This window comes from Lissotriton helveticus, chromosome 3_1, assembly GCF_964261635.1.
Source record: "Lissotriton helveticus chromosome 3_1, aLisHel1.1, whole genome shotgun sequence".
NCBI lineage: Eukaryota > Metazoa > Chordata > Amphibia > Caudata > Salamandridae > Lissotriton > Lissotriton helveticus.
This window is the reverse complement of record NC_136061.1, coordinates 1,228,891,794-1,228,963,882: the sequence shown is the minus strand read 5'-3', so window position 1 is coordinate 1,228,963,882 and position 72,089 is coordinate 1,228,891,794.

The following is a 72,089-nucleotide window of genomic DNA, read 5'->3' as shown; positions in this document are numbered from 1 at the left end:
ACTTTTACACTGATTTTAATTGAGACTATTCTTGGACATTTGCTATTATTGACAAACATCACCAACTTCAGGAATACAATGATTAGAACTTGTTTATGACCTCCAGCGTATTTCCACGTGAATCCACCAGCAGAACTCACAATTTCACTGTCAAGCGTGTATTCGGTCGAGCACTTTACTTTTAGAATACAGCACTTTACTTTTTTATTCAAGTAGGTTCACATTAAATCCAGCACTCTATCTTCCTAGTGCATGGCACTTTATAACTCTGCACAGCAGCAATAATCTTAGGCTCTGATTAACCTGTTTTATATCTTGCAAATGTGGTTAGATGCATTCATGTGTGATATTTAGCTTCAGAAACTCCTATCTACACTTCTATGTTGCTTACAAATCTTAGATTCTCAAGATTAGGCCATGATATTCATTTCTAAGATTAAAGTTGACTGCATTTTACATGTGTGGGTTTGACCTGTTTTTAGCACCTCGAGAAACAGGCATCACTTGCACCAGAAATGCCGTATTCTATTAGAGCACAGTATCACAACATACTATGGCATTAGTTCAGAATCATGGCCCTAGCCGCATCGGCTTATATACTTGTCTACTTTGGATGTGCTGCAAACATAATCAAATGTACCAAGTGAATTTTTTGTAGTCTGAGCCCAAAAAGCTCTCTGGAAAAATAGTGTTATGCTAATCATCGTTTTATATCCAAGCCAATAGTCACCTGCACTTTAAAATAGTTTGTTACGAGTTTTACTTGCTTTTTCTTTTTCCCTTGTTTTTATGAAATCCTAGTAATGTATAAAGAGACATTGCTTACCTGCTTACCATATTTTAATGTTTTATATTTGTACACCTTTCTGTAAATTATGTTGTTGGCACTTTAAAGGACTTGCAATGTCTAAATAAAATATTTTCAAAGTCAAAGTCATTTTATAACTTGCCTATTACGAGTGGATGTCTAACCCTAGGCAGACAGGATATGGCATGGTCTTTTAAAATGACCTTATGGAAATTCCCTTCATCCATCCCAAAATGTCTTTCAAAGCATCAGGATAACTTTCCACCCATGCATTGTCACCATTATCTTCGTTCCAGGCAACACACGCGGATATTTGTCTAGGATGGGTGAGATAGAGAAAAGTATGCAACCATGTTCATTCTTCCAACCTCAACAAGCAAGAACCATATTTCCCCACATATATTAAGCCACTGGTCATATTCTCTTTGAAGCTGAGTTCTGTGTCAAAAGTCATCACACCACACACAATGGTCTTTTCCCCATGAGGGAACATTTTGCCCATGGCCCTTCTGAGAAGTAAATCAGGAAATGTGGCTTGCTTCACATCCCCAATTAGGCTGTATGGAAATCCAGAATCAGCCATCTCTCTTATGTTCACCCTATTGATTGCTCTCCCTTGCATGTAATGTTAGGGTATCCTCTTCAACATTACCATCGCTATATTCGGCGGTGTAACACAAAATGATACCCGCCGCTGCAGAATATAAAAAGGGGCCCTAAAGCCTCCCATATCCCACGGCTATCCATTATCATGGGCTACGTGGGATCCCCTTAAAGGGCTCTTGAAGGGTTGCCCCCCAACCCACCTGCACCCCAGAGGCTGCAGGGCCTGCGTTAAGCACCTGTAAAATTCCTCCTCAGCTTCCTTAACCAGCATTATTACTAATTGCACTACCCTTGCACACCCGAGGGAAATGGCCCTTCTTCTCATATTGAAAACAGACCACACTCTATGCAAGATATCTCTTGGAATTTCCAGGTTATGTTTTTCTTCTGAGTTAAAAACACACACACTTTTTCACTGAAAGAATAATGTACTCCTCTCCCTTGAATACCGTATTAGGCAACTAGAATTTGCCGTTTGATGCTTTGGCAGATACCTTCACATTCCCTACAACATCAGCTACCTTACTTTTACTAGGGACATGCATCTCTTTAATGTATATGGCTGCTCTTTGAGTGCTTTGAGTAATTTCAACTACAATGCCACGGTTCAGGTCCTTTGTAAGCAGTAATTTTTCTTCACTGTTCTATTAACATTTTTCCACTAGCTAGTCTCTAATTAACTCATCAGTAAACTCCCTGCAACTGCAAATACCTGTCAGTGTTCTCAGAGCAGTTACATATGTGGCCACAGGATTGCCAGACAATTGTGCCTTTTGAACGAATAAATGCCTCTATAGCACCACATTTTCTGTGGATTAATTCTTCTGTCATAAATTTGATCACTGACACATACTCGTCAATCTCCTTCACCAAATCTCACAGCTACCACATATTTTTAGTGAGTTCTGGACTGAAATTGTGTTTCAATAAAGCAAGTTTTTCCTTTCTGTACGGCATCCGAAGAGACCCAGGGGCATATTAACTAAGAATTGCTCTAAATACGTTTAGCGCTCAAAATCCTATCGCCGATTTGCATCGGCCTATTAGCGGTGTATTATCAATGCTCAGCTAACAGGCGATGTCCAAACCGGCGATAGACAGTGATAGTGAACATTAGTGCGTGAAAACAAGCGATGTTTTCACACGCTAATGTTCATCTTGTGAATATGGGGGGTAGATTCAGCATTGCAATCCACCCCCCATGCAAAGTATGGGTAAGAGCCAAAAATAGCAGGCGTTGGGAGACCTGCGATAAACGAGTTTATCGGAGGTTTTTGTCTCCCAACGCCTGTCACGGGCCGCCTTGAAAATAATGCGTTCCCATCTCCAACTACATTTTACATGTAGTTGGACGTGGGAACGCCCACTTTGCATGTCATTAGCGATGTTTATCGCTGACATGCAAAGTGGGGCGGTATTAGGCTTGAGGCAGGTGTTAGCATGCCCTTGCTAATAGGGCGCTAGAAGTATCGCCGCTTTCTCAGCACAATTTGCCAAAAAAGAGGCGATACTTCACCTTGATAATATGGCCCCCAGTTCCTGGAGTTCAACCCAGCATTGCCATGAAGAGCACAGAGAAGTTTTAAGGCATGGGCAAAGTGGGCTCTGTCTCAGGGCCCCTACCTTTCAAGGGGCCCCCTCAATTAAACCTTTGGGACAGTCTCGGACTGTCTAGAGTATTAAAATAACCTATTTGTGGGTTTTTTTCTGGCATCAGCGCAAGCTGCCTAGCCAGTTCGCTCCTGCCTGAGACACAGACAGGTAAAGAAAAATACCAGTCTGATCTGCTTAGATTAAGCAAGCGCTAAAACCTTTTCGAGTGCATAGGCCCAGCCAGGGCTTTAAGTGGGATAAAAAAACTGGGGATGTCACATAGTAATTACGGGCATGGCTTGAAACACAGGCTAAAAATCTCTGTTTACCATTGTGTGCTTCCCCACTGGTATTTTGCTGCTTCTGTCCATTCATCCAGATATATAACACAACAAGTAACATTACGCCTACAACAAACCAGGACTATTGGCTTTGTCAATGGTTGTAAGTTGCATAAGATAAATAAGCAATAACTATCACTTTGTTGTATATAATAATGAAAATGCTACTCACTCTTGTGGCGTAAGGACAGCGCAGCCAGCCTTTGATCTGAATATGGGGATTTGGGGGGGCGGCCGACCAACGGAGGCCTGCCTCCCCCGGGGTTTTTTGGGGCCCGTAGTGGGGAGGGGGGACTCGGAGCAGACAGCGGAAGTGTTTTGGGCTGGTTGGGCTGGCGGTGGGGTTTTGGGCTCCTTTTGGGCTGGTTGAGCTGGTGGTCCTATATGACCGTGCATTTTGTGTCACTATCCACCATTTTGGTGGAAGTGACACAGCTGTCGGTCCCGGGACGGGATAGGTGCGAGTTTCTTTGTTTAGGGCGAGTTTTGCGTGTGGGGAGCGTCGTTTTGACGGGCTGTCGGCAGAGGTTCTGCGGATTTGTTGACCTGTGTTCAGCAGAGTGCCTGTGGGGGTATATGGCAGCGTTAGCAGACCCGCGGGTTCAGGAGGCGTTGCGGCTGTTGGGAGAGGCAGGCCGCATGGACCTGGTCCGGCCCGACATCCAAGTAAGGCCGCCGTGGAGCGCTGCGAGTGGCGCCGCGGCGGCTGTGCTCGCGTGTGAGCCTCCGAGGTCGCGTACGCGGAAGGCTCCGGCCGGGGGGAGTGGGGGTGGGGGGCGGGTGGTGGGGAGCGGCAAGGCCGGGCTACGAGGTGGCGGAGCGGAGCGAGAAGGGCGGGGGGCAGGGGGCGCGGGTTGCCCGATTCTTGATTTTGTGGGAGGGGCTGGGAGGAGGGGGGAGAGGGGGTGGGGGACGTCAGGGAGACTGGTGTGGAGATGGGAAATCCCGGGGAGGGTCCGGAGGGGGATGGGGTTGAGGCGCGGGAGCAGAGGGGAGGGGGCCTGAGGGTGAAGTGGGTGAGGGGGGAGGCAGGTGGGGTGGGCTCCCCGCTGCTTATTGAAGAATCCGACCTGGGAGAGAGTGGGGACGGGGTGGGGCAGGGAGACCAGGTAACAGGGGGAGTAGGTGGAGTGCAGGGGGTGGTTGAGGAGAGGGTAGGGGTGGGGTGGGTTTCCAGCGTGGCGGGGGTGGGCACGCGATGGTGGGGGGTGGGGGGGCAGTGTGGGGGTGGGGGGATATACAGGAGGGGGGAGCCATCTGGGAGGGCGGCGGAGTGGGGGGAGGTGAGGTGCTGGGGTGGGAGGATTGGGGGAGGGGTTGGAGAGGGGGTGGGGGCGCAGGAGGGGGCCTGGGGATCCCGTCACGGAGAGGGGGTCACTCGGCGGGGTGGGGGTGGGGGTTTCAGCGGGGTTGGGGTGGCGGCAGAGTGTGGGGTGGACGGGGGGCATTTCTTCCCCGGCATGCTGGACTCCACTTTTTTCCCTTGGCAGGAGCTGATGGCGAGACGCTCGGGTGAGCAGCATGCGGCTCCACTCCACCGAGGGGATGGGCCGGCTCTGCCTTGTACGGTCGGTCGCGCTCCAATGCGGGACATGTCATGGGAACGCATTGGACGGCGGAGGGAGGGGTCCTCCCCAGCCCCCCCTGAAGGGTTGTGATGGCCACCGGGGGCGGGGGGGGTGCGCTTTGACAACACAGGTACCACTTTTGGTTCATGTGAGATGGACAGACGGAGAGAGTGTGTGGAGCTGACTGACTTGATGCAGGTGTGCAGGGAGAAGGCGGGGTTGAGCCGGCTGGAGTCCCTAGGGGGCGGCCGGGAGATGCAGGAGGTTGGTGTTGGTGGGGGAGAGGATTCAGAGGAGGAGGGGGAGATCAGGGAGGGGGGAACAGTAATGTTGTTGACACTCTCTTGCAGGTACGCGCACGGCACAACGTGCCCAGATTGACGGCCCCCTCAGCTCCACTGGTTAGGCGGCAGGACCCAGCGAGGACGCCGACCTTGACGCCAGCTAAGGTTGGGGACGGAGCAGGGTGTTGTTTGGGCAAGCGGCGCCGGGTGCAAGTGTCGGTGGGGACGGATGATGGGGGGAAGATGGGGGACGGCTGGTGAAAGGGTGCTACGTTAGAGACAAGGGGTGGGCACGGATGGGGGGAACCATCGGGAGGTGCGGGCCATGTGGCGACGGGTCGGGCGCGACTGGAGAGCCGGCGGCCGGTAGCGCGAAGGCGGGGGAGTCAGTGGTCGGGGGAAGGAGAGCTGCATGGTGCCGGTGCCTAAGCTGCCGTACATGGGAGTGACCAAGCCTCTAGGGGCACACCTGTCACTGGCTACGAAGGAGAAAATATGGAAGGGGGAGTACGTGGACATTTTAAAGCTGTTGCACAGGAAGTTGACGTCGAAAGAGGGTTCGAAGCAGGAGGAGCAAGAGTTGGCAAGGTGCCCCAAAGTGCCCCTGACGATCGATAATTGGTCGGCGGCCTTCCTCATATACGCAAGTGTATATTGAGAAAAGTTTCCAGACCGGTCCATTTCATTGTTTAAGTATATGGATGTGGTGCAAAGGGCACAGGTGACCTACGGGGGGTAGGCCTGGTCCCACTACGACGAGGAATTCTGGGCCCGAATGGCGGCCGACTAGGAGGCAAAGTGGGGGAGCTGGATTCTGACTTGTACCAGCAGACTATGGGCAGGGCGAAGTTTGGGTGCTCAGTTTACACGGCCAGCTGTGTGCCGCTGGTGCCGACCCCCTTTACGAACCACCCCGCCCACGGAGGGGTGGGCCAAGAAGAGTCTGCAGGTCAGAATTCGGTGGGGGCCTGCTGGGACTTTAACAAGGGGGCGTGTGGCCGACAGGTGTGCCGTTTCAGGCACGAGTGCTCCAAGTGTGGGAGGCAGCACCCGGTGGTTCACTGCTGGGGTGTCGGAGGCCCGACAGGGCAGCCCGCGGCATCTGGGGGAACTCACAGCGGGGGAACACAGAGCGGAGGCGGGGGGGGAACAGGGGGGACGGGTCTCTGGGAAAAGGCTTGTACGCCGGTTAGGCTGGAGCAGATGGAACCGTGGCTGGCAGCGTATCCGCGGGCGGAGAATGCGGCAATGTTGCGACGGGGGTGTCGGTTGGGTTACGAAGGCCCTCGGATTGCACGCTGGGCGGATAATCTGAAGTTGGTGCATGAGCACAAGGGAATTGTGCGAACAAATTGTTCAAGGAGGTGTCGGAGGGTTGGATGGTGGGCCCCTTTGCTGAGCCTCCGTTGCCAGGATCTGCTGGGACATCTGAACTTCGTGTGCCACGTGGTGTGGGCGTGCTTGACGTTCTGCAGGTGTTTGGGATTGGCGTTATCCGGTTTGACGTTGCCACATCCCCATGTGCGTTTGTCGGCAGGGACAAGGTAGGACTTGCGGATGTGGCTTGCGTTCCTTGGGCGGTTCAACGATGTTTCCATGGCGCCGCCGGAGGATTGGGAGTGGGACGTCACGCTGTACTCGGATGTGGCGGGTGTTTGTGGCTTTGGTTTGTACTGGGCGGGCCGCTGGTGTGCAGAGCAGTGGCCGCTGCAGTGGCAGTTGGGAGGCTGCAGCATTGCGTTCCTGGAGTTGTTCCCGTTGGTGGTGGCGGTCACGGTATGGGCGCCTGATTTGGCTCACAAGCGGGTTTTGTTCAGGGTTTACAATATGTCCGTGGTGCAGGTGGTGAACAGGCAGTCGGCCAGGGACCCGCAGGTGTTGAAACTGATGAGAGTGTTTGTGATGCGTTGCTTGGAGAATTACATTCTATTTCAGGCTCGCCACGTCCCAGGGGTGGACAATGACATTGCAGATGCCTTGTCTCGTTTGCAGTGGCAGAGGTTCCATGGGCTAGCCACGGAGGCGGAGGTGATCAGGACGCCGGTCCCGGAGGAGCTTTGGTCGGTGGGTGACTCCGGGTCGTTCAACTTGTGAGGGCGTCGGTGGTGGAGTCTACGTGGAAGGCGTATGTTCAAGCATGGGAGGAGTTTCGGCGGTCTGGCGCGGTAAGGCACGGGGTCCGTTGGCAGCGGGAGGAGCAGGTGGTGCGCTTCATGCTGGCCTTGATGGACAGAGGTTTGTCGAGGGTGATGATTGCGGGCAAGTTGTCGGCGGTGGCTTTTATGGGTAAGCTTTGGTGGGGGTACCCACCGTCGGCGGGGGAGTTGGGGGCTCGTTTGTTGGAAGGGTGGGTGAGGGAGAGGGGAGCGCGAGTGAGGCAGTGGCAGCCCGTTACAATGTTTTTACTGGGGGGTGTGTTATCTGAGTTGCCGTCGGTGTGCCGGAATGGGGAGGAGACGGTGCTGTTCTCGAAGCTCATGTCTTGGTTGTTTTTTGGAGCTTTCCGGGTTTCCAAGTTGGTGGGTCACAAAAGGGGGCCGGGGATCCTGTGGGAGGATGTGGAGGTGCAGGCCCGAGAGGTGGCGCTGCGATTGTGACGCTCTAATGCGGATCAACGGGGGGAAGGGACGTGGGTGGTGCTGGGCCCGGGGGACATGGAGGGGGTGTGTCCCGCGACGTGGGGTCGGCAGTTGGCAGACGGCCGGAGAGTGTTGGGGGCGGATGTGTTTGGTCGGCGGGTCGGCGGCAGAGTGACGGCGTCTCAGGTGTTGGGGGTCTTGCGGCATGCCCTGCAATGTATGGGTGAGGACCCAAAGGTGTTTGGGACGCATTCATTTAGGATTGGAGCAGCGACGGAGGTGGCACGGAGAGGCTGGGGGAAGAAGAAGATTCAGAGGTTGGGCGTTGGAAGTCGGATTGCTACCGGACGTACGTCAGGATGCGGGAGGTGGAGGGGCGCTTTAAATTGCTGATTCGCCCTCTGACATGTGTGTCTTTTCAGGTGCTGTGGCGGGTCTGGCTGCGGCGGTGCTGGACATTTACCTTGTGGGACACTCCTTTGTCAAGCGGGCAGAAAGGGCTGAGTGGGACAAACATCGGAAACTTAACTTGGAGTTGGATGACCGCTTGTTTAGATGTAATCGGCGGGGAAAGGGGGGAATGCGTTGGCATGAGTTGTTGCCTTTGTTGAACAATGTGGTACGGGGGGTGTGAGTCCGGATGTGGTGTTAATTCATTTGGGCGAGAATGACCTGGTGTTGTGTAAGGGCTTGGCGCTGGTCAAGCAGATGAAGCGGGACTTATTGGAGATAAGGAGGCAATGGGCGGGATGTCACGTGATTTGGTCTGAGTTTATTCCTAGGAGGTGCTGGAGGGGAGCAGGGCGCCCAGGGGCCATAGATAGGACGAGGCGGAAGATCAACAGGGAGATGAGGGATTTCTGTGCCAGAGAGGGCATTGGTAGGATGGAGCATCCTGAGCTTAGATACGGGGCGGTGTACTTCTTTATGGAGGATGGGGGTCCACCTATCGCGGTACGGGATGGGGCTGTACATTGTTCAGGTGAAGGAGGCTCTGGATCTGGCTTTAGGGGTGCGCATGAATCCAAGGGAGCAGGAGTCCTATGGGGGGTCGAAAGTCGTTATTCGGCTTTCTAGTGGCGCTTCTCCTACTTTAAAAGGGGGGGGCATTGCAAGAGGCCTGGGCTGTTTGGCACGTGGTGAAGAACACTGAGGTCAAAATATAGTTAATAGGCAGGGGGGTTGTTGCAGGTGGGATGTTTGTTGATATGCAATTTTGGGGGAACCATTTAGGGGTGGGGGTGGTGGGTTGTTAGGCAGTTCATTATTTAGTGAGGTATAGTTTTGTTCGGCACAGGTCAAGGTTTGGAATTTTAAGGTGCACCTGCTTCCAATAAAGCGGTCTTTGTCACACCAATTTAGTGTCTGTGGTCAGTGCTTCCCCCCCCCCACTGCTGGGCCCCAATGGGGATTTGGAGGGGCGGCCGACCAACGGGAGACCTGCCTCCCCCGGGGGTTTTTGGGGCCCGTAGGTGGGGGAGGGGGACTCGGAGCAGACAGCGGGAAGTGTTTTGGGCTGGTTGGGCTGGCGGCGGGGTTTTGGGCTCCTTTTGGGCTGGTTGGACTGGGGTTCCAATATGACCGGGCATTTTGTGTCACTATCCACCATTTTGGTGGTAGTGACACAGTTGTCGGTCCCGGGACGGGTTAGGTGCGAGTTTTTTCCCACCCACCCTCCCTTTTGGTAAATGTTTTTTCTGGTTCGAGAGGGAATTTTTTGGGTCGGAGGGGTTTTCTTGGAAGTTGGTGCACTGGGGGACTGCTGGTGGTAGAGAAATTTTGTTTTGTGTCACTGGAACAGGTGCTGGTGTGCTGCGCTAGAGGTGACGCTCCTGCTACTTTAAAAGGGGGGGCATTGCAAGAGGCGTGGGCTGTTTGGCAGGAGGTGAAGAACACTGAGGTCAAGTTATAGTTAGTTAGGCAGGGGGGTTGTTGCAGGTGGTATGTTTGTTGATGTGCAATTTTGGGGGAACCATTTAGGGGTGGGGTGGGGGGTTGTTAGGCAGTTCATTATTTAGTGAGATATAGTTTTGTTCGGCACAGGCCAAGGTTTGGAATTTTAAGGTGCACCTGCTTCCAATAAAGCGGCCTTTGTCACACCAATTTTGTGTCTGTGGTCAGTGCTTCCCCCCTTCCCCCTTCTGGTGGGCCCCAAAAACAGGTTAGAGCATGACCTCCTGTGGGTCAATAAATGAATATGCCCTTGTGCAATGTTACTGGTGCTCATGCAAAAGGTTCTAAATTTGCACTATATAAAACTGAAATACGGGTCTCTTTGAGGTTACATCAAAGGCAGTGATGGGTTGTACTATTGCAGAGTTAAGTTAATTTCTTTGTTTTTTCCCACACCCTGAGGGTAAAAATGGAGAGCCCGATAAAAACCCGTCTCAGCACATGCTTTTAAGAACTGCAGGTGCTGAGCACCGGCAGGACCTGGTCCACTTAAAGCCCTGGACCCAGCCCAACTCCTCAAACCCTTACCTTTTTTCGGCATGTGCCACTTATGTAAGGTAAAGATAGGAGTGATCTTACTCTGTGACTGTATCATCCTTGTGAAGTTGCTGCCAGCAGGTGCAAACATAGACTGTTGCATTCTAAGTCTGAATACCTGTCACACAAAGCACAGGCGGAGCAGCAAAAACAAAATCCACTAATCTCCACTGTACACCCAAATGGTGATGGCAGACTAATTAGGACACACAATGTGGGTAGAAAGCATGGTTGGACCACAATTTTTCTTCTTTTTTGGAAGGTAGGCCACATGCCAATGTGCAGTGTAGAGCAACATTATTTGCTCCTTCCATGACTACACTGTTCAAGTAAAGCAGCTGCTGGCAGTAGCGGCTGGCATTGCTTGCAAGTAGGGGGGCAAGAGTGAGGAGGCGCGGGGGCTGAGATTCGTGGGGGTAAACTTAACTTTCCGCTGGGTCCCGCATCTTTTCTGCTCCTGCTCACCTGCTCTCCTGCCTCCAACAGGAACAGGAAGCAGGCAGCAAGAATCCCTCCCCAAAGCTAGTCATAATGCTGCAAGGAGTATTGTGATTGGTTGGGACGGCGCCCAGCCAGGGCTAGTGGGGTGGGCATGTTCTCCAAGCAGGCTGCAATGCAGCCTGAATGGAGAAGGGCAGAGTGTGCATGAATGGTTTGGGCAGCCAGAGAGGGCCATCCAAACAATCTTTGTGCACTCAGGAGTTTGGAAACCACTCCTTCCCTGCTGTGCTCAAAGAGCAGAGCAACCCCGCCCACCCACCCGCCTGCAATGCGCAAAGCAAACATAAAATGGTAGAAACTAAAAGTTATTACCATTTTATGTTTTGCCTTTCTCACACTGCGAGAAAGCAGTGGGGCAAGGCACCTCCGCCCTAGTGGAGGAGCCACCCCTGGCTGCTGGGCTGGTGTGATCACAGCCTAGTGACATCTGAGTAAGAGTCTCTGTTCCTCAGGGAGCAAGGACTGAAGTTCAGTAAACAAAAAAACACCCTCCCAATACACATTCCCAAGTGGTGAAAAACAGTCCACCACTACACCATGCACCACATGCAGTGGGCTTGTTCAGGCTATTAGTCTTTCTGCTTCTCTGGTGCTGAGGACCACTGTTTGCTGTAAGATTGGACCCAGATCTAGACTGGGCACAAAAGAGGGTTGTCAATGATCTGCTCATAGTAGCTGAGGGTGTGAGGTGAGCTTAAAATGGAAATTCAGAGTTGCTCCGAGTCGGTGGACCCAAATTATGTTTTGACCCAAGCCGCCCAAAATCCTTGGAAGGGCGCAAGCCAAGTCTCGTTCTGAACTTTGTCTGCACAAATATCCTCAGTTCAAAACAGCAAGTAAAAATCTTTTTGGACAAGATAACAACCATATTGTAGGATAGTAGGGTGTACAGCTTTAATAGTGGGCTAACAACTGTCAAGGTCCCCAACACAAGTTTGGAAGATAAGAGGATAACCTGTATCTTTTGAGTTGCTAGAGTTAAAGCCTTGTATTCTATGCTAAGCAGGCATTAATGAATGGGCAAGCTCTTTTTAGCTGCCTAGGGGCCATATTACCGAAGGGTCCCGGGGCGCAACGGGCATTTGCACCCCATTTGCATGCCCCCATAGCACTTTGGTGTTACAGAAGGGGCTGCAGATGCTTGTCTGCCCCCTTCTGTAATACCAATAGAGCTTGCGAACATAAAGCACCAGCGCTATCATCAGAGGGCGTTCCCTCATTTGCATATGGTGTGGTCCCATGCAAATGAAGGAATCCCTTTGTCTCTGCATCTGCGCCGTATTACAGATGTAGAGGCAAAGAAGCTATCAGGAGGCTCACTGTCAGTGCGTCCCCATGATAACAACCCTCTGTAGGCAGGAAAGGGTGTCCCATGGACCCCCCAGACAGCCCACTTAAAAGTGCAGGAGGTTTGCAGCCTGCACTGTGAAGCATGGAACGACTTCAAAGCAGGCGCTTCGTTTTTCAGATGAATGCTCTGTCCTGGGAGCCGTGCAAGTTCGTGGCTGCCCTGGGGGAAGCGCATTCATCCTAATATGGTGTGTTTTCCGTTATTGCGTCAGGTGCAATCAAGGACAATGCACCGTATGTATAATACAGCCTCTGGTTTTTGACGAGATGCAGTTTATGCTCCCTTAGGTGTCCATACTTAAACACAGACTGATCCATTCAGATACATTGGAAGCTGCTAATAATTGCAAAGCTTCTGGTTCACTGGTTGTGTCCTCCCAGCACAGAAGTAGGTGTGCATGTGACCTGATTGGATAAAGTGCACAGCACACTCTTTTGAGACTATGCAAAGCATATGATATCACAAATGATTTAGAAGGGATGCATGCCAAGAGGCCGCATCTGCAGGCGTGAATTTGCCCGACCTCTTCATGATTTTTGGCATTCATCTTTTCTTGATATCTTGCCGCACAGAAGATGAGAGTTAAGATGGTGTTATCAGGTTCCAATAGCAGCCATGGGACAAGGAAATTCCAGTCATTTGGATAGGTACCAATCTTTCTCCGGAGGACAAGACCAGCAGGAACATCAATGTGGATTGGGGCAGTTGATTTAATGGGAAAAGTAGAGTACAGCACGAGCACAGGCAATCCCAACCTGGCAGAACTGTTAGATCAAAAACCTTTTAATACACTAATATTCCACATCCAAGAGGCATATTTCAGATTACCTCCGAACAGCATGACACAACAGCGGAGGGAAAGAGACCCAGGGCGAACCTCAATGTCAGGGGATTAGTTGAGGTGAATGAAGGAATGTACCACTTCCAAACTCTTATGGGTGCAAGAGATCTCATTCAGAGAACAGAAACCAGGCTTAAGAGACTCTGAGCCTGATTTACAGTTTGGCAGACGGGTTAGAAATGGGACTGATGTCCTATCCACCATTTTACAAGTGCCAGAGGATATAATGGAATTTTAATACAGCAGACGAGATATCTGCTACGTTTGTGACAGATTAACCTCGTCCACTAAGCTCTAAATCATTTGCATTCATGCAGTCAGGGTCAGAATGAAACATAAAATAGGCCCATGCTCCAAAATAAAAGTGGCACCCATCAGTAAATTAGATATCTAAAATTGTGGCTTAGTCTGGGGGCAGTTTTGAACATGTAAAGACACACCTTATAAGTGTTTTACAGGGTATGGAAGATTGCATGTATTTGAATTTGCTGAGGAAATATTTTTTTGAAAAATCAGCTACACCAGCAGTGAAAACCTGGCCCTGCAGAACATAACAATGCAATAAACTTGAAAACAGTGTGCACTGTCCACTATTATATAATACAAAAATTCAATACTTTTCATTAAAGTCATAATGCTCAATGACCATATTTAATATCTTAACTTATTTTCTTTTTTACTTCTTGTTGTAAATCCATTAACATTCATGAATATACTTACAATCCATTACCATATTGTACCATATTGTTAACGCAATCTTTCTTAGTGATTCAACTATTGACAATTCTACAGTAAACTGATCTTAATTTTCAAGCAGCCCAATGCATTTTGGGACTTGGGTCCCTTCTTCAGGGGAAAATCTGCAATAGAAAAATGTCAAACAATGTACAAGGTTTGATCCTCAACTTGAATCATATCATGACCTGTTTTTCATATGTGTATGTTCCCAACATTATTTTTTTTTATTAAATCTTTTTATTATTATAACACAAGAGGAGAAATATACATATCGGGTGTCATTAACCACTTGGCTGCTAAGGTACATCCCCCTCTTCCCATTGACTTTCCATTGAAATCAATGGAAACTCCATGACGAGTTACCCTTGTCATTAGCACTGAAGGGGTTAAACGAAATACAACACAGCTGTGGACGGGCAAATGAAGTGAAGAAGTACTGTACAGTCAGAATCAGCAGAGAAATCAATACCAGCGTAAAGCAGAAGCAAAACAATTAGATAGCAATGACCGCAGGCACTCCCCCACAGCACCCGCCCACCAGGAGTACAGGATATACGAGGCAGACATATGACACCCAGATACGTTTAGGCAGAAATCAGGAGAATACGCCACATCTCTTGTGAAGAGGGGAAAAGGGAAATAGAATGGTCATAGAAAATAACAATGGAAAAATAAAAAAAAAACACAACCCCCCACCCTACACCCCTGCAGATGGCTACGACCTAACCCCACTAGCAGTGTGCCTGTCGCCCCCTAAACTACGCCCCAAGGAAGGGAAAAAGTTGGAGGAGGAGAATGTTGCAAAACGATACGAGCTCCCGGACTCCCATCCCCCCGCCAAAAGCAGACACCCCCTACCGTAATGTTAAGCAAGTTTTAGTAAATCAAAAGACAGTCCGTAGGGGAGCCGCAAACAGAAAAAGGGACATCCCACCTGACCCCCGGCACCACAGAGGCAGCAAATCCCGCCCGAGCATATCAGACTAACAATAATCAGACAATCAGAATCACATCTGGCCCTCGCTCCCACAGATACCACCCAGCAAAGACAAAAGAAACAGTGCATCAAAGTCCAATCAAGTTCAGCCCAAACCCTCACGATCCAGAGGCAAAGGTGTGATCCGACAGACGTTGGAGAAGTCACAATGGCTTACGAAGATAGTCACATCCATCTCGGGCGGGGTCGACATAGGGCTAAATAAACGTCCAGTTCTTTCGGGCTCGATCACCGCCATCTTAGGGTCGCAGTAGATTTCCGTGTCGGTATCCTGCACAGGGTCCTCGGTGACAATCAAGGCATTCTCCGCGGAAGAAATATCTCGGCTCTCCAGGAACAAAGGGCCGGAATCCGGTCCCAAGCCTATATGATCAACAGTTATGATCATCTCCTGGAAGGTGGCGGTGAATCGTGTGTGGAGCTCCAAAATGGCGGCCATTACAGTGCATAGCGACGGTGTAGTTTGAGCCCGCTCCATCGCCCCTCAATGAGCGACCGGGCGGGTGTCCGAACCTCGGAGGTCGACTTCTCCGGGGCACAGAGCAGAAGCAATGTAGAAACCACTTTTAACACGTCCAAAGCACGATATCAGTACCGTCGCCGCCCACGGGGAACCGAGCCCAGGGCCTCCGGGCAGCGGAGCCCCGAACAAATAGTCGGTACAATAGGCCACCGTAGTTGCTGGGTAGAGCTGTCACCAAATCACCATCCATAACGGGAGAAGAAAGACGCCACTTCGGGAGACCGGAATCGGCCATGGTCCGCGGCCGATGTTATTCAACTCCAACCCGGCCGGGTTAGAACTCGAGGCCCCGGCTTCAAATCTGGGGTAGGCCAAGAATGACACACGACATATCTTTGTCGTCCGAGCAGCTAGAAATTCCGGGATTGCACCTTTTGAGTCAGGCGCAGTTCACCTGCACGGGAGTCCGGCGGGAAATCAGGATAGGAGTAGGATTCATGAGCCTCTGGCAGAGGTCGGCGGAGCCGGGAGCTTATGCGGCCATCTTGGTTACGAGCGTAGCTCCTCCCATTCCCAACATTATTGACTGCTACTATTTGTAAGTGGCTGTTCCCCGCATTTGTTACTTTCTTTCTAATGTAATACTGCCAGGCAAAAAGTGTGACTCATGCCCCTTCCACCACTCTTTTAATCACAACATCTAATGTGTTTGTGCCACAATTAATCATTTGCGTAGTGATTGTTGTTCCCCAGTAATTGGTGCTGGTGACTGCCCCCGTGCAGCCGAGGGTAGTTCACCACTCTTCAAAAATGCTACCGCTCCTTGTGGTGAGTATTATCCACTGTTGGTGCTAATCCAAGAGTCCACTTCTTCACTTACTTAATAATTACTGTATAGAATCATTATTAATGTCGCGATCCACTGCGACAATAACCAAAGTTAACAATATAGCTTACATTCAGTATATGTTTACACAATATTCTCAACACCTGAATTCACATTTTTCTTACTTATATAATCCTGCTCACGTAGTCTCATGATACCATCTACCATAGGTGTGCCTCTTGAGAGCCCATAACCATCTGAAACCATAATACCAGAAAATCACTTAATACCACTTTCTAAAATACTGAACGCTGCCAGAACTCTTACCATCACATCTACATACAACCTCCTGTCCTGCTCAGACATCTCCACACACGTGTAAGTTCTCGTTTTCCCGCATCCGGTTTATAACCAAAGCCTGAGAAATCTCCAGTAAACACCAAAGACATACTATAAATCTGCTTTCTTCGCTCCATTCATGGCGGCCACCATTATCAAGTATGTTTCTCCTCCCCGAGCTAATCTGGTATTAACAGGTTAAACCCGTTTTTGCCTACTACGAAAGCCAGAACCCTATTGTTCAGAACCTCGCAAATGTATTGCAGCACTCAATAACCTCCTGGCATATTCATACTCTAACCACTCGCCGCATGACCTTTCCTCCAAAATCATTAAGCATATCTCGAACACAATTGAAATGTAACCAAATGAATACCAAATAAATATAAATTGAATATCGCAGTACTAAGATTTTATGGTGCCGATGCAACTCTGTGCCTGACAACTATTTCTCAACATCAATAATACAGAACCCATGGTACATACCTTATGTCACCCAGTCTTACATTAACAATCGAATACTGAATTCCAGTAAAAAGTGAAATACGATGTACAAAGGTGAATACATTAATCCACTGTGTGTCCCACGAACACTTCAATCTTTCACACTGTTTGCTATTATTATGTGACGTGTCATATGGTTGCTGCTATTGCTGGAAAGATTGGAAAGTTGTGTCTTGGAGCGAATAAAAAACCCTGTATGTTGGTTGTTGAATTCATGATAAATCCAAACTATTGTGACTGTATTATTATTGGAGTAATATTATAAAAAGCAATTCATGTCAATATTATCATTGAGTCCTTTGGGTGATAATGCATTTAAGGATTTAATCCAATGTATTTCACGTTGTAATAATGTTCTTGTGGTATCTCAACATGGTTGTTTTTCAATCACTCTCTTATTTGAAAATGTAATTGTGAAATGGTATGTCGTGCTTTCTGCAAATGTACAGCCATACTAGAAGTCTTGTTTTGTGTCTTTTGTGTTCCGGGATTCGCGTCTTTATCTTCTTCTTTGTTTTGCATACATAAACCTTACCATAAGGACATTTGATGCTGTAAATGACATTGTTGGAAATACAGTCTGATGTGGGTGATAATTTTATAACTTCCCTGTGTTTGGATGAGTTAAATTTATTCCTGTGATCACGTTGTTGCAATGTATATAGTTCAAACCTTTTTTGTTCCTTCAAACCTTGTATCAATTTTGACTTGTGGTTTAGAGAGCAATTCTTTAAGGTTTTTTGATCTTGTGTAGGCGGACATTGGCCTTTCTTTGAAAATATCATTAAAATCGGGTTCATTTTGTAATCATTCCCACCTGGTGTTGATGATCTTTTTCTAGGTGAACATTGGCCTTTCTTTGAAAATATAATTAAAATTAGGTTCATTTTGTAATAGTTCCCTCCTGGTGTTGATGATCTTTTTGTTGGCCGCAGAACTAGTTTAGTATCAGAACACAAAAATGTGCTGATTTTCTTTGGACTTAATCTATTTTTGTAATAACTTTGATCTGTCCAGCTTATTAGCACGATTAATACATTCTACCAACGTTTTCTCTGGATAGCCCCTGTTTTTGCACCTGTTGCGTTCCACTTTCTTTTCTTGTTTGTTGTTCAGAGCAAATCCTCTTGATCCTCAAAAATTACGTAAATGGTAAGTTCCGAATTAGACTTCTCGGATGGAAGCTTGTAAACGGTAATGCATTTGTTTTGTCCGTTGGTTTAGTAAAAACCTGTGTTTGTAATCCTGTGCTGCTTTTGTTATCAACACATCCAAAAAAACTATTCTCATCTAATTAATGGTGTGAGTGAACCCAATCCTTGGATTATGTGTGTTCAATTGACTGATCTTCTGACATGGTCGGATGCAATAGTGATCCCCATTTTTAAAAAGGGGGATAGAAATGAACCAAGGTTCTATCGTCCAATCTCCCTGTTAGATTCCCTCCTGAAAGTAGTAAGAAGGGTAATTCTAAACAAATTACAATCATGGGTTGAAGAGACAGGTGAGTTATCTAACCTGCAAAATGGGTTTCGAGCGGGCTTGGTACGATTGAACAAGGACTTAATTTAACATTGATTATCAGTAAATATACTTTAACAAAGGAGGGAAAGCTTTTTTTGTCATTCGTTGACCTTAGCTCAGTGTTTGACAGCGTAAAACATGAGAAGCTGTGGAGTGTCCTCAAAGATATGGAAGTTGATCCACCTTTGCTTTTATTTATTAAGGAATTGTACAGGGAGGCAGGGGCAAGGGTTCGTAATGGGAGGCAGGGGGAGTGCTCAGCAAAGTTTTGTATAAGAAAGGGAGTGAGGCAAGGCTGTATACTTGACCCTTTCCTCTTTTCTTTATATATTAACAGTCTTGGTCAATATTTGATGGAACATCTGCAGGACTATCCGACGACGACGCAGTTATCATGGCACAGACGCAAATAGGTTTACAAAGAACTGTCACTAACGTTGTTAATTATATGCAAGATAGGGGTCTAAAAGTAAAGATCAGCAAGACATACACAATGAGCTGTGGGAAGAAAATGAGAAACAAATGTGACATTTTTATTAACAATGATAAAATCAAAACCACTGAGGATTAATTGTGATTGGACTGATCTTGGAATGCGGCTCCGCAGGCTGGAAAACTAATGTTCTTAAGAGCAATAGGCACGGTTATCAACTTCTCAAGGAAACTAGGCTGTAGACCTGTCCCAGAGTTACTAGCTATTTATAAATCCAAATGCATATCAACAGCGACATACTGGGCAGGTATTTTGGGATTTGCAGATGTTCAACATATTCAACATTGTGAAAATGCTTTCACTTGTTATCTGCTGGCGGTTCCTAGCTCCACTCCTACTTTTAATTGCCATATGGAAATTGGTCTCCCTTTTATTTCTGATATTATTAGAATCAACCCTCTCTTACTCTCTCCTAAGGTGTGGGCATCAACTGAGACAGGTTTTTACCCGTAAAGTAATTATAGATTGCCTAAAACTGGATAAGTTGGCTAATATACCATGGCTCAGTTACATAAAAAAAATGGCAAATGAAATTGGCCATCCTGAATATTTTGAAACTCCGGAGATCATGGAAACAATCCCTAGAAAAACATTAAAATCTGATTGTCTGGCCCACTTAGACACTAAGCAATGGCTCACAGAGAGAGACAAAAAAACTGGCATGGATTACCACCTGATGAGAATATGCCCAGGTATTTAACCCTATTTGGTACAGGTCCAGGGAAGTTTTGATCATATGCTTTTAACCCGTTTTTGTTATGGGACTTTCCACAGAATGATTACCTTGCCAGAAGTTAATGACTGGTCGAGAAACCTACTCCCATGCCCATGTGATGACATTTCAACCCAAACCACGTTGCACTGTATTTTATTCTGTAAATGTTATACTCTTCCTAGGAAAAGGTTTTTAATACCCATTTTGAGGAGTATGGGCCTAAGACAATGTAGAATAGCTTTCCTGGTGTTACAATCCTTAGAAAATCAACTGATCATCATGGCTATCCTCATTTTTAAAGTCTGTTATTAGATACAGTAACACAATGTAAAGATTTAAAGATATGTTACTCCTGTTTCTCCGGATATATATTGACTGTTTTTTACTGTGCTATATAAGTGAAATGTTTCTTTTTAACTGTGGTTTCATGATTTTTATTATATGAAAATCGAATAAAGCTGAATTTGAATTTGACTGAACCTCTCTTCCAACGCTTTCTTGGTGTCTGTCCAGATCAGAAATATATCATCTATAAATCTGCAGTACATTGTTGTTTTCATGTTCCACTCTTTGTTCTTATAAATGTAGTCATCTTCAAATTTTGCCATGAATATATTGGCATATGTTGGTGCTCCGGAAAAGCCCATAGATGTGCCTGTCAGTTGTAAGTGAAATGTATTCTGCCATTCAAAGTAGCTATGATGCAAGCAAAAATGTAACAGTTCTAGGAGAAATACCTGGTCTGCTCTGACTTTAGGTAGTTGCAGTAATGCCCATTCCACCGCCTCCATTCCTTCCTGGTAGGGGATTGAGGTGTAAAGTGCTGTTACATATATAGTGCAAAGTAACCAATGTTCTTGGACTGATGCTTCTATAGTTTGAAGCTTCAACAGATCAGAAAATCCGTAGTATCCATTATGTAAGAGCGCCATGTTTGTATGAAAGTTTGTAAAAATAATCCAGATATTTCCCCAAGGGTTTAAAAAGTGAATCACGGCCCGATACTATGGGGTGAAATGGTGGATCCTGTAAATCCTTGTGTATTTTAGGAATCATATAACCGCGGTCTGCTAGGGTTCGTGGATGTCAGAAATGTTCTGGTTGTCAAGTTTATCCAGCCCATGTTTTCCATGTTTTCCGCTTTTTCAAATATTGTGTTTTTCTTATTATCTTTATTGAGCAGCTTGTAATTAAATAGACATAGAGCACCCTGACAAGGGGTTCAGCACTTCGCTTTTTTCATAGGATATCAATACAAGCCAGTTTACAGTTTCAAACATTAACCCCCAAAAAACAATCCCACTACCCATTCCCTCCCCCTCCTTGGCACTGTAGATAGCATTTTAATAAACCTGGGCAATCCTTCAGAGTGACATGCGGCTATACTCTCCAACAGCCTCTACTCCCCCATGCACATAATAGCACTTCTTACAAGACCTCAGCCTAAATCTGGCTTCCCAAGTAAATACCTCGTAAATGGAGCCCAGAAATCATTGGGACGAGAGGCCTCCGGTAATACCTCTGTGTAGGTTTCCAATTGGTCCTTACAATACAGTAGATCCCGAATCCACTTCTTCACTGTTGGAATGGCCTTTGCCCCACCTCTGCGCTACAGCTCCCTTAGCAAACAAAGTGGAAATGGCAACTAGTCGCCTATTGCATGGTATAAGCTTTTGTACCCAACCCAACAGGCATATAGGAGGCAAACATTCAACATGCTCCATCACAACATCCGTGTGTAATTGTGTGACCTGTACCCAAAAATTGTATATACCAGCACGGTTCCATGGTAGGTGCAGGAAATCTGTGTCATCCTGCCCACACCGCACACAGAGCGCACTGTCCCATAGGCTGAATCGGCTCAGCTGAGGCGGGGTATAATATAGTTGATGTAAGTATTTGAAATGGATAAATCGGAGATTACAATTCACCGTTAACTGCCCAGTTAAAACACGGCAGAATTTCTAGTCGTCAAGTGACAGGGAGGTGCCCAGTACCGCCGCCCATTTAGTATAAGAGGGGTACTCCACTAGTTCAGTCTCCCTGAGAGATGCGTTGTATAATTTTGTGACGAAGCCCCCTCGCTCCTCCCCCGCTAGCACTGCCTGCAGTGCCAGCAGAGTGCGCGGATCAGACGGGTACGCAGGGTAAATGTCACGGATTGCTCGTCGCACCCGGACATAGGTAAATCCCAGTATCAGACCCGCACCAGTTGACTCTGCAAATCCGAAAGCATCCGGAACTGGCCCTGATTAAATAAATCCCCAAGGTGAGTGATCCCCACCCTACCCTGACCTACCAAAGTGGCTTTTTCATGTGCAGCAGATATATCAGGATGCGCTGCGAGTGGCAATTTGAGGGCATAGAGGTAATCCACCCCCGCCCTCCTAGCGAGTGCATTCCATGTCCATGCCGTGCAATGAGCCAGGCTGATTTTGTAGTGTAGTTCCTATATTCCCAATAGGCTCTGCGCATTGGAATAACATAAACGATAGTTTAGACGTAGGACTGAGGTAGACTAGGTCTCTATTGAATATGTTAGACTTAATTATGAATGCCAGCTAGCTCAGAGGTCACTAGAAACTTTCTAGAGTAAACAGGAATTAGTTAACTTTCCTGAATAGACAAGAAGGGATTAGCTTCTGACAACCGCATTAACATGACAACTTTGCTCCCTCCAGAATAAGGAGTATATCTCCAGAGTTGTGTGAAAACAATAGACAGCTATTTTACTCAGTCAATCGTGCATGCTTAGTTTCACCAGAGTGCAGAGAAATTAAGAGACGGGCGTTTTCAATAAAAGTTGTTATTTATTGAGCAGTCCTTTTTCTCGTGCAAGAGAAGTGAATTGCCACAATTGCAATACTTGTCATAAAGTAAAGTGCGTACAGTAAAAGGAGTATTATGAAATAATACTGTAAAAGCATTTATATGGTTTCTAAGCCATATGATACTTAAAACGGATAAAATACATACAATGATAAAAGTTGACTAAACATGCTCAACTGGTGTTTCTAAAATACGCCTACCCCGGTGTACCTGACCTAAGCCTAATACGTGGGAAGGAGTAAGTAAGTTAATATAGTTTTTGCCAAGAATCTGAATCAAGAATTCTCTGAGGATCTAATCAGCTCCGTACCTTGGTTATAGAATGAAGGAGGTCTTGTATCTCGTTCTCAGGACTCGATCTCCCAAAAACCCGCAAGGGAGATTGGAAACACTGGAGCTGGATTTCTCGTCAGGAGAAAAGACAGCGTCTCTCTCAGTGCGTCAATGGGAGGGTCGGCTTCCTTCAGCACTCGCATCAGCTGGGCGCCGGGCAAGTAGATAGCCACTCTGCTCCAAACCACCGTGTGTGCTTAAGGCAAATGCTGGTATATTTATACCTGAAAGGTGCCGAGTTTGATGTAAGGTCTGACATAAGACGTCACTAAGAACTTACAGTTCTTTCAGGACATTAGGAGTTCTTGGACAAATCAAAACAAAAGCAGGGGGGTTTTCCCGGGCTGCTGGAGGCCTGGTTTGATTAAAGAACGCGTTGTACTTTCTAGGAGTCTATGGGAGTAGCCTTGCCGTATTTAGACTGCATTGGCTATGACTAAATATGGATGTGATTCTTATGCCTTTATAAGGATATTATTTGTTATAACCACATAAGGGCATGAATCGGGAATATTTAATTAGGGTCCTAGATACGTTTACAACATCCACTCCACGTATTATGTCAATCATTACTAAAATACTAAGCAATACTAAACATAAAGGGCCATATGTATCAACATTCCGTTTTGCGATTTCTAAATAGCGATTTTTAAGGAATCGCTATTTAGAAATTGCAAAATGGTATGTATGTAGAAAATCGCTTTTTTTTAGCGAATCCTTAAAATTCCTTAATTGCGATTAGCAAATTGCTAATCGCAATTAAGGAATAATTTCCCCTTCATTTCTATGGGCCTGGAGGCCCATAGGAATGAAGGGGAAATTTGCGATTCGCAATTTGCTAATCGTAAATTGAGAATATTGTCAAGGGTGCAGGGGTGTCCAAAGGACACCCTGTTGCACCCTTGAAATCTGCATGGGTGCACATGTGGCGCACATACATGACCTAAGGGCATGTATGTGCATCACATGGCACTTTGAAAAATTGAAAAATATGCATTTTGAAAGGAATTCGCAACTTACCACCAACTAGAAGTTGGTGGTAATTTGCGATTCCTTAAGGCCAGTTAGCTATTTCTTTGGGCTTCTTACATTGCATTTAAGGAATCGCTAAATTCGCGATTCCTTAAATGCAATCGCAAGATAAGTAATCGCAATTTTTGCGATTCCTTATTTTTCAAGCATATGTGCTTGATACATACCATTAGTCCAAATTGCATTCGCAAACGCCGAAATTCTGCGAATTTTGGCATTTGCGAAGTCAATTTGGCTTGATACATATGGCCCAAAGTGATGCATGTGTTTTCCAACCCACCCCAAAATACATAAAATGCATTTGAAATGGTATATGGTATATACACGAAAAATGAGTATTAATACTGTACGTTTCTCAAGCAGTGGTATCATTCAGATAATGCATATTTAAATATCGGCTGAATGAAGTGCGAAAATTACATTTATGAAATGGCTCTTATTACAGAAGAGATGGTCGAGACCATTTCATCACATATTTATACAATACTATACATGTGCTAGAGGCTGAATCAAAATATTGTCTCTAGAGTTTCAAAATAGAAATCTTGTTCTCTAAGAATAGTTCTACTTTAAGCAGAGTACCATGTGCCAAAAGAAAGGGTAAATATTTTGGAAATGGAAAAATAATTTCGCTTTCAGGGGGAAAAAAAAAGTTTCAATTGTTTTCAGTGCTGTTGTTTATCAAAACTGAAGGCCAAATTCAGAGTTCAGGGAACGCTGTGTGCTCGTGTTTTCAAAGTTATTCTTGTTGTTAGGAGAGAACATCAAATCAGACAGGCTTGCGAAAAATTGGTCTACAACAGTAGGTGAAAGTTCGACCAAGTTCGAAAAAGCTGAAATAGTGCATATGTGAGAATCATTGCTATCATCGATGTCTGGATCAGCAATGCTCACAGAAGGTTGTACCTGTGTGGTGCTGCTTTCATCTCGTACTTCACCGCCACCTATTCGTAATGGTGAAGTCTCAAAGAATGCCGTCATCAGAATAGGTAGCCGCTGGGGACAACACGTTGCATGAGCCGTTACCGAACCAAGCAAAGTATCGATATCCATAGGCACTGCTGATGGTAGTGTAAGACAGACGTCCAACACGCATTCTTCTCCGCATAGCAGGCATCGAAGCACAGGTAAGATGCAATCTTGCCAGATTGGTCTGAATGAAAGAAACCAGGTAGTATTCAGATCTCTTAGCCGATCTAAGCCGAGTACTTTAGTAATCCTTTCTCGGTATCTCATCGCAAGGATCGTTTCTTCCATTGTTTCCTGGGTTTTGTCTGTGACTTGACTTGCCATATCGGAGCAGACGAACAAAAATAAAATTCCTGCTACGAGTCCCAAATTAAGAGGCAGGCCGCCGAACACAGAGTGCACGAAATTCGGGAAGATCTTCAGGACTGCTTCAATGGGTTCTAATAGTCCCCAAAAAATTGTCTTAAATACATGTGCGATGCCACTGGTATCAGACATGTTTAAGATTTGACCTAACATTTCTACAAAATGCACGGGCAATTTGTCAATAAAAGTGTATGTATCTCTGCTGCTGTCCTTGCAACTTGCAGATCATACGTCTGTTTGGACGAGGTTAAAGCCACAGTTGTCTGTAAAACAATAGACTTCATTCTGCTTAAAGTATCAATTCGAATAGAAGAGATATTCAGAGAAGGCCATATTGCTGCCTCCATGTCTGTTTTGCTGTTTGGATACAATACTTGCATACAGCAAATGACCCTGGAAGTAACGCTCACGAGATAGGCTATTCCTGGCACCATGCCACAACAGCTGTGGTCACTTATTATAACGTAGCTGCCGTTGGAAAGCTGTCTGAAAAAAGGCTCTATCTGTGTTGCAGGGGTGCCGTGCAGATGACAGGGAAAGGTTGTTTGATGAACCTTCACAGGCTCCATGCAAGTTAATACCTTGACACAGAAGTGTATCGCTTAGTTAATTTTTACAGTTGTTGCCACTAAGAAATACTTATTTTTTCCCTTCACTATAACATTTATGTGTATAAGGTAAATTCCAGGTTGACTTGATGTATCCTTTACCCAACCTTTCATACAGGCCTGCTGGTATATACTTTTGGCAATATTGAAACTGAAAAGTTGTTAACGGAATTGTAATTGTACCATGTATTATCCATTCAATGACAGGTCTCTCTGACATTGTCAATGGTAATCTCTATTATTCTATTCTATTAAAATTATTTATAACGCGCACTATCACCATCGGTTTCTTGGCGCTCAGTGACATAAAGCATTGACCCAGAGTGGGAGGGTTAGTCATATGCGGCTTGAAAGAGCAGAGTTTTTAAGGATCTGCGGAAACAGTCGTACTTTGGGCAGAGACGGAGAGAAGGAGGTAGGGAGTTCCAGGTGAAGGGGGCCAGGACCGAAAAGCTCAGGCCACCATGCTTTTTTCTTTTATAGCGGGGGACTTCGAGAAGATTTAGTGATGCTGAGCGAAGAGCTCTAGAGGGGATGTGACGGGACAAGGTTGAGGAAATGAACAAGGGGGCTGCGTCCGAAAGTGCCTTGAAAGTGGTGCATGCCAGTTTGTAAGTGCAGCGTTTGGAGACGGGGAGCCAATGGAGAGTGCGGAGGAGGGGGGAGACGTGTTCATGTTTGGGCTGGCGGAAAATCAGTCGGGCAGCCTGATTCTGCACCAGCTGGAGTCGGTGAAGGTGACTTGCGGGAATTCCTGCGTACAAAATGTTGGCATAGTCGAGCCTGGAGGTGATAAGCGCGATGACAACTTGGATTAGGGCTTCTTTAGTAAGAAACCTGCTGATCTTACGGATTCGCCTCAGGTGGAAAAAACAGGCAGAAGTAACCGCGTTGATGTGCGGTCTCATTGATAAGTCATCGGAAATGATCACCCCCAGGCTTTTGACAGAGCTCACTGGAGTGGGTGCTGTCCCCAGAGATGTAGGCCAGAAGGTGGAGTTCCATGGATGATTGGGTCCGCCTACCAAGACGAGCTCAGTCTTGGTAGGATTCAGCTTTAAATGGCTGTGGTACATCCACTCCGCAATGGTCAGCATGGTGGACTGGAAATCAATACGGGAGGACGGGTGTGAGTTTATGGGAAAGATTAACTGCAGGTCGTCTGCATAGTTAAAAATTGTCACCGGGGAGTTGCGGAGGGAGGCTAGAAGTGGTTGGAGGTACAAATTAAAAAGGAGAGGGGATAGTGCAGAACCCTGTGGGACCCCGCAGGGAAGGGAAGTGTAAGAGGCAGAAAAGGTGGAAAGGTGGACAGATTGTGAGCGCTGGTGAAGGAAAGATCTGAGCCAGTCAAGGGCCACTCCCTGAATGCCAGCGTTGTGGACACGGTCGATCAAGGTGGTGTGATCGACCGTGTCAAATGCCGCCGAAAGATCTAATAGGACAAGGGCTTGTGAGATATTTTTGTCAGCACCTTTCCTGAGGGTGTCCATGACTGCTACTATGACCGCCTCGGTGGAATGGAGGGGTCTGAAACCCGCTTGTTGAGGATCTAAGAAGGAAGATTTCTCTATAAATGAGCTCAAACTCTCAAGTTTTTCAATGCTCAGAATCGTATAGTCGGCTTCTTTTTGTGCCAAACTGATTTGTTTATCTGTAACGTTAAAGATGGAAAATATTGACGTTGTGTTGCTTAGACACCATGGCACGTAGCCTGAACGGAGGTTTTGTAATGTCCAGCCTAGCTGTACAATAGAACGATATTGGGACTGGCCATGTTGTAACATTAGCAAATCCTGCTGTATTTTATCAATAGCAGATGATACAATGCTGTCCAGTGAATAAATTCTGGAGGACAGAGTTGTCAACCCATTGTCCTCTACAGACAGTGATTTTTCCAAATGAATACGATCAATTTCTCGTATTTTTTCAGCAGTTTCAATTTGCATAACTTTCCAAGCTTCGTTGTAAGCTGCGTATATACCGGCGTATATTAAACTTTTTTGACGCTGTTTGCGAGGTCCCAATATGAAATCTCGCAAGTCAGCACCTTCTTTAAGTAAAGTTAAGTGTTGCTTAATTTCAAGCAGTGTAGATTTCTGTAACCACTCAAGGCATAGTTTTCCTACACTATATGTTGTAACTGTCCCTGGATGTTGTCTCTGGGAATATCTTGGGTCTGGCCTGGTCTGTTTGAACCCCTGTGTTTTGTTCAGGAATCTATCTTGACAGTTATTAGTGTCTGTGGGCCAGATCAACCATTTTTTCCAATCAGGATTTGTTCTGTTTTGGTGTAAAATATGGGATACGTCTATCTCCACATCTGTAGTGCTATTACTATCAGGCATTGGTTTTGGAATAGACGGTTTGTTCAAGTCTTTTATCTTGGCTAGGCCAAGACAGTTTGTTTGTTGAATGGTGTCATTCAGGAACATTATTTGTTCTGGGATCATGCAGGCTCTAATAATGATTCTAGACCTTGTACCTGCCAATCTTTTGTACCCCAGATGGTTTTTGTCTCAATGTTGTTTTTCCAAAATTCAAAACCAAATGTAGACATTTTTTCATAATATTTTTCAGAATAAATCAATTTAGTATTTGTCAACATGTTTTTCATTCCTGTCTTATTTAACATTTTAAAATAAAACGTTTCTGGATCTGTGTTGTTAAACCATGAGAAGTAAGGGAATTTCTCATAAAATGTTTTCGAGCTGACTTTTGGCGGTGTTGGACAATGTTCCCATTGATTATGAGTAAAAGCATTTCTAGGATTAGCAGATTTATGTAAATAGTGATGACCATAATGATTATAACAATACATTTCTTCATAGTTCGATGAACCCTGCAAATGTTCTGTGAATTTTTCTGACATTTCTAAATCTGACATCATATTATTAATATTTTCAAAGTCCCAATCATCAGAGAAAGTACTCGGTGATACAAAGTCACTTAATGAAACCTTGAACTGATGTGGATATTTCAAGAGTTCAACCGGGCCATAGATTTCGTAATCAGTTGTGTCCCATGCTACACCACCAGGAATAGGAATGGCTGTGATGTTCACTGATGACAGTTCTCTTTTTTCAATGTGAGAAGATCTGTGAGGCTTTAGGACCAAGTTGATGTTCTGACTTGCTGTGTCCATTGTACTATGTTTTCCATCAATGAATTATCCTAAGCTTAAAACCATAATGAGCCAGAGGAGGAGGAAAAGTACACCTAACCACAATCCATAATTCAATCCATGGTGAAATCAGATATGTTTCTTTGAGTTGATGAAAGAGTTCAGTCATTTTTTGTTTAAAAGTTTTTGTTGCTGGCGTTTCTTCATGTATACTTGGATCAACGGAAAAGTCATCGCAATTGATGAAGTAGCCAGATGCAGTTCTGTTAATTGTTGGAATTGCTTCCGGATTTTCATTAATCTTTGGATATGTATGTTCAGAGGCTACATCATTGTAGACTGGTGTTTCTTGACGAACTGTTGCAATTTGGGTTTCAAGAGGCACAAGTTCCATGGCTTTGTTGCATAGTCCTATTTTATTTACTGCAGGTTTATCAAATGTGATTTGTCTCTCAGTTTGAACCTCTTGGATTGTAGCAAGGTTTGGTCTTCTGCTACTTCTTGGGAGTCCACTGGGCCTACTACTTATTATTGGCCACATGATTGTGGTTTTACCAGGTCGATTGATACAACTCTGTTCTCCTTTTTACCAGCAAGGGGCGGTAGTGCTACTGATCTTGTTCCGCTGACAGCTAAGACAGGTACTGCTTTTCTGTAAGAAGGCCCAAATTCCTTCTTCACCGCGATCTTTTCTCTGACCAGATCCCCAATTTTTGGAATCCAGACAGGTCTTGCTGGGACAGGTGGTTTTTCTTCAGTGGCTTTTGGCTTTAGCTTTGTGTTACTTAGTCTTCTTCTTGTTTCATTTAAGTCCTGTAAAACAGCCAAACGATATTTGATATCAAATGTTTTTTGTTCCACCACTGAAGTGTGACGATCAAGGTCATGAATGATCATTCTGGTACCAAACAAAAGTTTGTATGGAGTGATACCTCCTAGAGATTTTATTGGCAGATTATTAAGACTACGTTGGACACTTGTTAGATGTTTGACCCACCCGTCACCCGAACCTAATACCCTCGCTGTTATAGATTGCTTTATGTCCCGTTTTTTTCTCTCCACTACCGCATTACCCTCGGGATGGAATGGACTAGAGTACCACAATGCAATGCCCATGCTGGCCATGGCCTCCTTGTAAGCTCGAGAGCTAAACGCAGGACCCTGGTCATTGTTCTTTTGTGATGTGCATGTTTCAATCACCCCCTGATATTCAAGTTGATCTAGGATCTCCCTGACTTGTTTTTTAGCTTCTTGGTTAACAGGATACTGCCTTTTTGCAGTAGGTTGATTTTTTAACTGAATTTTATGGTGAGGAGAATCCTCATTCCATCCTAAATGATTTTTATATAATGCAGGGGCTTGGGCAACTGCCCATTTTCTTGCAAATGTGTATTTTTTATGAATTGGAATTTGATTTGAGAAGGCAGGCATAATCATTTTTTCGCCATGTGGGCACTCCCTGACAAACTCAGGTGGCCAGTCTTTTTCTGCTAGAAGGATATCATAGCCTTTCGAAAGGTTCTCCCAAAAGAGACCTCTTATTTTCCTAGTTTTGTCCCCTTCTATACGTAATGTTATTTCGTATATTTTATGAGGCACGCTAACTCTGGTGTCTGCAGTTTCCACCTGAATGTATTCATTCGTGTCCACTGTCTCCAGAAGATTCATCGGGATCTTGCGAGCTATGGTCACTTCTGCTGCGCTGTCTAGCATTGTCTGGGCCCATTCTCCGGTTTTCAGTTTTGTCCTCAGAATCCTCGGCATGTTTTATTTTAATACTTGCTACCTTCTTTTTTGGAAATTGAAATTTTTTACTTTGATAAGCGGGTTCCTTGTCTTTGGACTTGACGCGCTCTTCTTTGTGTTCTGACCGTCCTCTTCTTTCCAATTTCTGTGAGGAAGTCTGAAAAGATCGAGAGGGACGTGTATCAATATCTTGATATCTATCAGGTTTTCTTAATTTATCCCTATCTCTAAGGTTGTATCTTTTCTCAGAGGGCACCCTGTGGGGAGACTTGCCTCCTCGTCCTGGAGATATATCTCTCCGTTGAGGAGACCTTCCTCTGGACTGGAACTGTTTTTCTCTGGGAGTGGTTTGTTTGTTACTCTCCCACTTCTTTTTTGAAGTAATGAGATTATTTTTAATAAAGGTTTTTCAGGATTTTCATTTAGTTGGGGTTTTAGTGGTTTCCCACCCAAACTATCTCTACCTAGTTCTTCATAGGATTTTTCTATGATTCTGGCAAGTTCAAAAGGTTGTTCTGCTATATCTGTTTCTTTCAATTTCTGGCGGATCGCCATAGATGCTGCTTCTCCCTTTAGGTTGGCTAGTAGTATAGCCGAGACTTGCTTAAAGTCTTTCAGTAATTTCATACCTAAAGTTAAAGGAGGTTCTGGACCGTATTCATTTTGAATCTGTCTTAGTACGTCTGGTATAACCGCCATAGACGGAACACCATGTGTTTTTGTGTATATCGAAGCAAAGACTGTGCCCCAAGTGTCACAGTCTTCCACGTGTGGTGCGATCCCCATTGGAAGACAGATAGTCAGAATTCTATGTTTGTCATAAGGTGTAGTATCAGGAAATACTGCCTCTATTTGAGTTATTTTTTGAGCTAAACAGAATGGAATTTGTTCCCGTTTTACGGGTATTTTGCCAATGGCTGATTGTATATTCTCTGGTGTGATTTTATTTGTGTTCCCCTGTTGAGGGGTTTGTTGTGCAATTCTTATTGCTGGTTGGACTGTTGAAGTCGGCATGACATATTGGACCAATTGTCTATGTATTTTAATGAGTTGTTTTAGCTGAGCTAAAAGTTCTCGGTCTGACATTTTTTCAATGTCAGGGTGTGGTGTATAGCTGGCTAGGACCGGCCATGTGGCTCCTGGTCTACCTAGTGGACCGAGCCTGGTTATGTGATTTTGATGTTTTAGGATGCCATTAAACCAGAGCTGGTGCTCTTGGTATGTTAGTGATATTTCAACGTCCTTGAAAGGGGCGTATTCCACTGGAGATTCCTCTACTTTGTAGTAGTGGAACTCAGGTGTCACAGCATGTGATGCTCGAAAATGTATCCAGGAACAGAATACCTCTGTCTGCCGATATTCATGGGCCTCTACCACAAGTATGACTGTACCACCTCTTGGTGATAGTCCATTTTCTATAAGTTTAAGAGTTATAGTTCTTCTTACGTTTACCGGAATGATTATAACATTCGGGTCGTCATTTTGGAGACTTGTGTCATCTGCTAAAAGTTGAGCTGCTATTCTAGCTCTCTCTCTTTCATCCTCACTTTCCCCCATTTTTACTGACAGAAAGTTTTTGTTGCAGAGCAAATTTCAAGGAAACAAAGATTAGGAGCACAATATTTTGGAATACTGTATCCTTCAACGTTGACTAAACCAAAAACTAATACATAGGATTCTCATCCTAATAAGTTACGGTGGATATTAACCTCTCACCCACTCCAGACGTCTTTTAGAGTTTTTACGGGAAAAAGGGGTCTGTGTGAAAATCACGACTGAGTTACTTTAGTATCTAGCGTTAGATTATCACCTTACCAAACGGTGGGCGCCATGTAGTGTAGTTCCTATATTCCCAATATATATATGGAATAACATAACCGATAGTTTAGACGTAGGACTGAGGTCGACTAGGTCTGTATAGAATATGTTAGACTTAATTATGAATGCCAGCAAGCTCAGAGGTCACTAGAAACTTTCTCGAGTAAACAGGAAGGAGTTAACTTTCCTTAATAGACAAGAAGGGATTAGCTTCTGACAACCGCATTAACATGACAACTTTGCTCCCTCCAGAATAAGGAGTATATCTCCAGAGTCGTGTGAAAACAATAGACAGCTATTTCACTCAGTCAATCGTGCATGCTTAGCTTCACCAGAGTGCAGAGAAATAGAGAGACGGGCGATTTCAATAAAAGTTGTTATTGATTGAGCAGTCCTCTTTCTCGTGCAAGAGAAGTGAATTGCCACAATTGCAATACTTGTCATGAAGTAAAGTGCGTACAGTAAAAGGAGTATTATGAAATAATACTGTAAAAGCATTTATATGGTTTCTAAGCCATATGATACTTAAAATGGATAAAATACATACAATGATAAAAGTTGACTAAACGTGCTCAACTGGTGTTTTCAAAATACGCCTACCCCGGTGTACCTGACCTAAGCCTAATACGTGGGAAGGAGTAAGTACGTTAAGATAGTTTTTGCCAAGAATCTGAATCAAGAATTCTCTGAGGATCTAATCAGCTCTGTACCTTGGTTATAGAATGAAGGAGGTCTTGTATCTCGTTCTCTGGACTTGATCTCCCAGAAACCCGCAAGGGTGACTGGAAACACAGGAGCTGGATTTCTTGGCAGGGGAAAAGACAGCATCTCTCTCAGTGCGTCAATTGGAGGGTCTGCTTCCTTCAGCACTCGCATCAGCTGGGCGTCGGGCAAGTAGATAGCCGCTCTGCTCCAAACCACCGTGTGTGCTTATGGCAAATGCTGGTATATTTATACCTGAAAGGTGCCGAGTTTGACGTAAGGTTGGACATAAGACGTCACTAAGAACTTACAGTTCTCTCAGGACTCCAGGAGTTCGTGGACAAATCAAAACAAAAGCAGGGGGGATTTCCCGGGCTGCTGGAGGCTTGGTTTGTTTAAAGAACGCGTTGTACTTTCTAGGAGTCTATGGAGTAGCCTTGCCGTATTTGGACTGCATTGACTATGACTAAATATGGATGTGATTCTTATGCCTTTATAAGGATATTATTTGTTATAACCACATAAGGGCATGAATCGGGAATATTTAATTAGGGTCCTAGATACGTTTACAACACCCACTCCACGTATTATGTCAATCATTACTAAAATACTAAGCAATACTAAATATAAAGTGATGCATGTGTTTTCCAACCCACCCCAAAATACATAAAATGCATTTGAAATGGTATATGGTATATACACGAAAAATGAGTATTAATACTGTACGTTTCTCAAGCAGTGGTATCATTCAGATAATGCATATTTAAATATCGGCTGAATGAAGTGCGAAAATTACATTTATGAAATGGCTCTTATTACAGAAGAGAAGGTCGAGACCATTTCATCACATATTTATACAATACTGTACATGTGCTAGAGGCTGAATCAAAATATTGTCTCTAGAGTTTCAAAATAGAAATCTTGTTCTCTAAGGATAGTTCTACTTTAAGCAAAGTACCATGTGCCAAAAAAAAGGGTAAATATTTTGGAAATGGAAAAATAATTTCGCTTTCAGGGGGAAAAAAAAAGTTTCAATTGTTTTCAGTACTGTTGTTTATCAAAACTGAAGGCCGAATTCAGAGTTCAGGGAACGCTGTGTGCTCGTGTTTTCAAAGTTATTCTTGTTGTTAGGAGAGAACATCAAATCAGACAGGCTTGCGAAAAATTGGTCTACAACAGTAGGTGAAAGTTCGACCAAGTTCGAAAAAGCTGAAATAGTGCATATGTGAGAATCATTGCTATCATCGATGTCTGGATCAGCAATGCTCACAGAAGGTTATACCTGTGTGGTGCTGCTTTCATCTCGTACTTCACCGCCACCTAATCGTAATGGTGAAGTTTCAACGAATGCCGTCATCAGAATAGGTAGCCGCTGGGGACAACACGTTGCATGAGCCGTTACCGAACCAAGCAAAGTATTGATATCCATAGGTACTGCTGATGGTAGTGTAAGACAGACGTCCAACACGCATTCTGCTCCTCATAGCAGGCATCGAAGCACAGGTAAGATGCAATCTTGCCGGATTGCTCTGAATGAAAGAAACCAGGTAGTATTCAGGTTTTCAGGTTTTAAAGTCTTTATTTCGATTAAAAGAAATCATAAAAGACAAGTATTAACAAACATTAATTAATAATAAGTACATATTCATTAACCATAAAATAAGCATTAAACAATGTAAAGACAGTCCTGAAACAAGTTTTCCTTGTAGGGAAAAAGGTTTACAAATAAATTCCAAACAGTAATTTGTAGGGAAAGAAAAAAGGGACAATGCGATTAAAAAATATAGATTAAATCAGAGGCAATCATTATCAGGAGCAAATAGACAAACTTGCAGAAAGAATGCTCGAACCATCAGTACGTCAAAACAATCCAGGGTTGAACTATTGTTTTGCCCTGAGTATCCAGGCCCAGCCCAGGTATTTGGCCATGCTCACTGTGATCATTTCTAATGTATTAGTTTTTAATACATGAATGGCCTCTTCAGATTTTCTAATAGGCAGGCGCTGAAACAGTGGTTTTAGCCATTTGGCCCTTGGTGCCTGATATCTAGGACAGGCAAACAGAAAATGACCCACAGTTTCCTTGTGGCCTGGGCACCATTTGCAATGATCCGTTGTGCTTGATGGCCAATTTTTCGTAAAGGTGTTCAGTGGCAATGCTCCCACCCGGAACTGGTGGTAAAGTTTCCTGTCTAAGGATTTAGAAACTGTATCCCAATATTGTTCACGGGATGGGTCCAACTTAAAGGAAAGGAACCTACCCGTGAGATTAGTAGAGCTGGAGGCATTGACTCTATTCCGACGGAGCGTAGCCCAATACAGTTCTTTAAGTGCCAGTTTAGTTGGAAAGATACAGGTGGCGGGGGATGTCCAAAGCTGCTCTAAACCCATGTCCATCAGGATGGATTTTACCATTTGGAACCAGGGGATTTTCCCCGATCCCCTGATTAACCTAACTTCTGCTACCCCATTTGCAAATAAGGTGAGGTCAGGGGAGGTCCATAGACGCCTCCAGAAGGCAACCAGTCTAAATCTGGCCATCTCATTAATCGGAGGACATCCCAGATCCAAGCAAAGGGGAATGGAAGGGGACGACTGTGGCAGGCCTACCAAGTTTCGGAAAAATTTACACTGTATTTTAAACAGACCCGTAAGATCCATATGGCCCCACAGATCTGCACCATATAAAATCGCTGGGTTGATTTTTGCATCATAGATTTTGAGTGCTGGGGTAACCCGCTTGGTGATAGATTTTCTTTGCTCACTAAGGAGACAGCCAGTGAGTCGGGCGAGCTTGAGATGTTGAGCACCAACTTGGGCTTTCCATCTCAAGCGACTATCTAACGTGACCCCCAGGTAAATCATATTCTCCACTTGGTCCAATTTGACACCACCCATACTAACTGAACTCCGGACAGAGCAGTTCTTTGTTAACACCATAAATTTGGTTTTTCCCACGTTCACCTTGAGGTCGCTGATGGCACAGAACTCCTCAAAGCGGTCCAATGCCCGCTGTAATCCGCTACGTGTTCTGGAGAGGAGTAAAGTGTCATCAGCAAAGATGAGCATTGGGAAACGCTGTCCTGCCAGCATTGGGGCATCTGTCGGGGTCGATTCGAAGAATTTGACCACTTGGTCAATGAACAATAAAAAAAGGGTGGGTGCCAGTACGCACCCCTGACGGACACCTCGGGTGACTGGGAAGGGTTCCGTCACTTGGCCCTGTCCTCCCCATCTTACCCTCGCAAAATTCTCCTCATGCAGTTTGATTATCAAATCAAGCAATTCCACGGGCATTCCCAAACTCCTCAAGACTCCCCACAGTTTGTCCCTCGGGACTTGATCGAAGGCGGACTTCAGATCAATGAACGCTGCAAAGATGGTACCGCCGCCAAGCTGAACCACCTTCCAGTAGATCAGACAAAATCTGAACACCTGGTCGATGGTGCTTGTTCCCGATCTGAAGCCCGCCTGCATTGGAGATAGTATGTCCTCCATTTCGATCCAGCCTTGGACCCTACCCAGAACCATGCGTGCAATGAGTTTTTGCATGGAGTCAATGAGACTAATCGGGCGGTAGTTACCTGGGTTTGACCTACTACCCTTTTTATGAATCGGTAAAATCTCCGCCCCCTTCCAAGATTTGGGTATTCTTGCACCTGCAGCTATGGAATTTGCCACCTTGGTAATATATGGCGTCCACAGAGCGGGGTTTGCTTTAAACAAGCCGGCGGGTATAAGATCCATGCCCGGCGCTTTCCCTCGCATGGTGAGATTTAGTGCCAGCTCGACCTCACTTTCTGTGAAAATGATGTTCTCGCTTTGAATAGAAGGATGGGATGCCATTCCCAGGGTACAGGAAAGCATGGGATTCACAGCACAGAACTGGGTTGAATAAAAAGTCACCCACTCAGTGGGAGACACATGGTTTGCGGGAGTGCGTGCGTCCGGATCCTTCCCCCACTTAACTATTTCCCAGAATTTATTGGGGTTATTGCATGTGGAAGCTTCCAGTAGGTCTGACCAGTACTTGTCCTCCCACTCCAGTTTGGCTTCCCACTGTATTTTCCTATAGGTTAGTCTAGCCGCTTTCACTGTACCCATATTCCGAGACTTAACAGCTTTGATCAAGTCAGTGTGGGCTTCCCTACTTTTTTTATTATACCATTTCTGGGGACGAATAGGTGCTTTAGTGGTTCCCTGCCGGCGAGGTTGCGAAAGCAGAGATTTTAAATCGTCAAAACAACGATTATGAAGGTTTATAATAAGGTTAGCCGTTTCGGGGTTATCCCCCAACTGGGCGTGGATCAGCATTTCATTATATATATTGTTAACCACGCTAATAACCTTATTCCTCAATGTTTCGTCCTCCTCAATTTTTGACCATTTTAACCTCTTCCTATCGTTTGTAAGATAAGTGTCCCCTGTCTGTGAGATACCGGGTTCCACCAGTCTCACAAGTCCTGGCAACCTTAGTTGCAAGGTCAAAGGGTTATGGTCACTTTCTGGACGGGAAGGTACCTCCATGTCCACCAACAGGGGCCAATCTCCTATTTTTAGCAGGATATAATCAATGCGGCTTCTTCTTAACCCATTATCAAATGTACAGTTGGCTTCCTGGTCTGATTTTGTTCGACCATTACAGGCCCGAAAACCTCTATTTAAACAGAAAGCCATCCAGTTCACCGCTGCCTCTGTTGCAGGTACCGGTTTGGCGGACAGCAGATCGGGTATACCCCATACTGCGTCCTCCGCAGAACCCCAACTGTCCCCTGGGTCAAGTAAAGGTTCGAAGCAGCAATTTAGGTCTCCAGCAAGAAGAATAACATTATTGCTATTGCTATCTAAGGCTGCCAAATTGGGGTCCAATACCTCCAACAAGGGTGGGGAGCGGCCACCCGGCAAACCTCGTGCATATATGTTAATCAGGATCAGGTCCCGATAACCAGTCTTGCTCAACTTGACAATAAGGAGGTCCGGGTTTTGTACACTTATTTCTGTAGTGTGATATCCCAAGGATTGTTTCACCCAGATCAATAGGCCCCCTGAGGCTCGCCCTTTGGCATTTCTAATGGCGCTTCGAGTGGCGGCTTTGAAGAAATTTACATAACCCTGCCTAAATATTGGATCAACTGCCCAGGTTTCCTGGAGTAGGATGATATCGAATTTGTCCATAAACTCCAGCCAATCTTCAGAATGGATACGACCTTTAACCCCAGCAATATTCCAGGACACAAGGGCAAGTGTTTCTGATGTATGTACCACAGTAGGGGCCACCACATCTAAAACTGCAGACTTGCCCTGTCCAACCCTACCGTCCCACCCATTTTCAGTTCTCCCAACGATGTTCTGATTTTTCCCGGTCATCATGGGGACTCCCCCTGCCCTCAATGGTGATGTGACAATCCCTGTTAGTACTGGAACCCCCTTACACTCTTCTGCTATAATTGCGAGCTGTGGGGACTCCTGACCCTGCCTCTGCCTCTCTACCCCAAGGTCAGGATTTTCTACGGATTCAGGTAGATAAGAAGGTGTTTGAAGTCAATCAATGGCCTCGAGATCAGACAAGGGGCCACAATGATTGAAAAGGGGTGGGAATTGCGGTAGTTGGGGTGTCCTTATCATAGGGTAACTCCTAATGGTGGGTCGTCCCTGTTTAGGGGCCTTCAAGGTATAAGCCTGTCTGTGTGGGTAAAAGTATGATAGACCCAGGGTCTGGACATCCCCCTGCCTGGCAAACCTAGCTTCTCTACAAATTGTATCCACCACCCAGGGGTCCCTGAACGAAATTAAAATGCAGTCACCCTCCAGATCTTTGGTGCCGTGGCCCACCCAATCAACCCTTCTTACAAACAGAATTTCAGTTGGCGAGGAAGGAGGTAGGGGTCGGTTTTTATTCAGCCAGAAAATCACCTTGTTGCGCAGGTCACCATGAGTCTCCCTTTTGCCAGATTGTAGGGGGGCCACACCGGTCAATACCATTGTGTATGGTGTAGCCTCTATAGGGATGTCAACCCGGGGTGTTGTATACCTGGGGTGTTTTTCTACCATAGGTTTTAAGGTACTATGATGGTTAACTAGGGGCCCGTGGGAAGGATGCCTATGGGTGTCTGTGCTAGATTTTGCCAAAGAGAGTGGTTTGGTAGTATGGAGTCTAGCAGGGGTTGATCTATCCGGTTTATTCGTGGGCTTCGTCATATGGGTACGTTGAGACGGGGCCTCAGATACCTTGCTTGGGATGTTTTTAGAATCACCACCCCTCTTTGGTCTATCGGTTACTGGCCCTGGGGGTTTGTGATTGCTGGGATTACTAATAAGAGTATTTGGAATATTTGATGTTTTTGGGGCCAGATGTGAGGATTTGACCCCCCCTGGGTTTGTGCCAGGTATAGATAATAACAGGGCAGAATTCGTATTCACTACTGCCTCCAGTGAGTCTATTTTTAAAGTCATTAATCTAGTCCGCTCCAAGACTGGTAATAAGAGGTTTTTCATCAAAGCCTCGATCTTTGCCAACAAGGATTCGTCGCTGCTTTGGCACGTTGGGCATGGGTTTGAGGAACCTAGGGAGATGAGGGAGGGGCATAAGACATTAGACAATGTACTAGGACATTGTTTTTCGCTGGGGTGGCCAGGTGCCAATGTAGGGTTGCCAATAGTGTCTTTTAATTTAGGCATCTTACGTTCCCTCCCTCCCATGTGGCTCATGTCTTGCTTTCTCTTCCTCGATACCATGTCTATACCTAAAGAATCTATATAGGTTAGCTCATTAGAGACTGTCTTGGGTGAGTCAAGGGATGAGTCGGCAGATTCCGAGCTATATTCGGAATCTAGACTATCCTGAGTTTCAATTTCCCCAGTTGCCTCGTGATCATCCAAAAGGTGTTCAGGATGAGCTGGAGTGTGTACAGGAAGATCAACCCCCTCACTATCCATGTGGACTATGGCATCCGTAGTGTCTTAGTGTATACAATTAAAAGCTGCATGTGCGTGTGCATGTGACACGGGGCTAGGAATCGTGGCCAACCTACCCAGCGAAGAGCGTTTTCCGCTGACTAAGTCAATGGAGAGTCGTTTTTCCACCATTGCTATTTCTTTTTCCAGGATTCCCGTGGCACGTGTAATAAAAGCGTCCAATGGACCCGATACCACTCCTTTAGGTGTTTGAATTTGGACAGTGCGTGTTTTACCAGATCTTAAAACCATGGTATCTAATTAGCACCAGCTACAGTAATCAAGACTAGGCACGCTATTTACACAAAAATGGGGTAATAACTTAGTAGCCCTCACAGTCAGTACAATGTTTCTTATGTCCGATCAATCTCTGGGTCACAAGACCGCCTACCTTACTTAAATCACAACTGTGCAGGGATTATGGGCCAGGGCCGTCCTCTGCCGTCCTCGAACGGCCTCAAACGGCCCGCTCTTAGCCCGGTCTTTGCTCCGGGCTGCGTCCCGCGCTGCGGGAGAAGTGACCCCAATTATAGGAAGGTAAGAGGGCGGTGGGCGGGCCGTCAGGGAGAGCGGACCGGAAGTTGTCACCGGTCTATCAGAGACTCCTGGGAATTGGAGTCCCTGGCACGCTCGCAGCCCTGCAGCCCTCCGCCGAGGTTGTGATAGTCTCTCCAAGGTCTCCCAGACTGCTCCTCCTCACGATGGCCTGACGAAGCGGCACCAGCGGAGCGGGTGCGGCGAGGTGTGGGAGAAGTGAGGGAAGTTTGTGCGGTCCACGCAGAGTCCTGCCAATGGTGAGCGCGACCCAGCTATGCGCTTCAGCAAAGTAAAAATAGTGTCCCAATGAGGGCTAGGCAGCAAAGGGTTTAAAAAGCCCTCCGGTGGGCAGGGGGCGGGCCGTCAGGGAGAGCGGACCGGAAGTTGTCACCGGTCTATCAGGGACTCCTGGGAATTGGAGTCCCTGGCACGCTCGCAGCCCTGCAGCCCTCCGCCGAGGTTGTGATAGTCTCTCCAAGGTCTCCCAGACTGCTCCTCCTCACGATGGCCTGACGAAGCGGCACCCGCGGAGCGGGTGCGGCGAGGTGTGGGAGAAGTGAGGGAAGTTCGTGCGGTCCACGCAGAGTCCTGCCAATGGTGAGCGCGACCCAGCTATGCGCTTCAGCAAAGTAAAAATAGTGTCCCAATGAGGGCTAGGCAGCAAAGGGTTTAAAAAGCCCTCCGGTGGGCGGGGGGCGGGCCGTCAGGGAGAGCGGACCGGAAGTTGTCGCCGGTCTATCAGGGACTCCTGGGAATTGGAGTCCCTGGCATGCTCGCAGCCCTGCAGCCCTCCGCCGAGGTTGTGATAGTCTCTCCAAGGTCTCCCAGACTGCTCCTCCTCACGATGGCCTGACGAAGCGGCACCCGCGGAGCGGGTGCGGCGAGGTGTGGGAGAAGTGAGGGAAGTTCGTGCGGTCCACGCAGAGTCCTGCCAATGGTGAGCGCGACCCAGCTATGCGCTTCAGCAAAGTAAAAATAGTGTCCCAATGAGGGCTAGGCAGCAAAGGGTTTAAAAAGCCCTCCGGTGGGCGGGGGGCGGGCCGTCAGGGAGAGCGGACCGGAAGTTGTCACCGGTCTATCAGGGACTCCTGGGAATTGGAGTCCCTGGCACGCTCGCAGCCCTGCAGCCCTCCGCCGAGGTTGTGATAGTCTCTCCAAGGTCTCCCAGACTGCTCCTTCTCACGATGGCCTGACGAAGCGGCACCCGCGGAGCGGGTGCGGCGAGGTGTGGGAGAAGTGAGGGAAGTGAGGGAAGTTCGTGCGGAAGTTCGTGCGGTCCACGCAGAGTCCTGCCAATGGTGAGCGCGACCCAGCTATGCGCTTCAGCAAAGTATTCAGATCTCTTAGCAGAGCTAAGCGGAATACTTTAGTAATCCTTTCTCGGTATCTCATCGCAAGGATCGTTTCTTCCATTGTTGCCTGGGTTTTGTCTGTGACTTGACTTGCCATATCGGAGCAGAAGGAACAAAAACAAAAATTCCTGCTACGAGTCCCAAATTAAGAGGCAGGCCGACGAAAACTGAGTGCACGAAATTCGGGAAGATCTTCAGGACTGCTTCAAAGGGGGCTAATAGTCCCGAAAAAATTGTCTTAAATACATGTGCGATGCCACTGGTATCAGACATGTTTAAGATTTGACCTAACATTTCTATGAAATGCACAGGGCAATTTGTCGATAATAGTGTATGTATCTCTGCCGCTGTCCTTGCAACTTGCAGATCATACGTCTCTTTGGACGAGGTTAAAGGCACGGATGTATGACGTTACCACGCATCCTTTTACAACGCCTACCTTTACCACGCAGGATCCATTACAACGAAGTACTATTACAACGCATTTTTTTACATCGCATATACCTTTACAACGCATCCCATTACAACGTAAGTATTGGTAAGTATATAATATATTTTTAAAAATGTAATTAATTAAAAATAATATATTTTTTTATTTTAATTTTAATTTTAATTTATTTTTACCCTGTACCCCTTAATTAAAATTGATAAAATGTATTTTAATTTAATTTTAATTTTAATTTATTTTTTCCCTGTACCCCTGTACCCCAAAACCCAAACCTAGCCCTGAAACCTTACAAATACCCTTTTACCCTTTTACCCAAAAACCCAACCCTAGCCCTAAACCCTCAAAATACCCCTTTACCCAAAAACCCAAACCTAGCCCTGAACCCTAAAAATACCCCTTTACCCAAAAACCCAAACCTAGCCCTGAACCCTAAAAATACCCCTTTACCCAAAAACCCAACCCTAGCCCTGAACCCTAAAAATACCCCTTTACCCAAAAACCCAAACCTAGCCCTGAACCCTAAAAATACCCCTTTACTCAAAAACCCAAACCTAGCCCTGAACCCTAAAAATACCCCTGTACCCAAAAACCCAAACCTAACCCTGAACCCTAAAAATACCCCTGTACCCAAAAACCCAAACCTAGCCCTGAACCCTAAAAATACCCCTTAACCCAAAAACCCAAACCTAGCCCTGAACCCTAAAAATACCCCTTTACTCAAAACCCCACACCTAGTCCTGAACCCTAAAAATACCCTTTTACCTAAAATCCCAAACCTATCCCTGGACCCTAAAAATACCCCTTTACCCAAAAACCCAAACCTAGCCCTGAACCCTAAAAATACCCCTTTACCCAAAAACCCAAACCTAGCCTTGAACCCTAAAAATACCCTTTTACCCAAAAACCCAAACCTAACCCTGAACCCTAAAAATACCCATTTACCCAAAAACCCAAACCTAGCCCTGAACCCTAAAAATACCCCTTTACCCAAAAACCCAAACCTAGCCCTGAACCCTAAAAATACCCCTTTACCCAAAAACCCAACCCTAGCCCTTAAAACTTAAAATACCCCTGTACCCAAAAAATGTGTTGTAAAGTACATGCGTTGTAAAAGTACTTGCGTTGTAATAGTATCCGTTATAAAAGTATGCGTTGTAAAGGTTTTTGCGTTGCAAAAAATCCGTGGTAATGGTATTGCGTTGTAAAAAATGCGTGGTAAAGGTTACATACCTAAAGGCACAGTTGTCTGTAAAACAATAGACTTCATTCTGCTTAAAGTATCAATTCGAATAGAAGAGATATTCAGAGAAGGCCATATTGCTGCCTCCATGTCTGTTTTGCTGTTTGGATACAATACTTGCATACAGCAAATGACCCTGGAAGTAACGCTCACGAGGTAGGCTATTCCTGGCACCATGCCACAACAGCTGTTGTCACTTATCATAACGTGGCTGCCATTGGAAAGCTGTCTGAAAAAAGGCTCTATCTGTGTTGCAGGGGTGCCGTGCAGATGTCATGAAAGGTTGTTTGATGAACCTTCGCAGGCTCCATGCAAGTTAATACCTTGACACAGAAGTGTACCGCTTAGTGAATTTTTACAGTTGTTGCCACTAAGAAATACTTATTTTTTCCCTTCGCTATAACATTTATGTGTATAAGGTAAATTCCAGGTTGACTTGATGTATCCTTTACCCAACCTTTCATACAGGCCTGCTGGTGTATACTTTTGGCAATATTGAAACTGAAAAGTTTTTAACGGAATTGTAATTGTACCATGTATTATCCATTCAATGACAGGTCTCTCTGACATTGTCAATGGTAATCTCTCAAGTTTTTCAATGCTCAGAATCGTATAGTCTGCTTCTTTTTGTGCCAAACTGATTTCTTTATCTGTAATGTTAAAGATAGAAAATATTGACGTTGTGTTGATTAGACGCCATGGCACGTAGCCTGAACGGAGGTTTTGTAAAGTCCAGACTAGCTGTACAATAGAACGATATTGGGACTGGCCATGTTGTAACATTAGCAAATCCTGCTATTATATCAATAGCAGATCATACAATGCTGTCCAGTGAATACATTCTGGAGGACAGAGTTGTTAACCCATTGTCCACTACAGACAGTGTTTTTTCCAAATGAATACGATCAATTTCTCGTATTTTTTCAGCAGTTTCAATTTGCATAACTTTCCAAGCTTCGTTGTAAGCTGCGTATATACCGGCGTATATGAAACGTTTTTGACACTGTTTGCGAGGTCCCAATATGAAATCTCGCAAGTCAGCACCTTCTTTAAGTAAAGTCAAGTGTTGCTTAATTTCAGGCAGTGTGGATTTCTGTAGCCTCTCAAGGCATAGTTTTCCTACACTATATGTTGTAACTATCCCTGGATGTTGTCTCTGGGAATATCTTGGGTCTGGCCTGGTCTGTTTGAACCCCTGTGTTTTGTTCAGGAATCTATCTTGACAGTTATTAGTGTCTGTGGGCCAGATCAACCATTTTTTCCAATCGGGATTTGTTCTGTTTTGGTGTAAAATATGGGATACTCTATCTCCACATCTGTAGTGCTATTACTATCAGGCATTGGTTTTGGAATAGACGGTTTGTTCAAGTCTTTTATCTTGGCTAGGCCAAGGCAGGTTGTTTGTTGAATGGTGTCATTCAGGAACATTATTTGTTCTGGGATCATGCAGGCTCTAAATAATGAATCTAGACCTTGTACCGGCCAATCTTTTGTACCCCAGATGGTTTTTGTCTCAATGTTGTTTTTCCAAAATTCAAAACCAAATGTAGACATTTTTTTATAAACTTTTTCAGAATAAATCAATTCAGTATTTGTCAACATGTTTTTCATTCCTGTCTTATTTAACATTTTAAAATAAAACGTTTCTGGATCTGTGTTGTTAAACCCTGAGAAGTATGGGAATTTCTCATAAAATGTTTTCGAGCTGCCTTATGGCGGTGTTGGACAATGTTCCCATTATAAGTAAAAACATTTCTAGGATTAGCAGATTTATGCAAATAGTGATGACCATAATGATTATAACAATACATTTCTTCATAGTTCGATGAACCCTGCAAATAGTCATGTTCTGTGAATTTTGCTGACATTTCAAAATCTGACATCATATTATTAATATTTTCAAAGTCCCAATCATCAAAGAAAGTACTCGGTGATACAAAGTCACTTAATGAAACCTTGAACTGATGTGGATATTTCAAGAGTTCAACTGGGCCATAGATTTCGTAATCAGTTGTGTCCCATGCTACACCACCAGGAATGGGAATGGATGTGATGTTCACTGATGACAGTTCTCTTTTTTCAATGTGAGAAGATCTGTGAGGCTTTAGGACCAAGTTGATGTTCTGATTTGCTGTGTCCATTGTACTATGTTTTCCATCAATGAATTTTCCTAAGCTTAAAACCATAATGAGCCAGAGGCGGAGGAAAAGTACTCCTAACACAATCCATAATTCAATCCTTGGTGAAATCAGATATGTTTCTTTGAGTTGATGAAAGAGTTCAGTAATTTTTTGTTTAAAAGTTTTTGTTGCTGGCGTTTCTTCATGTATACTTGGATCAACAGAAAAGTCATCGAAATTGATGAAGTAGCCAAATGCAGTTCTGTCAATTGTTGGAATTGCTTCCGGATTTTCATTAATCTTTGGATATGTATGTTCAGAGGCTACATAGTGAAGGAAGGGGGACCCCCTCTGGGAATTACTTTCAGGTCAGGGAGTAGAGGGGAGAAGAAATATCAAGACAACTGAAAACGCTCCCTCTTGACCTATAAATACATTTGTCATTGGAATTATCTCTCAAACACAGGGCATATACCAACAATGTCTACACAAAATGTGAATTGTTTCTTATTTTATTTCATTTTTCAGTAAAAAAGTCCTTTTTTTCATTTTTATCATAATTCTCAAGTATAATACTTATAAAAATATATACATTCTACTAAGAGGCTTCAGAAAAAATTATTTTTCACCACAACGATGCTATGCATATATGTCTATAGTCATTTAAATTCATGTAAACACAATTAAATATGCACAAAACAGGTAAAGAGCCACACACGCACAACACATGCATACTTCCTAAACATCCATCCCATCACAAGGCTACATCATTGTAGACTGGTGTTTTTGACGAACTGTTGCAATTTGGGTTTCACGAGGCACAAGTTCCATGGCTTTGTTGCATTGTCCTTTTTTATTCACTGCAGGTTTATCAAATGTGATTAGTCTCTCAGTTTGAACCTCTTGGATTGTAGCAAGGTTTGGTCTTCTGCTACTTCTTGGGAGTCCACTGGGCCTACTACTTATTATTGGCCACATGATTGTGGTTTTACCAGGTCGATTGATACAACTCTGTTCTCCTTTTTACCAGCAAGGGGCGGTAGTACTACTGATCTTGTTCCGCTGACAGCTAAGACAGGTACTGCTTTTCTGTAAGAAGGCCCAAATTCCTTCTTCACCGCGATCTTTTCTCTGACCAGATCCCCAATCTTTTGAATCCAGACAGGTCTTGCTGGGACAGGTAGTTTTTCTTCAGTGGCTTTTGGCTTTAGCTTTGTGTTACTTAGACTTCTTCTTGTTTCATTTAAGTCCTGTAAAACAGCCAAACGATCTTTGATATCAAATATTTTTTGTTCCACCACTGAAGTGTGACGATCAAGGTCATGAATGATCATTCTGGTACCAAACAAAAGTTCATATGGAGTGATATCTCCTAAAGAATTTCTTGGCAGATTATTAAGACTATGTTGGACATTTGTTAGATGTTTGACCCACCCGTCACCCGAACCTAATACCCTCGCTGTTATAGATTTCTTTGTGTCCCGGTTTTTTCTCTCCACTACCGCATTTCCCACGGGATGGAATGGACTAGAGTACCGCAATGCAATGCCCATGCTGGCCATGGCCTCCTTGTAAGCTCGAGAGCTAAACGCAGGACCCTGGTCAGAATGTAGCATGCCAATTGCGTATGTGCCGATAAAGACCCGCAAATCTTTTATAACAGTTCTGGCGCCAGCCGAGCGCTGGGGCCTCATCTAAATGAATCTCGTCTTAATAATTATGGGATCGCCTTTTTCCATCTGGATTTTTGCGTATAGATAGCCTAATGCTTTCAAATAAAGGTATTGTTGCAGGGTTTCTGTACTCACACAGAACTGTGCACAGAGGAGTGGAACCTCGGCAAATTAGGGTGTCCCAAAACTTACCTTAGCAACCAACTCACCCCTTACCGAGCTAGCTACAGTGTCTCATTGGACATATCAAACACCCAATGTTTAGACAAACCAGAACATGAACTTACAGTACCTCAGGGTACGTGGGACTCATGAACACTCTTTCGTTATATTATCATTACAAACCAGAACATGGAGTAAAGAAGACACCTGTGCATTTGAAATGTTTATTTACTAATGCCGTCTTCTCAGGCGCAGTATCTTTGATAATACAAGTATACTTATTATCAGTAGCAAAATTATCAGCATAGTTACTAAGACATAAAAAGCGAATGGTGACAGCATGTTAACATGCTGTAATGAATAAGAGTTAACAACACTTATATCTCACCCTCCCTAACACATATATTATATTATTATCTAAGAAGGTCTCTTTGGGTTGTTTTAGGGCGGGCCCATACCTTAGTGTCCTAGCATGAAGGAATCACATCAGCATACACCAGCTCTCTCTGCATGTGCACCGCATCAAGTGTGTTAACAATTCTCGTGCAAAGCAATATCAATCCCGCCTCAAGCCCAAGTTGGCAAAGGCTGCACTTGTGTTATGACTATGAAGGCGTGGAGATCAGACCTCATAACAATTCCATATCGTGTTGCTCCTGAAACTTCAGCACTCTCCGTGCAGACATGGTTTATTAAACAAAACTGATATCAGAGCAATAACATATTATTCTCACATACACCACGGCAAACCACTAGGTTGAAAGCTAAGTCAACAATTAAGGGTCGTGTGCAGAAGTTGCAAGAAAGGAAAAATGGCGTTTAAATCCGAAATGTACCTATGCTAACTTAACACGATATAAGGATATATAGGAGCTATACAACACCCCCCCATGATCCGAGAACGGACTAAATAAGGTAACAGAAGTGCCATCACATGAGAGCAGAATCCATGTATAAACGAGCATGAATAAAAATTCAATTATAAAAACTAATGCCAAAAAATAGCCCACAAATATAATGTGGCTTAAGCCAATAGGCAAGCAAAAAATAAAATGTCTTGACCAAAAGTCAATAAAATCAAGGAAATGCTATCAATCAGCATGTCAATTTGAGGCAGTGTCTATGATAAGACTGTATATGAAAAGTAAGCTGCAACAGCCTCCAGGAGGAAGTCACTGTCCTCATCCGAAAACAGTTCAGCCATCCAATTTAAAAGATGAAAGGAACATACGTGATCTTCCAGCACCGCATCCTCTATAACCATCAGAGGACAGCTCGGTGGGTTGTCAAGAAAACTCCGTTCCAAGAAATTTTGCGCTGCCGACAACACATCCCAGGGACCCATTAGTCCATGTGCCACCGCCAAGGCCATAATCCTTTCGTCAGAACAAACCAACTCGTGAGCAATGATAGGACTCATCAGTTGATCAAAATCGACGTCAGAAGATATTGGTCCGCAGAGACACAAATCAATGGCCCAAAGGAAATCACAGGTCAGGCAGTGAAATACAGGCTGGACACAGGTGAAATAGGAGAACCGAAAAGATAATCCAAACGCCGTGCTTAGAGTCGCCAACGGCAGTGTGCCATAATAATCAAGCATGCGGTTGCGAAACCGCGTCAGTAGTAACTGTGCGTGGTCTTGCACAGGAAGGGCATCCATATTTAAAAAGGCAGAAAACCACCAATGCGCCAGCCGCTAATGCAAGCAAAAACGGGAACCCTCCAAACAAGGATGAAAAAATAGAATGGAAGAAAGCAGGGATGACTCCAAAAATCTTCTCAAAGGAAGTCACGAGACCACCGCTAACAACTTTAAAAAAATGTGCTAGGCCCGTTGTGGAGGATGCGTTAAAGATAGAACGGACCATGGCTCCGAAATGCAAGGGCAAATCAGTGTTTAAAAGAGCCTGAACCTCCGTGCGGGTGTTAGCAATGTGAAGCACGAAAGTTTCACGGGCCGAGCTCAAGGCCACCTCTTTCTGGGACAATAGAGCTCTTATTCTAGCCATGCCGCTGAATTCTGCTCCCAAGGTCGGTATCTGTGGCCAAATGGAAGACTCCCTATGTTCACGTGTGGGAGGATAAAGAACATTTCTGCAGCAAATAACTCGCTCACTAACCGTTACTATGAAAGCTATACCTTTAATTAAACCAGAAGGAGCAGAAGGAACAAAAACAAAAATTCCTGCTACGAGTCCCAAATTAAGAGGCAGGCCGACGAAAACTGAGTGCACGAAATTCGGGAAGATCTTCAGGACTGCTTCAAAGGGGGCTAATAGTCCCGAAAAAATTGTCTTAAATACATGTGCGATGCCACTGGTATCAGACATGTTTAAGATTTGACCTAACATTTCTATGAAATGCACAGGGCAATTTGTCGATAATAGTGTATGTATCTCTGCCGCTGTCCTTGCAACTTGCAGATCATACGTCTCTTTGGACGAGGTTAAAGGCACGGATGTATGACGTTACCACGCATCCTTTTACAACGCCTACCTTTACCACGCAGGATCCATTACAACGAAGTACTATTACAACGCATTTTTTTACATCGCATATACCTTTACAACGCATCCCATTACAACGTAAGTATTGGTAAGTATATAATATATTTTTAAAAATGTAATTAATTAAAAATAATATATTTTTTTATTTTAATTTTAATTTTAATTTATTTTTACCCTGTACCCCTTAATTAAAATTGATAAAATGTATTTTAATTTAATTTTAATTTTAATTTATTTTTTCCCTGTACCCCTGTACCCCAAAACCCAAACCTAGCCCTGAAACCTTACAAATACCCTTTTACCCTTTTACCCAAAAACCCAACCCTAGCCCTAAACCCTCAAAATACCCCTTTACCCAAAAACCCAAACCTAGCCCTGAACCCTAAAAATACCCCTTTACCCAAAAACCCAAACCTAGCCCTGAACCCTAAAAATACCCCTTTACCCAAAAACCCAACCCTAGCCCTGAACCCTAAAAATACCCCTTTACCCAAAAACCCAAACCTAGCCCTGAACCCTAAAAATACCCCTTTACTCAAAAACCCAAACCTAGCCCTGAACCCTAAAAATACCCCTGTACCCAAAAACCCAAACCTAACCCTGAACCCTAAAAATACCCCTGTACCCAAAAACCCAAACCTAGCCCTGAACCCTAAAAATACCCCTTTACCCAAAAACCCAAACCTAGCCCTGAACCCTAAAAATACCCCTTTACTCAAAACCCCACACCTAGTCCTGAACCCTAAAAATACCCTTTTACCTAAAATCCCAAACCTATCCCTGGACCCTAAAAATACCCCTTTACCCAAAAACCCAAACCTAGCCCTGAACCCTAAAAATACCCCTTTACCCAAAAACCCAAACCTAGCCTTGAACCCTAAAAATACCCTTTTACCCAAAAACCCAAACCTAACCCTGAACCCTAAAAATACCCATTTACCCAAAAACCCAAACCTAGCCCTGAACCCTAAAAATACCCCTTTACCCAAAAACCCAAACCTAGCCCTGAACCCTAAAAATACCCCTTTACCCAAAAACCCAACCCTAGCCCTTAAAACTTAAAATACCCCTGTACCCAAAAAATGTGTTGTAAAGTACATGCGTTGTAAAAGTACTTGCGTTGTAATAGTATCCGTTATAAAAGTATGCGTTGTAAAGGTTTTTGCGTTGCAAAAAATCCGTGGTAATGGTATTGCGTTGTAAAAAATGCGTGGTAAAGGTTACATACCTAAAGGCACAGTTGTCTGTAAAACAATAGACTTCATTCTGCTTAAAGTATCAATTCGAATAGAAGAGATATTCAGAGAAGGCCATATTGCTGCCTCCATGTCTGTTTTGCTGTTTGGATACAATACTTGCATACAGCAAATGACCCTGGAAGTAACGCTCACGAGGTAGGCTATTCCTGGCACCATGCCACAACAGCTGTTGTCACTTATCATAACGTGGCTGCAATCGGTCACGCGCAGCGGGCGCGCCGATTGTGCGCCGAAGGCGCGCCAAAGGTAAGCCCGTCTGCGCCCGTCCGCGACCGGATCGCGACCAGCGCCAGGACCCCTGGCCCCCACCGACGGAAGCCGACCCGACGAACCTACAGCGCCGCCGACCTCAGCGCACTCAACACCGGCCGATTCCCAGGATGTCACCGAGCCGCCCCAAAGCACACCCACGGACCCTTCAGCTGCCACGCCTGCAAGTTCACCTGCATCCGGACCTTCCCTGAACCCACCAAGCCGAACTCCAGCAGCACCCACCTCAAGTGCATCCTGCTCAACACCCGCTCCGTCCACAGACACGCCGTAGAACTCTGGAACCTGCTCGACACCACCACCCCCGACGTTGCCTTCATCACCGAGACCTGGATGAACACCTCCTCAGCCCCAGACATCGCCATCGCCATCCCAGAGGGCTACAAGATCACCCGGAGGGACCGAAACGCCAACCAGACCGGAGGAGGCATCGCCATCATCCACAGAGACACCATCCGCATCACTACCAACACCGATGACACCCTCACCACCGCTGAACACCTGCACTTCCAGATCCACATCAACCCGAAGACCACCCTCAGAGGCACCCTGATCTACCGACCCCCGGGACCACGCACACGATTCAGCGAGGACATCGCCGACTTCATCAGCCCGCACGCTCTCCCCTCCGCCGACTACATCCTCCTGGGGGACCTCAACTTCCACCTGGAGAACAACAACGACCGCAACACCATCAGCCTTCTCGACAACCTCGACAACCTCGGACTCAAGCAACTGGTGACCACCCCCACCCACCTCGCCGGACACACACTCGACGCCGTCTTCTCATCCAGCAAAGACGTCACCTTCAGCCACGCAACAGGACTCCACTGGACGGACCACAGCTGCGTCCACTTCACCTTCAGAAGAACGACGATCCACCACCACCAGCAACAGGTTGCTCGAAGAAGCTGGAACAAGATCACAGCCGACCAGCTCACTGCTTCCCTGAGCCAGCACCCTCCCGCCAACTCAGCGAACCCCAGCCAGGCCGCCGACAACCTCACGAAATGGATCAACGACTGCGCGGACGAACTCGCCCCTCTGAGAACCCCACCCAGCCGATCATGCAGCAGAAAAACACCATGGTTCACCGACGAACTCAAGAGCTCCAAGAAGAACTGTCGAGCCCTCGAGAAAGCCTGGAGAAGGGAACCAACGACGGACAACATGAACACCCTCAAGCTCGCCACCCGGAAACACCACCAACTGATCCGCGCCACCAAGAAAAATGCATACAAGGACCGGCTGGACAACAACGCACACAACTGCAAGGAACTCTTCAACATCGTGAAAGAGCTATCCAACCCCAACGCCGGAAACAACGACATCACCCCGTCGCAAGAACTCTGCAACTCCCTCGCGTCCTACTTCCACAACAAGATCACGGACATACACAACAGCTTCAACAACCAACCAACGCAAGCCACAACCGCAACGACGCCACCCACCACCACCCTCCGCACCTGGACCCCGATCAGCACCGAAGACACCATCCGCACCATGAACTCCATCCACTCCGGATCTCCGACTGACCCCTGCCCTCACCACGTCTTCAACAAAGCCGACGCTGTCCTCGCACCCCACCTGCGGGACATCATCAACACCTCCTTCGACTCCGCCACCTTCCCTGAGAGCTGGAAGCACGCCGAACTCAGCGCTCTCCTCAAGAAACCCACAGCAGACCCCACCGACCTCAAGAACTACCGCCCCATCTCGCTCCTCCCGTTCCCGGCCAAAGTCATCGAGAAGACCGTCAACAAACAGCTGGCCGCCTTCCTCGAGACGAATGGATCCCTCGACCCCTCACAGTCCGGCTTCCGAGCAAACCACAGCACCGAGACCGCCCTCATCGCCGCCACCGACGACCTTCGAACCCTGATGGACAACGGAGAAACAGCGGCCCTCATCCTCCTGGACCTCTCCGCGGCTTTCGACACTGTCTGCCACCGCACCCTAATACAGCGCCTCAGCAACACCGGAATCCAGGAGAAGGCACTGGGATGGATCACCTCCTTCCTCAACGGAAGAACACAAAGAGTCCGCCTACCACCGTACAAATCAGAGGCCACCGAAGTCATCTGCGGCGTCCCTCAAGGATCCTCACTGAGCCCCACCCTCTTCAACGTCTACATGAGCCCCCTCGCGGCCATCGCACGCCAACACAACCTCAACATAATCTCCTACGCCGACGACACCCAGCTGATCCTCTCCCTGACCAACGACCCCGCCACCGCCAGAGCCAACCTGCACGAAGGGATGAGAGACGTGGCCGAATGGATGACGACCAGCCGCCTGAAACTGAACTCAGACAAGACGGAGGTCCTCATCCTGGGCTCCACGCCCTCCGCCTGGGACGACTCCTGGTGGCCCCCCGCACTGGGCACCGCACCCAAACCGACAGACCACGCACGCAACCTGGGCTTCATCCTGGACTCCTCCCTCTCCATGACCAGACAAGTCAACGCCGTCTCCTCGTCATGCTTCAACATCCTGCGCATGCTACGTAAGATCTTCCAGTGGATCCCCACCGAGACGAGGAAGACGGTCACCCAAGCCCTCGTCACCAGCCGTCTGGACTACGGCAACGCCCTCTACGCCGGAACCACGGCAAAACTCCAGAAGAGACTCCAGCGGATCCAGAACGCCTCGGCGAGACTCATCCTCGACATCCCCCGACGCAGCCACATCTCCGGACACCTGAGAGACCTGCACTGGCTCCCGGTCAACAAGAGAATCACCTTCCGACTCCTCACCCACGCACACAAAGCCCTACACGACCAAGGCCCGAGCTACCTCAACAACCGGATCAACTTCTACACTCCCAAGCGCCTCCTCAGATCAACCAACCACGCCCTCGCCGCCGTCCCCCGCATCCGAAGAGCGACAGCAGGAGGAAGATCCTTCTCCCACCTGGCCGCCAAGACCTGGAACTCACTTCCGACCAACCTGCGCCTGACCCAAGACCACCTCTCCTTCAGGAAGAAGCTCAAGACCTGGCTGTTCGAGCAGTAGCGGCACCCCCCCCCCCCCCCCAGCGCCTTGAGACCCTACGGGTGAGTAGTGCGCTCTACAAATGACCTGATTGATTGATTGATTGGAAAGCTGTCTGAAAAAAGGCTCTATCTGTGTTGCAGGGGTGCCGTGCAGATGTCATGAAAGGTTGTTTGATGAACCTTCGCAGGCTCCATGCAAGTTAATACCTTGACACAGAAGTGTACCGCTTAGTGAATTTTTACAGTTGTTGCCACTAAGAAATACTTATTTTTTCCCTTCGCTATAACATTTATGTGTATAAGGTAAATTCCAGGTTGACTTGATGTATCCTTTACCCAACCTTTCATACAGGCCTGCTGGTGTATACTTTTGGCAATATTGAAACTGAAAAGTTTTTAACGGAATTGTAATTGTACCATGTATTATCCATTCAATGACAGGTCTCTCTGACATTGTCAATGGTAATCTCTCAAGTTTTTCAATGCTCAGAATCGTATAGTCTGCTTCTTTTTGTGCCAAACTGATTTCTTTATCTGTAATGTTAAAGATAGAAAATATTGACGTTGTGTTGATTAGACGCCATGGCACGTAGCCTGAACGGAGGTTTTGTAAAGTCCAGACTAGCTGTACAATAGAACGATATTGGGACTGGCCATGTTGTAACATTAGCAAATCCTGCTATTATATCAATAGCAGATCATACAATGCTGTCCAGTGAATACATTCTGGAGGACAGAGTTGTTAACCCATTGTCCACTACAGACAGTGTTTTTTCCAAATGAATACGATCAATTTCTCGTATTTTTTCAGCAGTTTCAATTTGCATAACTTTCCAAGCTTCGTTGTAAGCTGCGTATATACCGGCGTATATGAAACGTTTTTGACACTGTTTGCGAGGTCCCAATATGAAATCTCGCAAGTCAGCACCTTCTTTAAGTAAAGTCAAGTGTTGCTTAATTTCAGGCAGTGTGGATTTCTGTAGCCTCTCAAGGCATAGTTTTCCTACACTATATGTTGTAACTATCCCTGGATGTTGTCTCTGGGAATATCTTGGGTCTGGCCTGGTCTGTTTGAACCCCTGTGTTTTGTTCAGGAATCTATCTTGACAGTTATTAGTGTCTGTGGGCCAGATCAACCATTTTTTCCAATCGGGATTTGTTCTGTTTTGGTGTAAAATATGGGATACTCTATCTCCACATCTGTAGTGCTATTACTATCAGGCATTGGTTTTGGAATAGACGGTTTGTTCAAGTCTTTTATCTTGGCTAGGCCAAGGCAGGTTGTTTGTTGAATGGTGTCATTCAGGAACATTATTTGTTCTGGGATCATGCAGGCTCTAAATAATGAATCTAGACCTTGTACCGGCCAATCTTTTGTACCCCAGATGGTTTTTGTCTCAATGTTGTTTTTCCAAAATTCAAAACCAAATGTAGACATTTTTTTATAAACTTTTTCAGAATAAATCAATTCAGTATTTGTCAACATGTTTTTCATTCCTGTCTTATTTAACATTTTAAAATAAAACGTTTCTGGATCTGTGTTGTTAAACCCTGAGAAGTATGGGAATTTCTCATAAAATGTTTTCGAGCTGCCTTATGGCGGTGTTGGACAATGTTCCCATTATAAGTAAAAACATTTCTAGGATTAGCAGATTTATGCAAATAGTGATGACCATAATGATTATAACAATACATTTCTTCATAGTTCGATGAACCCTGCAAATAGTCATGTTCTGTGAATTTTGCTGACATTTCAAAATCTGACATCATATTATTAATATTTTCAAAGTCCCAATCATCAAAGAAAGTACTCGGTGATACAAAGTCACTTAATGAAACCTTGAACTGATGTGGATATTTCAAGAGTTCAACTGGGCCATAGATTTCGTAATCAGTTGTGTCCCATGCTACACCACCAGGAATGGGAATGGATGTGATGTTCACTGATGACAGTTCTCTTTTTTCAATGTGAGAAGATCTGTGAGGCTTTAGGACCAAGTTGATGTTCTGATTTGCTGTGTCCATTGTACTATGTTTTCCATCAATGAATTTTCCTAAGCTTAAAACCATAATGAGCCAGAGGCGGAGGAAAAGTACTCCTAACACAATCCATAATTCAATCCTTGGTGAAATCAGATATGTTTCTTTGAGTTGATGAAAGAGTTCAGTAATTTTTTGTTTAAAAGTTTTTGTTGCTGGCGTTTCTTCATGTATACTTGGATCAACAGAAAAGTCATCGAAATTGATGAAGTAGCCAAATGCAGTTCTGTCAATTGTTGGAATTGCTTCCGGATTTTCATTAATCTTTGGATATGTATGTTCAGAGGCTACATAGTGAAGGAAGGGGGACCCCCTCTGGGAATTACTTTCAGGTCAGGGAGTAGAGGGGAGAAGAAATATCAAGACAACTGAAAACGCTCCCTCTTGACCTATAAATACATTTGTCATTGGAATTATCTCTCAAACACAGGGCATATACCAACAATGTCTACACAAAATGTGAATTGTTTCTTATTTTATTTCATTTTTCAGTAAAAAAGTCCTTTTTTTCATTTTTATCATAATTCTCAAGTATAATACTTATAAAAATATATACATTCTACTAAGAGGCTTCAGAAAAAATTATTTTTCACCACAACGATGCTATGCATATATGTCTATAGTCATTTAAATTCATGTAAACACAATTAAATATGCACAAAACAGGTAAAGAGCCACACACGCACAACACATGCATACTTCCTAAACATCCATCCCATCACAAGGCTACATCATTGTAGACTGGTGTTTTTGACGAACTGTTGCAATTTGGGTTTCACGAGGCACAAGTTCCATGGCTTTGTTGCATTGTCCTTTTTTATTCACTGCAGGTTTATCAAATGTGATTAGTCTCTCAGTTTGAACCTCTTGGATTGTAGCAAGGTTTGGTCTTCTGCTACTTCTTGGGAGTCCACTGGGCCTACTACTTATTATTGGCCACATGATTGTGGTTTTACCAGGTCGATTGATACAACTCTGTTCTCCTTTTTACCAGCAAGGGGCGGTAGTACTACTGATCTTGTTCCGCTGACAGCTAAGACAGGTACTGCTTTTCTGTAAGAAGGCCCAAATTCCTTCTTCACCGCGATCTTTTCTCTGACCAGATCCCCAATCTTTTGAATCCAGACAGGTCTTGCTGGGACAGGTAGTTTTTCTTCAGTGGCTTTTGGCTTTAGCTTTGTGTTACTTAGACTTCTTCTTGTTTCATTTAAGTCCTGTAAAACAGCCAAACGATCTTTGATATCAAATATTTTTTGTTCCACCACTGAAGTGTGACGATCAAGGTCATGAATGATCATTCTGGTACCAAACAAAAGTTCATATGGAGTGATATCTCCTAAAGAATTTCTTGGCAGATTATTAAGACTATGTTGGACATTTGTTAGATGTTTGACCCACCCGTCACCCGAACCTAATACCCTCGCTGTTATAGATTTCTTTGTGTCCCGGTTTTTTCTCTCCACTACCGCATTTCCCACGGGATGGAATGGACTAGAGTACCGCAATGCAATGCCCATGCTGGCCATGGCCTCCTTGTAAGCTCGAGAGCTAAACGCAGGACCCTGGTCAGAATGTAGCATGCCAATTGCGTATGTGCCGATAAAGACCCGCAAATCTTTTATAACAGTTCTGGCGCCAGCCGAGCGCTGGGGCCTCATCTAAATGAATCTCGTCTTAATAATTATGGGATCGCCTTTTTCCATCTGGATTTTTGCGTATAGATAGCCTAATGCTTTCAAATAAAGGTATTGTTGCAGGGTTTCTGTACTCACACAGAACTGTGCACAGAGGAGTGGAACCTCGGCAAATTAGGGTGTCCCAAAACTTACCTTAGCAACCAACTCACCCCTTACCGAGCTAGCTACAGTGTCTCATTGGACATATCAAACACCCAATGTTTAGACAAACCAGAACATGAACTTACAGTACCTCAGGGTACGTGGGACTCATGAACACTCTTTCGTTATATTATCATTACAAACCAGAACATGGAGTAAAGAAGACACCTGTGCATTTGAAATGTTTATTTACTAATGCCGTCTTCTCAGGCGCAGTATCTTTGATAATACAAGTATACTTATTATCAGTAGCAAAATTATCAGCATAGTTACTAAGACATAAAAAGCGAATGGTGACAGCATGTTAACATGCTGTAATGAATAAGAGTTAACAACACTTATATCTCACCCTCCCTAACACATATATTATATTATTATCTAAGAAGGTCTCTTTGGGTTGTTTTAGGGCGGGCCCATACCTTAGTGTCCTAGCATGAAGGAATCACATCAGCATACACCAGCTCTCTCTGCATGTGCACCGCATCAAGTGTGTTAACAATTCTCGTGCAAAGCAATATCAATCCCGCCTCAAGCCCAAGTTGGCAAAGGCTGCACTTGTGTTATGACTATGAAGGCGTGGAGATCAGACCTCATAACAATTCCATATCGTGTTGCTCCTGAAACTTCAGCACTCTCCGTGCAGACATGGTTTATTAAACAAAACTGATATCAGAGCAATAACATATTATTCTCACATACACCACGGCAAACCACTAGGTTGAAAGCTAAGTCAACAATTAAGGGTCGTGTGCAGAAGTTGCAAGAAAGGAAAAATGGCGTTTAAATCCGAAATGTACCTATGCTAACTTAACACGATATAAGGATATATAGGAGCTATACAACACCCCCCCATGATCCGAGAACGGACTAAATAAGGTAACAGAAGTGCCATCACATGAGAGCAGAATCCATGTATAAACGAGCATGAATAAAAATTCAATTATAAAAACTAATGCCAAAAAATAGCCCACAAATATAATGTGGCTTAAGCCAATAGGCAAGCAAAAAATAAAATGTCTTGACCAAAAGTCAATAAAATCAAGGAAATGCTATCAATCAGCATGTCAATTTGAGGCAGTGTCTATGATAAGACTGTATATGAAAAGTAAGCTGCAACAGCCTCCAGGAGGAAGTCACTGTCCTCATCCGAAAACAGTTCAGCCATCCAATTTAAAAGATGAAAGGAACATACGTGATCTTCCAGCACCGCATCCTCTATAACCATCAGAGGACAGCTCGGTGGGTTGTCAAGAAAACTCCGTTCCAAGAAATTTTGCGCTGCCGACAACACATCCCAGGGACCCATTAGTCCATGTGCCACCGCCAAGGCCATAATCCTTTCGTCAGAACAAACCAACTCGTGAGCAATGATAGGACTCATCAGTTGATCAAAATCGACGTCAGAAGATATTGGTCCGCAGAGACACAAATCAATGGCCCAAAGGAAATCACAGGTCAGGCAGTGAAATACAGGCTGGACACAGGTGAAATAGGAGAACCGAAAAGATAATCCAAACGCCGTGCTTAGAGTCGCCAACGGCAGTGTGCCATAATAATCAAGCATGCGGTTGCGAAACCGCGTCAGTAGTAACTGTGCGTGGTCTTGCACAGGAAGGGCATCCATATTTAAAAAGGCAGAAAACCACCAATGCGCCAGCCGCTAATGCAAGCAAAAACGGGAACCCTCCAAACAAGGATGAAAAAATAGAATGGAAGAAAGCAGGGATGACTCCAAAAATCTTCTCAAAGGAAGTCACGAGACCACCGCTAACAACTTTAAAAAAATGTGCTAGGCCCGTTGTGGAGGATGCGTTAAAGATAGAACGGACCATGGCTCCGAAATGCAAGGGCAAATCAGTGTTTAAAAGAGCCTGAACCTCCGTGCGGGTGTTAGCAATGTGAAGCACGAAAGTTTCACGGGCCGAGCTCAAGGCCACCTCTTTCTGGGACAATAGAGCTCTTATTCTAGCCATGCCGCTGAATTCTGCTCCCAAGGTCGGTATCTGTGGCCAAATGGAAGACTCCCTATGTTCACGTGTGGGAGGATAAAGAACATTTCTGCAGCAAATAACTCGCTCACTAACCGTTACTATGAAAGCTATACCTTTAATTAAACCACAGCAGTTTTCATTATTGAGCATTAAATAACTACCATTCTCTAACAATTTAAACGTGGGGATGATAGCAGGAACTGGCGTGCCCTGTAAAACGCAAGCCATATTCGGTCGGTCCCTGTTACATGAACCGTGTAACTGTATGTGTCTGCACATTAAAGAATGATCTGGCGTCTCAGTACACTCATCCCCTGTTAGATAAACCTCTTGTTCATCCTTGAAACATCTGTATGTGTATGGGAGTGACCAGACCTCATGAAGAAAACCGCTACCTAAGGGTTCAAAACGACCTATTGGCACATATTTCATACAATTTGAAAACTTATATAAAGCAAAAGGCAGCGTTATTAAACCGTGGATAAGCCACGTAGCAGCAGTGGTCTCTGCCACAGAAAAAGGTAAAGATTCCAATCTTTCAATATGGAGCATAGAAAAGGAAGCATCACGCATTGAAAGCAAGCGTTGTTTGTCTGTCAAATTAAATGGTGCAAATAAAGAGGAAACGTTCATGTATCCCCAGGGAACTTTACCCATTTTTAGAGTCTGTAGTGTCCATGCAAACTGCATGATTGAACGTAATTGATTTTGACCATGGTATAATACAGACACTTCATCATGCACAATATCAACAACAGACGACACAATATTATCTAATGTGTAAATTCTAGAGGAAAGCACGTTAATGCTATTGTCAACCATTGCAAGCACTTTCTCAAGATTTGCCTGATCAATAGCCCTAAGGCGTGAAGCAGCCTCAATCTGTGAGAGTTTCCAAATTTCATTGTAAACACCATATAACCACCTTTTCGACCTGCCACTAGCTGGGCCCTTAATGAAATCATTCAAATCCACGTCTGCATTCAGTTTGGAAAGGTGATACTTAACCGCAGGTAAAGTTGAATGTTTCAGCCAAGCGTGACACAACTTGCCAACAGAGTAAGAGGTGACAGTATGACTCAAATCAAAACGGGGATCAGATCTAACAGTCTTAAACCCGTCAGTTATATTTAAAAATCTTTTTTGGCAAGAATCAGCACTACGGTGCCAAAGCAGCCAACCCTTGGGATTCATACTGGAAATGTTAAAGGAGGAATTCAGAAGCAGAGCCTGTATATCTCTAATGGACAATTTAGTAAAATTACTCCAATTCTCATATTCCTCCAACTCCGGGAAAGACGGAGTGTTTAACCTTTTAGATGTAGCCAATCCAAAGCACGTGGTCTGGGAAATGGTTTCATTTAAAAACCACATATGATTTGGGATGAGACATGCACGGTGCAAAGCCTCAGTGCCTTGTACCTGCCAGGCCCTTGAGCCCCAAACTGATTTAAGGTCTATGGTATCCTTCCATAACTCATACCCTCCAGTAACTAATTGATCCAGGAAGGCCTTTGAATATAGCAATTTTGTATTTGTAAGACGAACCTTGGACAGTGGCTGTTTGTGAAATTTAAAATAAAAGGACTCCGGATTGGACTGATTAAAGTCAGTGAAATAAGTATACTTTTTAAGAAACGTTTCTGAACTCCCTTGTGTTGGTGCTGGGCAATGTTCCCACTGAGTAAAATTAACCGCATCCCTTCGGGAAGATGTCTTGTGTAAGAAGTGATTGCCATAATGTTGGTAACAGAACAATTCACCATAATTAGCAGATTCTAAATATAAATCCTCAGCATCAAAAGCAGCATAATATTTCAAATCAGAAAACAAACTTTCCACAGCATTAACATCCCAATCATCAGAACGAATGTTTTGTTTCACCACATCCCCCATATTAACTCTTAGTACATTAGGGACATTAACGACTTCCGTTGGACCATGAATCTGAAAACGAACTGCATCCCACGCGATTCCATCCAGAACAGGCCACGCTGTGATGTTAACCAAAGTCAAGTCTCTTTTTAATCTGTGTGTAGAATGTGAAGAGGAAAGTGGGGCCAAAGTTCCATTCAAATGAGTAATGCAAGTTCTCTCCTCGACATAGTGTCCATTCATAATCCGAAAAAAATAAAACACAAAACCAATTGACATAAAAAGGTAAACTGAAAAAAGGACCAGCCAAATGTATATCCAAGGAGGTATCAAAAAATGTTTTTTAAACAGGCTAGCATATAATGCAATTTTAGAGGGTTTTTTCGAGGCAAGGGAAGCAGAGTCAAATGAAAAACTGGATTCCGTGGCTAAACGAGCTTGCAGGTCAGGCATGGATAAATCAGTGGGGTATGTATAGTCTGTCTCATCAAGGTTAGTTCCTGGTAAATTATTCAATAATGGAGTGGAAACAGCAGGTAATTCGATGGCCACCTCAGGTTCATTATTAGAAGCAGTGGGCATAATTGAATTTCTCACAATGGAAGGACAGGAAACAGCCGGTGTCATGCTAAGAAGAATCGGCCACTCTGTGTATCTTGACATTGTCAATAGAAATAAACCTGTTTTCCTTACGACCTGGAAGTGGTGGTAAAATGACTGTTCTTGTGCCCTTCACTCCAAGCACTGGGACCGGAGCTCGATAGGAGGGACCAAACTCTTTCTTGTTGTCGATCTTCTCTCGAACCAGTTCTCCAACTTGGGGTAGCCAGCCAACTACCGGGATCTGCAACGCATCATCCGATGTGGAGGGCAAATGTTCCTTTGCAAGAGTGTCTCTCGTCTTTTGTAGATTCTGTAAAACATTGCAATGTTCATCTGCGTCAAAGGAAGTGGCGCGAACCACCGAGTCTAAACCGTCAAGGTCAGGGACGAACATCTTGATGCCAAAGAGCATTTCGTATGGGGTCCGCCCACCCAGAGACCTTCTAGGGAGATTATTAAGAGCACGCTGCACGCCATAGAGGTGAGCCAGCCAATTTCTGCCAGTGCCTATAACTCGGGCTGTCAAAGATTGCTTTAAATCACGGTTCATTCGTTCAACTACACTATTACCCTCGGGTCTGTAGGGTGACGAAAACTTGACTTGGACCCCCATCGAAGTCATGGCATCCTTATACGCCTTAGAGGCGAAAGCCGGACCCTGATCCGAATGGAAGGTACCACAGGCAAAAATCCCTATAAAGATACGCAAATCTCTGATGACAGTCCGGGAATCAGCGCTGCGATGTGGCCATAACCACACAAAGCGTGTGCATGAGTCAACTGCTACTAAGATGTATTTATACGCAGTATCAGATGAAAATGGACCGCAGTGATCTAAATAAACACAGCCTAGTGGTTTATTAGAAATGTACAACTGAGTCTGAGGCGGACGCGTAGCAGTTGAAGGTTTAATCTGCTGGCATATGTCACAAAGAAGGACATAATCACGCGTCTGTTTGTACAGTCCCCGCCACCAGAAACGTTGTTGTAGTTGCGTTACAGTGGCTGAGACGCCCGCATGCGCAGACGCCACACCTTCATGAGCCGCTGTAATCAAGTCTGTTCTGCGATCAGAGTTGGGAATCAGCCGTTCCCCAACATCAGGAATTGTCACAAAAGGAACCTTTTCGGGACTTAAGTGGTATTTATACTTCGAAGGGAATCCCGAAGGATGTTTACTTCCCTTCTCAGAGGCAGCAATCGCTGCCAAGATGTCGCTATCAATCTTGGTTTTAGACCTAGTAACTGCTGCAACTAAGTATGTAGATACTGCTGATTTCGCTGCTTCATCAGCAAGCGAGTTGCCAACAGCGTGAACTCCCACGCGCTGATGACCGAGAGTATGAATCACATAAACGAGTGGCAACATAGCCTTAAGCTCTGCCACTCGAACCCAGATCATTTTATGTTTTATTGTGCTACCCTTGGAATCACGAAAATCATTTTGAATCCAAAAGAACAAGTTTTCATTGTAAGACTGGACACAGTAGTAAGAATCACTTACAATTAGAGTAGTAACACTTGGATCTGCGTACTCCAAAGCTAGTAAGAGAGCACGAAGCTCTGCCAATTGTGCGGTGCAATCGCCCAGGGGCAACGTGTGTACCTCCCTGGAAATGAACTCATCATTCAACATAGCACCGACCACAATGGCGCATGCGGAAACGTAGGCATGTTTAGAGCCATGCGCAACCTGCGCCGACCCATCAGTGTAAATGATGCAATGGAAGTCCTCCAAAGGTCGCATCGCCAGAGGAGCAGGATGAACGAATTCATACTGCAAGTACTCCTGCGACCGTAAGGAAGCGTCAAAAATAAACATGACATCCGAGGATGACAATGACGCAGCCCACTAAATCCACCGAGGGTGCAAAGCTTTTGAATTTGGTACACTCGCTTTCGTGACTGCCTCCAAATGAGGACAGGGTGTTACCAGTAGCATGCGTTTCCCCTGTGAAAGAGCTCGTTCCTTTAGAATAGCCATCTGTACAGCAGTTAAAACCTTTTCTATGGTGGGAAACCGCATCTCAGCCGAGGTGTACAAGTGTGACTTGTAAGCAATAGGTACTGTGTCACCTTCATTAAAAGTGAGGTAAGTGAAACCCACCGTCCCAGGAATTATTCTTATGACCAGGTTGGTGTGGTTATCACGAGTCAGTAAATATTTAGAAGCGAGCAGATCAGCCTGCAAGGATTGCAAAATGGCTGAATGCTCAGGCAGCCAGCATGATTTTGAGAAAGTTGGTTGTATCAAAGCATACAAAGGCTTGATACGCTGGGCATATTCCGGAATGTAAGTTCTGCCGAAATTCAAAAAGCCCAGTAAAGACTGTAATTTTTTCAGTGTTGTTGGAGCGCGTAATTGTGCGCACTTCTCCAAGAAGTGAGGAGCCAAACCTCTACCTTCATTGTTGAGCTCATAGCCCAAAAACAACACTGTGTGTTCAGCAATGTGCGATTTTGCAAAGTTGAATTTGTAACCCATGTCTGCGAAGTTGCAAACAAGAGAATTTACTCGACACAGATGCTCCCAAATATCGTCGTCTGTGAGATATATGTCATCCACATACGAAAAAGCATCAGGGTCGAGTGCCTCCAGAATAGAGACAATTCGAGCGGTAAATACACCAGGACTATTCTTGTAGCCCATTGGAAGACGCCGGAATTGCTTTTGGACTCCAGCGCTTGTAAAACTGGTCCATTGGGAGCTAAAGCTGTCCAATCTGTGGGCATAAAAACCATTGGATATGTCAAGCGTTGTCTTGAAACGTTTACGCACGAGACTATCCACTAGGGCAGAGCCGTGGGTATTCTGTACTGCACAGTTACGGCAATGCGAGTTTAAATGCCGGTAATCCAAAACCAAACGATATGATCCGTCAGGTTTATTCACAGTAAAAAGGGGATTATTCATCGGTGACACACACGTTTCAATAACTCCCTGATATTCCAATTGTTCAAGGATTTCCGCGACGGAAGATTTTGCTTCACGCCGAATGGGATATTGAGGTTGAGGCTGCGGCTGAGACCGCAACGGAATTTCGTGGCAAGGCGACAATTTATCCCAACCACATTGGTTACGGTACAGAGCCGGCGCGAGAGCCCGAGCCCACTCTTCTGCAAAATGCTGCGCATGCTCTTTCGAGACAGTGTTCGCGAAACTGGGTAGGATTACCTCCTCCCCTCGCGGCGCCGCGAGCACAAAAGGTGGGGGCCAGTCAGCCTCCGAAAGTAAAATATCATATGTAGAAGACAGATTCTCCCAAAATACACCTTTAACGGTACGCTGTATGTCACCTTCAATTAACAGGACAATTTCATATAGTCTTTCAGGGGGAGCAAGTCTCGTATCCGCTGTTTCTATCACAACGTAGACATCAGTCGCTGTCACCCTCAGTAGTGGACGCAGCGCCTCTCTGACTATGGTTATCTCCGCCGCGCTGTCCAGCAAGGTCAGAGCCCACGTCAGATTCCGAAGCCGCGTTCTCACTATCTGTGGCATATCGATGCGCTGTTAAGGCTGCGACTTTCTTTTTCGCAAACTGCGGACGCCTAGGCGTAGAATCCTCCTGCTTCACTGCGCCGTCCGTCTGGCGGGACTGGCCACGTCCTTGTTGGCCACCACGTCCACGTCCACCCCCTCCTCCTCCACCGGTCTTCGGGGCCGATGTGTCCTGAAAGGAACGAGGAGAGCGTTGATCAGAACCCTGAAAACGATCAGGCGATTTAATCATCGCGCGGTCGCGCAAATCATAAACTTTTTCGGGTGGCGCAGGAGCTTGTATTGCAGGAAAAGTACCCTGAGTCTGCGTTGTCTGCTTCCCCTGTGTCTGTTTTTTAGGCCAATTTTGTTTCTTGGACTTGGGCTGGGCATCCGTCACTGCAGATTGTCCCTGTGGTTGTTTTTTCTCCTTCACTGGAAAATATTTCAGACCTCTACTTGTGCGGCCAATCGTTTTATAAGCGGCCACCACAATTTTTGCTAACTGGCGGGGTTTGTCGGCATCGGGCAGAGCAGCCAAAGCATTCGACACCTGAAAGTTAACTGCATCTCCTTTAACATTGGAGAGAATGAGATCACTTACAATCTCAAAAGAACCACACAGGCGCATACCCAATTCAACCGCTGCCTCTGGACCGTGATCATTCTGAACACGTCTAACGATTTCAGGCAGGGCAGTCATAGACGGGGTGCCGAAGCACCTTGTATAAACTGCCGCAAATGTTTTTCCCCAGCTGTCACAGTCAGCAAGTTCAGGAGTAATATCTTTCGGTAGAGTAATCGTCAACATTCTATGTTTATCAGCAGGAGTAGAATTCGGAAAAACCGCCTCCAGTTGATCAAACTTCTCTGCTAGCCAGAATGGGAAGTCATCGTTGTCAACCGGACGCGCACCAAAAACCGAATTTACCATCACTGGATTGAGACGCATTCCGCCTCGTTCCAGGGGAGCGGCCGCACCCCCCTGGGGACCACCAGGAAGATGTCGACCGATGTATTGCACTAAAGCACGAATCACGGAAATGCAAACTACATGCAGCCTGCGAATTTCTGCCAGGGTGCAAGCCCCGTGATTCGGGTGCGGGGTAAAGCCACCCAACGCAGGCCAATTAGTACCTGGAATTGAGAGTGGGCCTAACCTCGCAGGGGACATAGAGTGGGGGAGGGCGCCATCAAACCAAACTCGATGCTGCCAATGATCAATAGGTATTTCCAATGCCCTGTACGGCGTATATTCAGCCGGGACATCCGAGGCGGTGTAGGAGTGGAACAAACCAGAATTAGCGTCCACAGCCGGAAACGTAACCCAAGAGTAAAACAACTCGTAAGGAAACGCCGGATCTGCACATACCACGAAAATCACAGCCATCCCATCTACTGGGACTTGGTACGTCTGAAGATGGTTGCGTACCGCTACGCGACTATGCTGCGCAATAGCCACCGCTGCCGCCATTACAGAATTGGAAATAAGAAAACACAAAGAATACTTTGTAGCACAACTGGGTAGTAATTCAAAGAAACCGTTTAAGAAAGAATCAAGCTTGAATAAAGACCTATTTCAAAAAATAGGTAGGTTTCACCGACACCCCGTTTTCCGGAAACGGACGTGAAGGGGTTAAGGCATGAACGATAAACTACTCGAGTGTCATGATATAAGACCACCGAAACCGTTGGGCGCCATGTTGCAGGGTTTCTGTACTCACACAGAACTGTGCACAGAGGAGTGGAACCTCGGCAAATTAGGGTGTCCCAAAACTTACCTTAGCAACCAACTCACCCCTTACCGAGCTAGCTACAGTGTCTCATTGGACATATCAAACACCCAATGTTTAGACAAACCAGAACATGAACTTACAGTACCTCAGGGTACGTGGGACTCATGAACACTCTTTCGTTATATTATCATTACAAACCAGAACATGGAGTAAAGAAGACACCTGTGCATTTGAAATGTTTATTTACTAATGCCGTCTTCTCAGGCGCAGTATCTTTGATAATACAAGTATACTTATTATCAGTAGCAAAATTATCAGCATAGTTACTAAGACATAAAAAGCGAATGGTGACAGCATGTTAACATGCTGTAATGAATAAGAGTTAACAACACTTATATCTCACCCTCCCTAACACATATATTATATTATTATCTAAGAAGGTCTCTTTGGGTTGTTTTAGGGCGGGCCCATACCTTAGTGTCCTAGCATGAAGGAATCACATCAGCATACACCAGCTCTCTCTGCATGTGCACCGCATCAAGTGTGTTAACAATTCTCGTGCAAAGCAATATCAATCCCGCCTCAAGCCCAAGTTGGCAAAGGCTGCACTTGTGTTATGACTATGAAGGCGTGGAGATCAGACCTCATAACAATTCCATATCGTGTTGCTCCTGAAACTTCAGCACTCTCCGTGCAGACATGGTTTATTAAACAAAACTGATATCAGAGCAATAACATATTATTCTCACATACACCACGGCAAACCACTAGGTTGAAAGCTAAGTCAACAATTAAGGGTCGTGTGCAGAAGTTGCAAGAAAGGAAAAATGGCGTTTAAATCCGAAATGTACCTATGCTAACTTAACACGATATAAGGATATATAGGAGCTATACAACAGTATCTGGGCTGGTGTCTGGTCCGGTTCACAACTGCGATGTCTATTGCAGTCCTGACAATTCATTGCAAAGTTGTAAATTTGCACGTTCATCCCCGGCCACCAGTATTGTGATTGTAATTCTATTAGAGATTTCAAGATCTCTTGGTGCCTCAGACCCAATCCCATGTGTGCTTCTTGAATCAAGTAAGCTCTCCGGTTCGTGTTTGGAATTACTCTATCCCCCACTCCAGGGATTTGAGCAAATGGAACGGAGTTTGCATCAATTATGTATGTATTTCTGAGTGGATAATTTAGAGGTAACGCCACATAGTTGCCTTCCATTGAGGCTTTTACTGCTAGTAGCGTTTCATCGTCTATTTGTTTTTTAGGACGCTTTTTTGTGGCTACGGAAGCTGGTTTGACAGCTGCCGCTGTGGCTCTATTAGCCAATGAATTCCCTGCAACGTGAACGCCATCACGTTGATGACTCAGTGTATGTATCACGTGAGTCTTCTGTAGTTCTTTCTGCAAAAGAACTACTTGTTCCCAAAGTTTTTTATGCTTTATTGTGGCACCTGTCCCATCTTTGTAACCGTTTTTGATCCAGGTCTGCATGTCATTATTGTAAGACTGGACAGAGTAATGCGAATCGCACACTATTAGTGTGGGGAATTCGCGACCGGCATTTTCAAGCGCCATCTTTAAAGATCTTATTTCAGCTCGCTGAGCTGTACAGTTTCTGAGTGATTTAGTTTTGGTGACCATCGGTCTGAATATACCTAAGCGCCAGCGACCTTTAACTATCGCGCACGCTGCATTGTAAATTTGTTTATCCACAACGTAGTGTTGTGTAAATCTGTCTGTGTAAATTACACAGGTGTGTTGTTCGAGAGGCAGAATTTCGATTGGCAGAGGACATTCACTTTCGTATTCTAGATCTTCTAGTTTTTTTCATTTGGGATCAAATGCGTGTTTCACGTCTGTTGCAGCAAGAGAATTTTCCCATTGTATCCATTTAGGATCTAAAGCTTTAGCATTTGGAATGCATGGTCTTGTTACTGCCTCAAGGGCTGATACTGCTGTTAAAACAGATATGCTCTTGCCTTGGGCTAGGGCTCTTTCTTTTGCTACAGCAGTTTGAACCGCAGTCAGAATTTTTTCAGTAGAACTGAATTTCCTTTCAGCTTGTGTGTACAAGTGTGATTTATAAGCTATTGGTACCGTTTTTCCCTCATTAGAGGTCAGGTACGTGAATCCGCATCTTCCTGGGATGACTCGGATTACAAGGTTGCGTTCGTTTGCGCGTGTTTGAAGTTTTGTTTTAGTTAACATGTCTGTTTGTAATGTTCGTAAAATCTCTGTGTGTTTCTGAGTCCAATTAATTGGTTTGAAATCAGGTTTTATTAATTCATAGAGAGGTTTAACCCTCTCTGCATAATTTAGAATGTATGTTCTTCCAAAATTCAGGAAACCTAGAATTGATTGTAAGTTCTTCAGCGTTTTTGGAGCTTGTAGAACTGCACACTTCTCTAAGAAGTTGTCTGCTAGGCTTTTGCCTTCACTTGATAATTCATATCCTAAAAATAGGACTGTTAGGTGGGCAATTCGTGACTTTTTAAAGTTAAATTTGTACCCTTCAGCTGCGAACCCAAGTATAATGGTGTTCACTCTTTTCAAGTGTGTCTCCAGGTCATCGTCTGCAAGATAGATGTCATCGACATATGATAATGCCTCATCATCATACATTTGTAGTAACACTGTTACCCTGGCTGAGAATAATCCTGGGCTATTCTTCAGTCCCTGTGGGAGTCGAGAGAATTGTTTTTGTGCCCCCATACAGGAGAAAGCGGTCAAATACCTGCTTTCTGGTGCTATGTTTTGACAAAAGAAGCCATTTGAGATATCTAATGTTGTTTTATATTTTTTGTGCACAATGTTATTCATTAGTGCTGCACTGTGTGAGTTTTTTATTGCAAAAGTTTTGCAACAAGAGTTCAAGTGTCTGTAGTCTAAAACTAGACGATATGTATCATCTGGCTCGGAGACAGGAAACAAAGGATTGTTCATTTGTGAGGTGCATGTTTCAATCACCCCCTGATATTCCAGTTGATCTAGGATCTCCCTGACTTGTTTTTTAGCTTCTTGCTTAACAGGATACTGCCTTTGTGCAGTAGGTTGATTTTATAACTGAATTTTATGGTGAGGAGAATCCTCATCCCATCCTACATGATTTTTATATAATGCAGGGCTTGGGCAACTGCCCATTTTCTTGCAAATGTGTATTTTTTATGAATTGGAATTTGATTTGAGAAGGCAGGCATAATCATTTCTTCGCCATGTGGGCACTCCCTGACAAACTCAGGTGGCCAGTCTTTTTCTGCTAGAAGGATATCATAGCCTTTCGAAAGGTTCTCCCAAAAGAGACCTCTTATTTTCCTAGTTTTGGCCCCTTCTATACGTTATTTCGTATATTTTATGAGGCACGCTAACTCTGGTGTCTGCAGTTTCCACCTGAATGTATTCATTTGTGTCCACAGTCTCCAGAAGATTCATCAGGATCTTGCGAGCTATGGTCACTTCTGCTGCGCTGTCTAGCATTGTCTGGGCCCATTCTCCATTTTTCAGTTGTGTCCTCAGAATCCTCGGCATGTTTTATTTTAATACTTGCTACCTTCTTTTTTGGAAATTGTAATTTTTTACTTTGATAAGCGGGTTCCTTGTCTTTGGACTTGATGTGCTCTTCTTTGTGTTCTGACCGTCCTCTTCTTACCGATTTCTGTGAGGAAGTCTGAAAAGATCGAGAGGGACGTGTATCAATATCTTGACATCTATCAGGTTTTCTTAATTTATCCCTATCTCTAAGGTTGTTTCTTTTCTCAGAGGGCTCCCTGTGGGGAGACTTGACTCCTCGTCCTGGAGATATATCTTTCCGTTGAGGAGACCTTCCACTGGACTGGAACTGTTTTTCTCTGGGAGTGGTTTGTTTGTTCCCCTCCCACTTCTTTTTTGAAGTAATGAGATTATTTTTAATAAATGTT